This window comes from Pinus tabuliformis, chromosome 7, assembly GCF_031772625.1.
Source record: "Pinus tabuliformis cultivar Carrire ecotype Pingquan chromosome 7, CPIR1, whole genome shotgun sequence".
NCBI lineage: Eukaryota > Viridiplantae > Streptophyta > Pinopsida > Pinales > Pinaceae > Pinus > Pinus tabuliformis.
Genome location: NC_142293.1, coordinates 62416480 through 62488568, shown reverse-complemented (window position 1 = coordinate 62488568; position 72089 = coordinate 62416480). Strand labels below are relative to the sequence as shown.

Here is a 72089-nt window from a genome sequence, read left to right as displayed (position 1 = left end):
CCTGATGTTTGGAGGAACACTTCCTGGAATCAGATGAATAGCATGATCATGATCACGCATAGGTGGGAGACCCTTGGGAGTCTCAAATACCTTGGAATGATTGTCCAGGACTTTTTGGAGATCTGGAGAAATAGATGATTCCAATGTGGAAACATCTAGCGAGCATAATTGTGCAATTACACCTCTTTGTTCCTTTTTTAGAAGCTTTGTCATACCATGAGAGCTGATTATCTTTCCTGGTTTCCCTGCAATACCCCTTAATTCAACTTCCTTTCCTTCCGTAGAAAATTTGATGAAAAGTTCTTGAAAATTAAAAGCTATTGTACCCAAGGATTGTAGCCATTGGACTCCTAGTACAACATCCACACCTCCCATTGGAATGGAAAGCATTGGGCTAGTCAATACATATTCTCCCATGGATAGCTTGATATTATGGCACTTTCCAGAGCAATTTATTGTTCCTCCATTTGCAATCATCACTTGACACTCTGGTGCTGGATATAGGAAGCAATTCAATTCTTTTGCTACCCTACAATGAATAAAATTGTGGGTGCTTCCTGAATCAATCAACACTATTACCTTTTTCTTCTTGATTTGTCCTTTTATCTTGATGGTTTGAGGAGTGGTAATTCCCGCCAATGCATTACAAGATATGGTCGGATTTATTTGTTCTTCATCTAGGCTTTGTTCCTGAAGTATATCTTCTTCTTTTGACCTTTCTTGCTCCTTTTCTTCTTCCTCTTCACAATCTATGTAGAATAATTTCTTCTCAGCACACTTATGACCTTTAGTGTATTTGCTATCACAATTGTAACAAAGCCCTTTTGCTCTTTTTTCTTCCAATTGTTGTGGTGTCAACCTTATAGGTTGTGGAATACTAGGGGCAACAACACTTCCGTCTTTATAGTTGTGAGTGGTATGCTTCCTGGTTGCCATAATTTTGCTTTCCATTTTTCTTGCTAACCTGAATGCCTTCTCTAATGAATCAGGTTCCCAAAGGCGAACATAATGTTGGATATTATCCTTTAAAGACCCTATGAACACATCAATCCTATGCTCCTCTGGAATATCTTTTACCCTTATGTTCAATTTTTGGAACTCCTCAATGTGCTCCATTACTGAACCCTTTTGTTTGAGACTTATCAATTGGCTAAAAAAAGTGTTGCTTTTTGTATCTTCATAATGTGCTATCAATTCTTCCATAAAAATTGCCCAAGTGATAAATTGTTTACGAGAGCAAAGCCATTGATACCATACAAACTGATTTGGTTCCAAATATACAGTTGCCATACGTACCTTTTGTGCGTTTTGCACATTATTGAGATCGAAGAATTGCTCCATCTGTAATATCCATGTGGCGGGATCCTTGCCATCAAACTTCCTCATATCGATTTTTGGAATATGGTGATTCTTCGATCCAAAATTAGCGTCTATGGAATCATGATTAACATTTCTTTTGTTCTCATCATGAGTTTCCTTTACTACCTTTTCACCATTAGTGACCCTTTCTTGTAGCAACTTCTTCAATTCTTCCATGTCTGTCTTCATATCTATCTTCAAATCTGCCATGTCTCTCTTCAAATTTGTCTTCGAATCATCCATCTTAGCTTCCATGCCCTTTAGATTCTTTATCTTAGATTCCACGCCATTTATCTTAGATTCCACGCCACTTATCTTAGCTTCTGTTAGCTTTTGTGAGCGTGACATTTGTTGCACTTGTTCTTGTAATTTTGATATATCATGTAGCATTTCTTCGTCTTCTTCATGGGTCATGTTAGTGTCGGTCTTGAAGCCCTCCATCAGTGATCAAAGCTCTTTGCATTTGCATAGGTAGGTGTCTCATCAGTGTTAAGTTTTGCATCCCGTTTGGCATGCCATAACCCTTATGGAGGAGCTGGTTTATTTATACCCCTCTTGGTTTTGCTGGATCAGGTCATATCAGTCATTAAGCTCTTTTAAGCTTGTCTTGTTTTGTCTTGAGGTCAAAGGTCCTAGGTCTAGGGTTTTGGTCATTTATCTCTGCAAGGTCATGTCTTTGAAAGTCCTTGAGTGTCCAGCGAGCTAGAGGGAGGATTGTAAACATGTTTCTTTGAAATTTTCATCATGTACAGTTCATTTTTAACCTTGGATTTAAAAAATCTGTTTTTAAAGCCAAGGTCATGTCAAATTTTTGTAAAAAGAATGAAATTCCAAAAAGTCTTCAAAAGGGCAGCAGTAACCCTGGTCCCCTTGCCAAAGTCCCTCAGATGATCTACCTGCAAAAAGAATCAAGTCAAAGCACTCAATGAGTCAAATTCAGGATAAAGGAAACCAAAAATCAGTGTTATAAAGTGTCAAAAGAAAAAACATTAGAAAGTGGGTTTGTAAATGAAATTTTTTCAAATGAGACTTATAAAAGCCCAAATTCCCTCCTTTCACTCTCATTGTGCATTCTAACGCTTGCAAGAGAGATAGAGAGAGTGATTGAGAGAAAGGAGCGAAAGAGGAGCAATTTCGGGCAGCAGAGAGGGGCGTGACCCGTCGAACCAGGTGCGTGACCCGTTGGGTGGTGCGCGACCCGTTGAGAGCTCTTCCGCAGTTCAGAAAAGTAACGTGCGCGACCCGTTGGGAGGGGCGCGACCCGTTGGGCGGCCTGCGCGACCCGTTGAACTGTTTTGCTGCAAACTTCAAACAAAATTACCCAATCTTTCTCCAAGCCACAAATTTGTTCGAGGTAGGTGGTCTAATCTTAAAAAGCTTGTTGGTTATGAATGGTGGATGTCTTGAAAATGTTTGAATGATCAAATCATGCAAGTGAAAAGACAGTATATGGCTGCAATGTTAATGAGCAAATGGTGCTAGGGTTTATGTTGTTTCAAGTTATTTTTCCCTTTGGTTTGTTTCCCTCCTTTCCCTTTCACTCACATTTATATGTTCATCTCTTTTCCCATATTATTTTACAAATAAAATGCAAATCTTTCCCCATCCCTAATCATTAAAAAATGAAAACCCTACCCCTTTCCCAAAGCATACAAAACCCTAATTTCCCTCTACCATATACATGTGTAAACAAAGGAAAAATTCATGTGAAAACAAAAGAAAATGTTGATGAATATATCAGCAGGTTTTGTGTATGGTTTCCCTATTTCCCCTATTGATACATGTACGCATATTCCCATGTTCACTTTCATACATGTTTTTTCCCATATGTGATGATCTTTGCAAATGATTTCCCAATTACAAATATGTGTTCCTATATGCATAATGATTTGCAAAATTTCCCTTAAAAATTCCCTGTAATATTTATATATTCCCATTCCTTGTTAAAAGATCCCTCCCCTAACATTTCCCTCATGTCTTTTTCCCCTTGAAACAACATAGAGTTTAGCACTTTTTGCAGGCAGAGACAACAGTTCAGTTTGTCCACTTTGCTCCTAAACCATGTCAGAAACTGAAACTTATGAGCAAAGTGATGACCATTCATCATCTACAGAGGCTGAGGTACAGAGGAGGCCTCGTAAGGGTGGTAAGGGTGGACATCATAAATGAGAGGAGCCCACCTCTTTGGCAGAATTACAGGCCTGTCCTATGGCAGTCACTTGTTTTCGGTACATGTCTTGTTATGAGTTCTGTGAGAGGATTTCTCGGATTCAGCACCATAGAGAGTTGGCCCGCTTGTTTGTTTTACACCTCCATGATGGACATGTCACTCTGGCAGGGGTGAACTTTACATTGACACCCGAGGTGATCTCACAGGCTACAGGGATACCGAATGTGGGTGAGGTGTGGCCTAAGCGTAGGTTGCTAGATTTTGTTCACTTTGAGCCCTATGTCCGGCCACCATTCGTGAGACATTTGGCGGGTGTTTTTCCATTCAGATTTCTCCGGAGCGAGTATGCTCCCATCATGAGGCTTATTATGCATTATTTTACCTGTGAGGGTAGATTTTCACAGGTGTACTCATATCACATTCGCCTTTTGATGCATTTCACCCGAGTGAGGATGATGAACATCCCGGTCTTCTTCTTTCATAACATTCAGAGGATGGTGCCCATGTTGCAGAAGAAGACCCCGACCCAGCAGTACAAGAGCTTATGTCATTATGGTTTGATTCAGCTCATAGTCTCACATCAGTTGACTCAGCAGGGCATCTCATGGGAGGAGTTCATCTCCCGTGAGTTTTTCACAGCACCACCCCAGCCACATCCTGAGGTCATTCATGAGGAGGGTGGACCGTCTCAGCAGCCTGATATTCCGGTCACTAGACATGTTGCTTCTTCACCTCAGCTCACATATCAGAAAGGCCCGAGGGCCTTATTTGCAGCAGCTAGGCGAGTACTATCTCCACAACAGGTGGAAGGGGTCTCGCCTTCATCTTCAGCTCAGCGAGTGTTATCTCCACATCAGGTGGAAGGGGCCTCGCTTTCTTCACCAGCACAGGTACTACAGAGGGGCAAAGAGCCCATGATTCATGAGGGTCCGGTGATTGATCTTGAGGCCAGTTCTCCTAGCCAAGAGGCGAAGGAGATCATTCAGCATTTCAGGGCTGAAAATGATGTTTTGCAGAGGAGACTTGAGGGTGCCCAATGGACTATCACTTACCTGGAGCAGCGGAACAAACAATTGGAGGAGGAGAAAGCACTTGATGAGCTATGGAGGATTCGTAGCGACCGAGTCTTGAACCGTAGAAGACCCGGTGATCCATTGCCTGCTGACCAAGAGTCTATGCTCATTCAGGAGAATGCCCGCTTGGAGAGGCTGTTGGCTAAGGCCAACCAAGAGAAAAAGCTGCTGAGAAACATGAAGAATCACTATTGGGCAAGGATGCATGTATGCAAGGCCAAAATGAAAATGTTCCAAAGGAGGTTGTCCGAGGCTCTTAGGTGGAGGAAGAAGACCAATCCACTCCGTATCTTGGCTGAGGCATCCATCAAAGATCATGGCACTCACTAGCTCAGCCACAGCACAAATCCCAATTTTTTTTGAGAATTTTGGGTAATTTTGGCATTTTTTGGAAATTTACAGGTTTTGGCTCCTCAACGGGTCTCACCCCCGGTGAGACCCTTTGTCATGGCAGCTCCTTTTTGCAAAAACTCAGCATTTCTAGATTTTTCATGCAAAGTTACATATGCCCATGGATGGACTTGAGTTTTTATGGGGTTTTGGGCCTCCAGAAGGTCAAAATACATGCAAAATTTGACTTTCTGCCCCTTTTTTGAGTTGCAGAAAGCAGTCTTGGGAGAATTGAGTTTTGACTGGACAAATGACCTCCAAATTCAAAAATTCCAATTGGGTTGGAAAGTCGACTCACAGGCCTTTCCAACAAGCTATCCTGCACCCAATTCTGACACATGAAAGTGCCCCAAACAGAGCTCCAAAGGGGCGCGACCCGTTGAGCAGGGGGGCGCGACCCGTTGAGCAGACTTTGCCAGATTTCACTGTACAGCTCGGAAAAACACAGTTTGACTTGGTTTGACTTTTTGAGGTTTAAGATGATTATCTTTGATGTAATTTTGGTAACTCTAAGACACTTTTACTCTTGTTTAACACTTCTAGAAGATTCATTTATGTAAAGGGTAAAAATTGAATGTATGAACTGGTTTCCAAGTTTATAGAGGCAAGTTGTTTTGACTGCCTATTTTCTAGTGTCTAGTTTAGAAGTTGTTGAAACAGCTCCTAGGATAGTGAGCTCGACCCATGGAGGCAGGGAAAGAGGTTAGATCATCTATATTATGTACTTTCTTGCTCATTTTCATGGTTGGACTCTTGAGGGAGAAGCTATCATTGTATATTTTCACTGTATCTCTGCAATTTTTGGCTAAGGAAGACCAGGGTTTTGCAGTCATCTTTGGGATTCTTGTGGACTCATGTGTTGATGGTGTTTTTTCTCAATGTTCTTGTAAGATTTGTTATGTGATTCATTTCCTTTCTTTACTGCTGCACATTAAACAAATGAAGTGTTAAAGTATGACTTCATGCTAGCCATGCTCTGCTTTTAAATTTGTTTAATTTCCATGTTTTCTACTGTCTAAAGGGAATTCAAAGTCATTGTTTTCTCTCTTTAGCTCCTCTTCTTTCATTCCTGATCATCCATCTCAATTTAAGGCATCAATACTGTTTCCTACCTCGCCCCAAGGAACCCCCTGCTCATCCTCAATTTGCCACCAAAAACCCAAAAAACCCCAAATCCACCTTTTTAATCAGTTTACTAGCCTAATATCAGTGTTACCTTGTTGGTCATCTCATCCCATTGAAGATCTACCGAGATTGACCGGAGAGAGCCTTCTCCTGCCCCGTAGGGCTAGCTACGAGGCTGAATGGTTTGATGTAGCCTTGAGGTTTACCTTTCTCAGCCTGAGGTGAAATTTCAAGCGCTAACAGGTCATGCTAGAGCTTTCAGGTTCCTTACTAGGTGTTTGCATTTTCTTTCCTCGGGGCATCAGTTACCGATAATAATGCTTTACTATGCCCTTTGAATTCCGTTAAACCAAGCTTACACAAAATTTTAAAAAAAAACTACACACCTTTTTTCACTTTATAGAAGCCTGATATTGAATCTGATGTATCTCTGTAATTTCAGATCATCCAATTCTGAAATTGCTACCTGTAGTATCCTTCTGCGTCCTCTTTCCAATGCCACAAGTCTGAGCCAAATTGGATTCTCCAAGGAAGAGTTATGTGAAATCTCCCACAGTGACTTGTTTTTAGACTGGTTCAATAGAGCGAACTTGTACGACGTGCCACGAGTCACTATTTCAACCTTTAAATCTGAAACACACACAAAAGAAACTAAAGTCTGTCCTCTTTCTGTACCTTCTTACGAAATTTAAATACGATCCCCAGAGAGAAAGTTATGATGATTTTCCCTAGGTCACCTGTTTTGAATGTAATTCAGGAGTCTGCAAAAAGACCAACTTCCTCAGATCATATCTCCGCAAATATCGCGTGAAAAGCTATGAAATTTGGACCCAAGGTTCAGCGCGATTTCTTCTCAAATGGGTCTTTTATGAGACTTCTGAAACGTCACAGAAAAAAAGTTATAGCGAAAATGCCACAATGACCTGTTTGGAGCAGCGAAACCCTAGAATCCAAAGCTCTGATACCAAATGTTATGAAACCAGCTCAAGAAAAGATAGAAAAGATAGATCAACTCCTTAGAATTCAGCCTCTTCGAGGGGGAAACCTCCTTTACATTACATAAATGAACAATTCTTGGATGATACAAATGACAAAACCTCCTTTCTATATATAGGAGTCTAGGGAGTCACAATAGAATCCAGCCGACCTAACAATAATAATATAAAGCCACAAAAATAACAATAGAGGGATTCTATGGGGCACAGAAATAACAATATGGGGGTAATAGGGGCACAACAATATAAATAATGGGTATAACTACAATAGTAATGGGGTAATCACTAGTATTATAGGGACCCAACAGAGGAAGTTTGATGGCAATGATTCGATAACTTGGATACTACAGATGGAGCAATATTTTTGATCTACGTGATGTGTAACTATTACAAAAGTTATGTATTGCACATTTATATTTATAACCAAATCATTTTGTATGTTATAGAGGGTTTTTTTCTCGTAAACTACTTGTCACCTGGTCAATTTTCACAGAGGAAATGATATCACATTATGAGGATACAAAGAGAAACACCTTCTTTAGCCAATTATAAATCTCAAACAAAAGGGTTCAATGGAAGAGCACATTAAGGACTTCCAAAAATTGAATATAAGGGTAAATTATATTCTAGAGAAGCAGAGGATTGATGTCTTCATAGGGACTCTAAAGGATAACATTCAACACAAGGTTTGTCTTTGGGAACTTGATTCATTGGAGAAGGCATTCATGTTGGCAAGAAAAATTGACAGAAAAATTATGGCAACAAGGAATCCTACCACTCACAACTATAAATATGCAAGTGTTGTTTCTCCTAGCCTTCCACAACTTACAAGATTGACACCACAACAATTGGAAGAAAAAAGAGAAAAAGGGCTTTGTTATAGTTGTGATAGAAAATGCACTAAAGGTCATAAGTGTGCTGAGAAGAAATTATTTTAAATAGATTGGGAAGAGGAGGAAGAAAATGATCAAGAAATGTTAAAAGAAGAGGATATACACTAGGAACCAACCCCAGAGAAAGAAGAAATGAATTCGACCATATCTTGTAGTGCATTGGCAGGAATTACCACTCCTCAAACTCTCAAGATAGATGGACAAACGAAGATAGTGAAAAAATGTTTGGAAGGATATCTTCGTTGCTTTGTATTTGATAAACAAACACAATGGGTCAAGTGGTTACCTCTGGTTGAATGGTGGTATAACGCTTCAGCAAAAATGACCCCATTTATGGCACTTTATGGATATCATACACCATCCATCACATCATCTTTAAGAGAAAATTCTAAGGTTCAAGCAATGGAATATCGCATCAAGCATCAACAACAAGTCCTCCAACTCTTAAAGGATAACCTCACTTTGGCGCATAATGAAATGAAACAATAGGAAAATCAACATCACAACAAAATAAGTTATGATGTAGGTGACTGGGTATTTTTATGGCTACAACCATAAAAAAAATGTCCCTCAATCAAGCTAAGAAGGATACTAAATTATCAACAAATTACTATGGTCCTTACATGGTGTTGCAAAAGATTGCTACTATGGCATACAAATTGAAGCTTCTTGCATCTTCCCGAGTGCACCCAATTTTCCATGTTTCATGCTTAAAGAAGGTTATAGGTGACAAGCTCTAAGTTCAATCAATATTGTTGGAACTTGAAGAGGAAGGAAAAATCATAGTGGAACCTTAAGCAGTCGCAGAAACAAGAACCTGAAAGCTAAGAAATTGATCAATTTCACAATATCTCATCAAGTGGAAGAACTTGCTAAATATTTCACATGGGAGGGTGAGAATTTTATACAGAAGCATCCATAAATACTCAAGCGTTGAGGATAAAATGTTTTGAAGGAGAGGGGAATGTTAGGTCTCTATACTACTAGTGTAGCCCCTTATTGTTATTAGTGCAACCCCCTTATTGTATTTTTGTGCCCATGTAGTCCCCATATTGTTATTATTGTGCCCCATAGAAGCCCACTATTGTTATTGTTGTGCCCTTACAATATTATTGTTATGTTGGTTCTGATTATATTGTGACCCCTTAGACTCCTATATATAGAAAGGAGGTCTTGTCATTTGTATCATTGATAAATTCTTCATTTGTGTAATGTAAAGGAGGTTTCCCCCTCGAAGAGGCTTATTTTGAAGTCATTGATCTATCTATTCTTTTATTTTGTTAGCTGGTTTCATAACATTTGTTATCACCAAAATAGGACCCTAATAGGCTACTGATCAGACTATCTCGGTGTAACTATTTCAAACCAATCTTTTAGCTAAGGCTTAGCCTCCTCAGCCTGAGAGGGCTCTCTCAAAGGGTTAATGATTTAGATTAAAGATATGAATAGATGGCTAACTCTATGGTTTGTAATTGTATATGTTTATAGGTTGAAAGATGAAGACTGGATACCATTGGGCTATGGAGTCAAAGTATGTTTCAGTACCACATCAAGATCATCTTAACCTGAATTCAGGGCATAGAGAGTTTTTATGCATCAACAAAACAAAGATACAATGCAAGGAAACATACTTTATAAATACATGAAGGAAGTTAGAGCATGATTGATGAGTTATAAGTAACATGTATTCATACCACTGCAAGTAAGTGAAAGAGGAAAGCCATGAGACAATATGACATTAAAAACTCTCTTTGAATCCTGAATAGTGAAGCCAAAGCATTCTACCTATCATGGAAGTCAAGGCATTATAGAGTTCAAGTGCAAAAATGAAAATACAAAACAGTGAAACATAGTTAGTTTATCTATGAAGGAAGTCAGAGCATCATTGATGAGTTCTGAGTATCATAACTAAACACCACTGCAATGTAAGTATTGGAAGATGCCATCATAACAAGAACATACAAGATATATTCATGAATCTTGAGTTGTCTATGTAGAAATCTGCATTAGGTTAAAAATATACACAGTCTGCACATAGAGCAGCAGCTGAGCCAAAAAGTCTCCCACCCTTTGCTAATTCGACCTCTTGCTCTATATAAAGCATTTAAAATTAGTATTCCATCGTCCCTCATCAAAAGAATTCGAATTTTCCATCAGTGACACCTATTCTAACCATAAAACAAACCATTAATTAGAACTAGCTGTTAACTAGGAGTGCTAGTGACCTAATACAACTAGGAGTGTAACTACTTATCATGATTACAACAACCTTATCTAAGAATTTAAAGAATTATTTGACAACTTGCAACCTCAAGAAGTCGAATTTGATGAATCCTCCCACGTGGTCATCTGACTGCTGAAGACAAACCCTAGAAATTAGGGAACATGTTTCCCTATTTTTAGGTTTAGGATCCCTGATAATGGCACGTGGGACAGAGCCTTTATCTCCTCATTCATGACACATTTTTCGAAACTGAAGGAGGGTTTTGTAGCCCATGATGTCTAGAACGAAAACCTCTCTTGGTTTTTTAAAATACTTCTCCAGCTGTCCCGAATCTATCCTTGAAAAAAACGTGTCAAACAGGAAAAATCCATTCTCTGAATTTTGGGTTTCAAAGAAAGCTTATTATCTCCCAACTGAAAACACTTATGAATAAAGCGAGATAGGTTATTTTATCTAGAGATTTGATGAAAATAAACTTCCTTCATAATTCCAAAATACATTTTTATGTGACCAGAAACTGATCTTGAAAAAGACTACTAAAACCAAAAGACCAAGCTTGACTTTCAGTAGTTTCATAGTGCAAGTTTAACCATAAATTCCTCCCACCTCAGAATGAATTTGAAGAAACTGAAAGAGGTTTTTGTAGTTTAGCATGTTATGAAGAAAATTCTCTTTAATTTTTCAAAATTGAGTTCTCAGCTTCTCAGGAAACCTTCTGGAAGTTAACTAGTAAAAACAGTTTTTCTGCTGAAACAGGGTGCTTCAGGGGTTTCATAGCACGCTACGAAAACTCCTAGTTCAGTGATTTCGTAGCGAAAAACTGGTTTTTTACACTGTCTGCACTACGAAAACACCTAGAGTGAGTTTTTCACTATGAAAACCTTGACACAAGTTTAACACATGGAATTTTAGGTGATGTGGGACCAGTGATGGGCAAGAACGGAGTGTTGACCCTATTTGACCATACCAACAAGACTCTTTTATAGATCTTAGACATGAAAACAACCATGGAAAGAGTAGACCAAGACTAACATGAATCCTTTGGAATCAAACTGATGTAAAAACACATGGTGAGGCTTTTAGGACATGGAATGAGGCTATGAAACTTTTTGGAAAAGAGAATGACACTTGTTGAGATGAGATGACTCAAAACCTATAAGACTATGACTAGAAACAAGGCAAACTTTCCAAAGCTTACAAACAAAAATTTTAGGGTGATAACAACATTGTCATTGGTTATTTTACACATCTGAGTCGTAATTTTCTTCGGTGAAATTTTGTCAGATATGCAACACTTCACTAGTCGTCGAATGTTTAACAAGATTGATGTCGAACATCTGCCACCTGTATTGGCTAGTCATAGAGAATTTTCTGACGAATTGATGTTAGATATCTGACGTTATTTTTTTCTTTTCCAGATATTTGACAATCTATTTCACCTAATCATCAAGGATTTTCTGATGGATTGTAGTCACAAAATTGTGGTTAACCTCACCGGTTTGCATCGGATATCTGAAAAACATTGGAATTGGATATTTGACGTCATCGTAGTTGGCATAACAATAGTGTCATGAATCCTTTTCATCGATATGGATTCGGATATATGATGATTGTTTATTATCATTATCATCAGATATTTGATGATAACTAATAAAAGTTGAATATCCGACGATTCTATAAGAATTAAAAAAATATAATTTGATCCCCATTCCTTTGGCCAATGAAGGAGCCCATAATTAGAATTTGCACCAAGATTCCACCTGTCATCGTTTTTAATGGCACCTACAGCATGAAGCTTTGGGAGACATATAAAGCTTCCTATAGACATCCTCTAGGTTGATTGTAGAATAGTTCCTAAAACATCTTAAATAGAGGAGTGCTTAGAGGATTATATACAGGGGACTTTCGGTGCACTCCAATCGTCACATTATTCAAAAGATAATAAAAGGGGCTTGGTTCAATCAACTTTCATGAAGGTGAAATAAAGCCAACATATGGATTCGAATGCTCGGGGGGTAAAATCGGGCCAACCTCAGAGAGAAATGTCTAGTTCTGGTGGCCGACACACAACAACAGGCAACTTAATATTGCAGTTGTAGTAAAGGTGAAGACGATAAGAGAAAGGAGGGGATTCGAAGCATAGGGTTGTAACAGAATCCTAACCAACAACGTCTTGATAGAGGACCTAGAAGATTGAAGAGTTGGAATGGTAGAAACAATGGAGCACTAATGAAAGTTTCATGCTAGATAGATCATGGGTACCTTTCTCGCCAAACAACATGAGTAAATATGGGCTCACACAAGTACTGCAGATTAATTGAATAACAAAAGTAAATCTATCTTTTACATAGGTACTAAAGGTTACAAAATAATAGGAGTATTTCTGCCTTAAACGTAGGAACTGTTCGCTTATTTAGTAGGTTAGATAAATGCACAAATCAGAGAGAAACCAACAACTTGATTACACTATTTCAAAGGGAGAAAAACATATATGGAATGAGATTTAAAAAAGAGGAAACATACTATGCATTGCCATGATTAGAATCACTAGGGAGTTTCATTAATACTTGGAGGATCCAAATAACCAGTCCATTACATTTAACAATGCATCCTACATGTCTCTTATGAAAAAGCCATTAGAACCAAATGGAACCAAAGAATTTGGACCACTCAGGTGAAAAATTTCAGAACCCCTATTAAGTGCTTCTGTCCCTTATTTATACAGAGAAGGGGGGCTTTGAATCAACATTTACAAAATATCAGCCAGGGCCAACTATCTGATTGACTAAATGTCTCGGCTTGTGATAACTCTACTACCCAAAATGATCACAATCGGGATTTGATTCCTTTCTTTAATAATGCAAAAAATAAAGAAAAATATAAGGAAAATTGTCTGATAGTGAGGAAAATATCTCCCAGCCATTTTTGTTATGGCCTTTGGTTAGGCTGCGTCTTTGCCATGATGTGCCTCTCCTATTGTTCGGATGGTTCCTGTTGCTTTCTCCTTAACTACCCAACTTCTCCACTCTTTGTAGTTGGTATCGATCGACTGGGTTTTCTTGTCACAAAGCAAAAATAGAGTTTGTCCGGGAAGTCCTTTGCATTTATGATTGAGTGGAGCTACATACGTTCATTTACCTTGTATTCTATTTGATGACCATGCTTCTGGATATACGTCGAAAAATACCCTCGCCATCCCACTGATCGGAAGTGAAATAGACATTTTAATGTTCGTTGATCTAAGTCGTTTATCTGGGTTGATTCAATCTAGGCCGTTGATCCAAGCCTATTGATATCACAATCACAATACATAAGAGGCCTTTTTACCATATTTCATAGTTCTTTCCAATTGTCGAGATGTGAAACTTCAATAAAGCATGACACACATAAAATATCACATCCGTAACCAAGACTTGTATATCTCCATTGGAAAGAAAAAAGGGGACTTAACACTGATTTTATGGTGATTTCACAATATGCCGGACCTAAGATTTCTCAAAACCATAATACATAACCTTCGGGTTCATCGAAATCACAAGTCGGAAGGGAGTTCAGCGGAGGAGGGAGTTATGTTTTGTGCGATCCCCGATTGAGATATCGCAATCGGCGGGGGGACGATTTATCGCGATTGATGAAGAGGACCTTATCGTGATCGATGGGGAGGTGGAAATATCGCGATCGGTGGGGAGGACCTTATTACAATCGGCAGACGAAGAAGGGACTTAGATATGACAATTGGCAGGGAATTTTTGATACGCGATATCAGAGGGGAATTTGCGATATCACAATCGGTGGGGTAAGAATTTTATTACGGTAGGGGGAAACTTTGCAACATGTGATATCACAATCACAAAAGGAAAAGAGAGATGAGCAGATATGTAGTGCAAAGGAAAATAGGCTAATAGCGATGAAGTTTTGCAGGTCCCAACCTTTTAAAAGGCCTTCGGTATGTTTTATGAATGTTTTTAAGATATTTCAAAGGGGAATGGGGAAACACGGCTAGAGTTGGAAATACAAAGGGATTCAGGCTAGAGTTAAAAAAGGGTCACCACGGCTAGAGTTTAAAAAACAAAGGGTGAAATGGGGTTTGTGAAAGAAATGGTTTTAAGAGAATATGGAGATTTCTCCAAAACAATTTAAACTGGAGCCGTTCTTCCTCCTTTCAACGGTGACAAAACCCTCATCTTTAACAGGCCATATCTTCTGATTCTGGGGTCCATTTTAGGACTTCCATATACCGTTGGAAAGCTGATTCCAAGCCCTATCTAATGGGGAGGGTTTGATTTAGATTTGAGAGCTTTTGTGGCTTGGAATATGGCTGCAAAAATTTCTTCTCTTTTGCACTTTAGGTAGATTGAAAACACGTTTTTTGTAGGAGTGAAAAAACCACCATTGGATTTTCCACCCATGTGTATTACTGCGGAGTGCCAAGAAAATCAATCATGATATCCAGTTGATGTACAACATTCTTCCTAGGAAATAGTGGCTTTCCCGTAAACATTTCAACAAATATGCATCCTATGCTCCAGAAATCAATGGAAGGAGTGTACTGCAATAAAAGTATATCACCAATAAATTAAGTGATAAGCACAACTTTATTCCCATAATTCTAACAGGGAAAAACAGATCAATGGCATTCTAAATGATAAGAAAGGATCAAAGCAATAAATTATAACGGATATATAGATCCATGCATTGAAAATAAATGTTTATGCTAAAATATGTGGAATTGACATACAATAACATCTCTAAGAAAACCTTTTTAGAAAACATTAATGTTAGGACAATTAAGAAATATAATTTCTTTGTTTCCCCAACAAATTCTAAGAATCACACCAACAACATTTGATCTTCATTCAAGACTTTATTCACTCGTAAAGAATAAGATTTTGTAGCAATTCCAAGTCTAAATTTGAAAATTTAAAACATTGGTTTGAAACACCATTTTTAGCACCGAAACAAGGCCATAATAGGAAGAAAATAGTGGCTGGGATATTAATGTCTTACTCATTGAAACACCTAGATGGACAATAGAAAAATTCTAGGAATACTAAAAAAACTGCCACCAATGACATATCCCATGACACAATTTTCATGAAATACAACTTCCTCTTACACAAGAAACTGTCATGGTACTCTTCCCAACTAATATCCTTTTGGAAAACATACCCAAGCATATCTAATAAAACTTGCTAAATGTTAGATGAGGTCAAAGTAGGAAAGGTTAGAACTTATCAAGGGTAAAATCACTGTTTTAAAATGTGGACATCTATGTTTTTTATTATTATTATTATTATTTTTTATTTTTCCTATATGTCTTGCAATTTGCACACAATGCCATTTTGATATATCCAACCTTACATGGTATATACTTTAGAAAAATTTGAATATTTTGTCTCTAATGGTTCAAAATATATTTTTTCATTACAATCACCCTCGAATATGAAAAATTATAAAATTGCATGTCATAAACATCTTCAAAGCTAACCCTTTTTTTGATAATATAAGTAAACAAATTAGTAGAATGCAATAAAATCAACATGATATAAAGCAAGGAAGGATATTGGAATCATCCTTGGGCCCAAACTATCTCATTTTTTATGAATCAAATTATTTTAGCTCTCAGTTTATGGGCTTGCATTTTGTTAGTTTCTAGACTTTTATGACTGATAGTTTTTGGACCTTAAAGACTCAATTTACTTTTATATGATTTCATCCCTGTTAGTTTTTGAATCTTCAAAACTAGGATTTTCTCAGAGTTCTCAGAAAATGTTAAAGATGACAATGTCTTATCTTTTTGGCTTGCATTCTGAGTGGTATGCCTGATTCTTAGTGGCCTCGGCCTCAACTAAATTGTACTTCTTACCTATATATATTAATAAAGTACAAGCTAAAAACAAAATGACATTTTAAGTTCCTAAGGAAATGTCCCAACATGATAGTTGTAACAACTAACAACCAACAACATGTATTCTCTTTTTTGCTTTAAAGTTTAAACAATGTACAAACAAAATTATGCTAATCTTATATAGAGCTATCATTAGAAAAATTGCCCTCTGGGCATGGGGTAAAGCACTAAAAAACAAAAAACAAATGACAAGTATGAAAAATGCAGCTCAACTATAAATTAAAAGATTCACCTTAGTAAAGAAAGAACCACAAAGCTTAGGGGCTCAATACCACCTGGTTGCCACATAATCCTGCAACAAGGTCCACTCAATATCAACATTTTGCAAAAAAATAAAAAAAGGAAAGAAAAGTAAACAATTTTCTTTTAAGTATTGCCCCATAGTCAGACTTTGCTACTTTCAGAACCTAAATGCCCTCTCTAACGTTGACTAAAGAATATGCATCATTTAGCATGTTTAGTGACTAGAGAATCTCATCTTATATTAAAGTATAGTCAACAAGATGATAAACACTGATATGTTTGGCCCAAAAGCCATGCAAAGCACTCCACACACCTAAGAATTGGATCCTCTCCCATGAAAGCTAATACCATCAATGCTCTCCTCAGTGATATAATTGAGATGCTGATGAGAGCTCATATCATAAAGGAAATAAAATATTATAGACCAAACACCCCAACAGATAATATAAGCTAGACTGGGAGCAAGAATCTACACATGAAGAGAAAATGAATCCCTCTCTTCACCATTCCAGGTAGCTATTCACATGCAATCTAGGGTGAGAGAAATTACCATCTAGAAAATGGAAGATGGAGCATCATTGAAGGAGACACGAGCAAGCCCAAAGTCACATATTTTCAATTTAAAGTCAACATTTGCCAAAATATTTTTTGGTTTCAAGTCATGATTGTAGAAATTTCTTGTAGATTCAAACTGCTTATGTAATTTTCTACAACAAAAGACTTGAATTTACTCTACTCATAAGCGGAAACAATTAATTGATCAATAAATCACAACATAAACATGAGACAAGCTTCAATCACATATTCTAAGAGATTTATCTAAGGGGATAGCCTGCTGCTCAAAACCCCTTCCTATTAATATATTGCATTAGATAAGAAAATAGAGAAGAAATACATTGCTTGTTCAACCTGAACAATCTTTGCACAAGTATATTCTATCTCACTACCTCACAAGATGAATCTAGGAAATACTTAGCCAATTCTTCTACCTTCCAAGCTACTATTTTCTTGCATTGTTCCCTTGGGAATTAGGCCCCTATTAAATATGAAATTCCTCATCCAGAACTACGCAATCCCTATAGGCCCTTCTCCGAGTGCATGCATCACCTATACAGCTCGGAAAATTATTAAACTAATAGTACACTTCCCCTGAACTCCAATCTCAACTGGGTAACTCTCAGATCTGACATGCATGAGTTATTTATGAGTGAATCATCAGTTAACCAGTTTATCACTCTAGGAGGCACCCCACTCCTAGACCTCCCACTAGTTCCTCCAACAATTGGAACTAGTTTAATTGACTTTAACTCAGTTAAACTGAATTAATTAATTAAAACTCAAAATAAAATCAACCAAAGCTCCTATAATGTAGGAGACACTCTACATGATTCAAGTTATACCCAACTCAAATTAACTGAGCCAACTAAGTAAAATTAACTTAGTTACCTAATACAAGTTGTCATGTGATTTGGAATTACAATTTTATTCCTAATTTAATTCAAAGACAAAATTAAACTAGGGTTTTCTTGTTGCATTTTCAACATTTTTCGTTTCCATTTTCAACACTCCCTCTCAACAAGAAAGGGATCAAAATCTATCCCGATCCAGTAACTTTGGAATGTTCCACATGTAACACTTCTCACTATTGTTTTTGCTACTACAACATATGCAATTGAGAATAAAAAACAATCATTGAATCAATCTACCACTGTCTACTGGGAAAACTGTACTGCTGCTGACTCGAATACTGATTGACACTCTTCTCTGCACTCCTCAGTATCTGATTGACATTGATCCTCCCGCTATTAAATATTGTGCCCCCCCCCTAGCAAGGCAATGATCCATGAGGAAAAAATCACGTTAATGGTTCCTGCCCAAATTTCTGCACCCTTGGGGCTATTGCTTCACATTGCCTCACTTCTTACCTGGAGGTATGGCTGCATGTGGTCCCTCTACCCACTTGGATTAAAATTTTCTGCTACTGGAGGTCTCTGCTTTTGTGGATGTCTCCACTTGGCCTCTTCTCTGCTTGCTGAGGTTGCTTCTGAGGCAACATGTTGAGAGCTAATTCATGATCCCTCTCAACCACCAAGTCTCTAACCTTTGCCTTACTCCTAAAGGATTTGCATGCATCTTGTACCTCAAGTGCATATAGGTTCTTGACTCGCACAATGATTTGCTTCACCTGTCCTGTGGCGATGTGTCTAAGGAAAACCTTCCCTTTACTAAATATCACATCATAGCCATGGTCTTCCAATACCACGATGAAAACAAGACTATTCTTTAGTCTTGGAACATACATCACATCTATGAGTCTAAGAGGGGAGCCAAACTCCATCTGAAAAGTAACTATACCAATACCGTTCGTGCTATACCTCCCATCATATCCAAACTCTATGTTCTGCTTGAGGTCTTTATCCTCCAAGTCATTGAAGATATCTATATTACCCATCATATGGAATGAGGCACCACTGTCAAGATACCACATGCTTCCCATTATAGTGATTGCCATGCATGTAATGAGAGTGAAGTCAAGTTGAAATTATGAAGCTAGAGCTTCACCTACTGCTGCTACTGCAAACTCCTTCTTGCTTACCTTCTTCTGTGGACATTTCGTGGCATAGTTCCCAAACTCATGACAATGAAAAAATTTGATGTTGGACAAGTCTTTCTTCTTTCCCTCCTCGCCTTGGGAATTCTTTCCCTTGGATTTATTTTCTTTGCTAACTAATGCAAAATACTCTTCCACTTCTTTGGATGAGGTCCCATCTATGGTGTTCCGTCGAATCTCCTATTGCACCTAGTCAGACCACAACCGCTCCCACTCTAGAAGCTTATCCCTCCCATTTACCGAATCTTGGTATCTGTATCAGCTCTTAGGAAGGCCTAGAAGTGTTAGGCTAACCATATCATCTTCAAAAATTGTAACACCAACACTTCCAAGCTCATCCCGACATTGGGTGAACTTGGTCAAGTACTTTGGTATTGTGTCGCCCTGCTCCATCTGATTTTTCTGAGATTGTCCTTCAATGCCAGATTCCTGTGGTCACTGCTGTTTTGAAACATGTCTGTCAAGGACTTCCACATTGCATACGGAGTCTCCTTACCATGGAGGTTTGGTACAATATGATCTCAAACTCCTTCTAGGATAATCCTTATTTCCTTTGCAACACATTTTCTCCACTTTGCTAGATTGAGCATCAGTTGTTGGAGGCTAAGAATATATTTTTCTATGAATTCCTTAAGCCCATTATCTTCCAACACCGCCTAAATCCTTTCCTTCCAAGCAATATAGTTCAAAATACTCCCAAGGGCATATTTGAGTTTCATTTCGTAGAACGACATCCTGCTAGCTCTGAAGTATGATATTGCAAATTCGATTTCACCTGCAAAATACAAACTCATATTCTCCTCTTATAGAGTGATTTCTGCTATGATAACATGTATAAATTTCTTGTAGATTCAAACTTCTTATGTAATTTTCTAAAAAAAAAGACTTGAATCTACTCTACTCATTAGCAAAAACAATTAATAGATCGAGAAATCACAACATAAACATGAGACAAGATTCAATCACATATGCTCAGAGATTTATCTAAGGGGAAATTTTGTTGCTTAAAACCCCTTCCTATTGATATATTGCATTAGATCAGAAAATAGAGAAGAAATACAATGCTTGTTCAACCTGAACAATCTTTGCACAAGTATAATCCATCTCACTGCCTCACAAGCTGACTCTGGGAAATACTTAGCCAATTTTGATGCCAACCAAGATCCTATTTCCTTGAATTGTTCCCTTGGGAATTAGGCTCCTATTAAATAGGAAATTCCTCTTTCAGAGTTGTTCAATCCTATAGTCCCTTCTTTGACTACATGCACCACATGTACAACTCAGAAAATTATACAACTGATAGTACACTTCCCCTGAAGTCCAATCTCAACTAGGTAATTGTCAGATCTAACGTACATGAGTTATTTGTGAATGAATCATTAATTAACTGGTTGATCACTATAGGAAGCACCCCACTCCTAGACCTCCCACTAGTTCCTCTAACAATTGGAACTAGTTTAACTGACTTTGACTTAGTTAAACTGAATTAATTAATTACAACTCAAAATAAACTCAACTAAGGATCCTATAATGTAGGATACACTCTACATGACTCAAGTTATACCCTCAACTCGAATTAATTGAGCCAACTAAGTCAAATTAACTTAGCTAACTAATACAAGTTGTCATGTGATGTGGAATTAAAATTTTATTCCTAATTTAGTTCAAGGACAAAATTAAATTAGGATTTTCTTGTTGCATTTTCAACATTTCTTGCTTCCATTTTAAAAAATGATGAAATATTTTGCTGTAAGAAAACCATAAAAATATTCCATTAAGCAAAACAATGATACTTCTAATAGGCAAAAGCCCAAAGAAAAAAAATTACTAGGACTGGAAGCAAAACTTCCAGGAGATATTTTTAGACTTGTATGAATGTAGTTTAGAGCTCTAAGAAGCTGATATAGAAAGAACTAATAGTGTTCAGGTGTGAGATCATCATTTGCTTTAATAACTTGGTGAATATCGGACTCCATCAACTCAAATACAACATATATATCTTTGAATTCCCGTCGAGATGGAGGAAGCATAATATGCTTAATCTCAACAATGTATGGATGGCGAAGCAGTATAAGGAGCTTGATTTCTCTCAGAATATGTGTGGCATTAGATACATGTTCAAATACATCATTAATATTCTTAATTTCCACTTTCTCACCAATATGAGTATCAATCACAAAACTTACTACACCATAGCTTCCCTTGCCAACAACCTCCTGTATATGGTATCGGTTTGCCTCACCATATTCGGTGAAGAACTCTGTCTCCAATAAGCTCTAGAATATCACAAGAATGCCATCTCCATATGAAAATTTGCACAGTGTTTCAAAACAAGAAGTTTTCTCAACAAAAAACCTGACTGAATTCCAACATGATAAGGTCATTATTAGCAAATGACATTTGATCTAGTCTTACAAGCGAAGTTATATCTATACTTAAGGGGCCATTCAAGCTCTTTCCTACCAAGAGTTTACATGTTTAATCTCCAAGGCCCAACATTGTGTATCATACAAGAGCATATATCCTAAATGTTTGAAAAACTAGATGGTTTACAAAATTTTAGGTCAAAAAAGTTATAAAGGAAATGAAAATAGGCATGCCTAATTGAATGTGAAATTTGAATCTTAAGTCATGTTACAGAAGTAAACAAGCATATGGTGATAAAACACCCCTCCAATTGAGATAAGTCACAAGTGTATTAATGTCCAACAAATGACCAAATGTAGGTCAATGTGACTGTTCAATACATATGTGGCAAAACAAAGTGGGAGTGCCAAAAAAATGTCACTCTTATAAAAGCAAGAAACAAAGTTGATCTCTAAAATATGGATGCAACTAACATAACGCAACGCTTCATATCTGAATACATCAAATCCTTAAATCTCCAGGACCAAGTTCCTATTATCAAATTGGGGAGAGAGGGGGTCCTCCTCTGAAGTTGAATGTGAAGGCCTCCTGACATCTAAGGAAATAAATTCGGTATATAAATCTAGTTAGAGAAGTTTGATATGGCCTAGAGAATGTCTCTAGTTCTAGAAGAGGTGATCTATTATCGATATTCTAGCTTGAGAAGAATTCTTGTTTGTTAGATGTGCATACCTTGTAGCACGAAAAATGTCACCTAAAGTTAGAGGGCTTTACATGTTGGGCTATGTTATTTTATCTAGGTTGCTTATAGAGGACTGGGTCCACTTTGTATTGTTGGTCTCCCTTAACTTTCATATAAATAGAGGAAGGAGAGAGTATTTTTGTCAAATCAATCATCACACACTTATATTAGGGATGTGAGGAGTGTATAACACTTCTTTCTCTCTCTCCCTCTCTCTTGTACTTTTCTTCATGTATAGTTGTTCTCGTCTTCGATGCTAGGTTATTGGAGGAAGTTAAAAGTAAAATTTAGGGTTCAGGTTGTAGTGAAAGGAGATAAAGAAGATAGTTTTTGTGATAAACCTTATAGAGACGAGAGAAGTATCTTATGTAGTATCTCTTATGAGAGATAATACTAGGGTTTTGTGTCATTCAAAAACCCTAGTGCTACTTCATGTGATTATTATGGAGGGGAGAGAAGGAGAATCCTTGTACACTTATGTGATGCAAATGTGCCAGAGAGGATCTTTGTATTAAAAAAATATATATTACAGAACTATGGAACACATAAAATATTGTGGAAACACAAATACAAAAATGCATAAAACAAGAGAGACACATATATACGTGGTTCACCCAATTTGGGCTACGTCCAAGGAGAAAAAACCGGTCCTTCCTTTTATATTATCTAGAAAAATGACGAGATACAACCTACAACAAATTCACTGTAATTTCCTCTTCACTCTCACACAACCTCCTCTTTCTCTCTCTTGCTCAGAATAATAATCCAAAACCATAATGCAATTCCATCATATAAACTGAGGGTTTCCTTATAGGGAAAAAAACCCTACATTAACATAAATTCTACCATCAGATCATATGCATAATAAACAACCCAAATTGACTACAAAATTACAATATTTTACAAGGAAATTTTTCATCTATTAAGTCCCCCCCACACTCCCCCACATGGAGGGTTGTACAATCTTCCTGGGGTATACATCCAGCTAAAACAAAGACGTTTGAATTAGGAAGATAATTAGTCTCCACATCCAACACTTTGGTGGAGCAACCATCTTTGTTTAGGAATGATTCCTAACTAGGAGGAGTTATTGGCTCACGGTTTTCAATGTTTTCCTTAGTTTGGGATCGAAGACCATGTTTTTTCCATCTTGTTGTAAGATGTTGGTATGCACTTTAACTATATATATTTTTGGCAAGAAAATTTACTTTAAAACTAACCCAATATTCGACCGAGGGTTCCAAAAAAAGCTCGTGTAGTTTAGCACTTCATCGGCATATTCACTCCTTCCAAAAGGAAGAAGAGTCTCACTCGAGGTGAGCCAAAACCATAAAAAGATAAAGGGGATTTAGATCTGCCTATTATACGAATTGCACAACTATCACAACATTCATTATTATCCTTTATGCAATATACATTCAATAGGAAATTTAACATAAGCATAAAATTTTAAAAGGGGCCCATAAATTACATAGAAATGTGTAAAAATCCTGTCATTCTTATATTAATCACCAATAGAGAACAATTTCATTACAAAAACAACATTACAACTTACAACAGTTACATAACTGTGCGTAGTATCCAAATATATAGGAAATACATAACCAAAATATTACAAATCCAAATCTCAGAGCAAACAATTATGGATGCTCAACTCTAACTCTCAGGATTGATCTAGAATTTGCAACACTGTCTAAACAATTATTTCTCGCTGCCTTATGTTTTCTTTTATAACCATGCTCGCTTGCTCTGATACCTCACTTGATTGATCCATGGTTTTCAATATCTTGGGCCATCATTTTGTTTTTCTACTTGACTATATCAAAATATCAAAATCAACTCTTATTTCTTCAACACACTCCCTTATTTTTCGCTGTGAGAGTTCCGAGTCATTTTACTGTCATTCTAGTTTTCTAGTGCTTCATTTCCAATAACTTCATCCAAAATGTCCTTCACAACTGTTAGCCTTCCAAAAATGAAGTACCCAACATGACCCAACCACATCCTATTGATTCACCCTCGAGTCAATGTGCTGTTGATGTTGCTTCTGAGTCTGTTGCAAGATGGATTCCACTAGCTTCAGCTGTGGTACCCTCAAACGAAGGACCCAACTCTAGAACAGTCTGAAGAGTGGAATCCTTGAAACTGGTGAATGCATAAATATGAGTGCCATGAGTCCAAAATGTAGAAAATTTGGATGAGAAATCAGTAACTATCTACTCACGAAGGTCACTGGGTTGAGACTCAACCAATTCATGAATCTACTAATCGACAACAGTGGATAGGGTGCTCAAGGTCATGAAATGATTTTGAGCTTCTCGTTGAAGGTTGTGGAGGAACTGCTTAGCGACTTGGGATGCATCCTCCAGCTAGATGATTTGGGCATCTAGAACATTGACTTGGTCAAGGAGTTGCTGCATAGCTTATAAATTAGTAGCCACTAAGACTTTCTAGTAGAGATTCTGAACATTCTCGCGTAAAGGATCAATGGATGCACGATTCTTTGCGACGATAGGACTAGCATTGGAATATGAAGAAACACATGTTGGGATTCTTGCATGACCTGGGGTAGGGTGGCGTGAAGAGAAGTGGCATTCTATAATTTCTCATTAAGATAAGCATGATAGGTGATGGAAGGATCAAAGTAAGACTACTACAATTTGGTGACGGTGTCATGGAGCTCGACATGCTTGGACAATAGTTTTTGACATGCTGCTTCAACCATACTACAATATTTGATAGGGGAACAGGCGATGAAGTATTCAGTTTTTTTGGGAGCATATGGAGCAAGGATCAACCATAAATATTCCATTTGAGAATGAACCACGCTAACCTGGGACTCTAATCCTTCCTTTTCAAAACTTAATTTCATTTGTACTGATAATGAGACAGTCAATTGGTGTTGTTGTTCTTCACAGGCGACCTGAAGATCAATATACATAGTCTCGGTCTGAACCAAATGATGCTCCAAATAAGAAACGAAGGCATGAATGAATTGAGCGAGCTGATGGGAAGACCAAGTGCTGAGAGTGTTGACCGTAATTACTTCGGTCGGTGGGACTCTAGACTGTAGTGGTTGGCCACTAGCAACCAACCTCTCTAATTGATATTGTGGTGAACTTTCACGCTGAATAGTAGCTTTGTGATTCCCCTTAATGTGGTGCAAAATAGGTGTTGGGGTGAAACTAATGAGGTCATGCTACTAGGCGACACAGGAAATTACTTGAAGATAAATTATTCTACTGAAATTGTTGGAGGAGAAGACAGCGATGGATAGGATGGAGCAGTTAATGGTGGGGAAAGAGCAGTAGCAGGAAAATCAGTGGAAAAAACAATCGTTGAATCAATTTCCATCTCGGTAGGGTCATCAAGGGCAACAAGTGAATCAGGGTGGTCAGATAAAGTAGTAGCGAATGAATGAGGCATCCCTTTAGATGTTGTGTGCAGGGATGGAGGTAATTATTCTTGAACAGGCACCACATAACCCATTACTATCGATTCAACATCAAGGTAAATGAAGGTAGAGGTAGAGGGAGTGCAATGAGCTTGATGAGGTGAAAAAGGGTTAAAAATGGTTACAGGCGGAATAGTAGATGCAATAATAGGTGGTGCAGTGGACATAGGGGTAAGATGATGTACATGAAGTGTTTTCTACACATATGAACTGACCTCAGACCAACTGGCATAAGATGAGCTCACACACTCCTTAGCTTTCTTTAAAAGGGGTTGGAGGTCCTCAGGTGCATCTTCATAATGCTTGCTATAAGTTGAAGGGGCTTCTTCAGTAGGCTTCAAAGCATCAATATTAGAAAAATATTTGGCTATCTTGTTGGCATGCAATAACCCCTGGCCAACTGTCGATTTCTGTGTGGAAGTCATTTTTCGCTGATATAAAATGACAACGGGTACATAGAGAAAGTATATGAGAAAACATGCATCGACTGAAGATAACATGAACTAAAAGAGATACCAAACCAAATTAAAGGAAAATATTGTCCCAACAAAGTAATCGGCACCTGCGAAATAACATTTGTCACAACGACCATCTTATTGTACCAATGGCTAAAAGCGAGGTCATCAAAATCTCTGTTGACAATATCTTTGGTACTTCGTCAGGATGCATACATATAAGCATGGGGCTCTTTGTCAGAAATTACATCAAGGTCACGACCGTCTGGAGGACACCATTTGGACATGGCAAGTGGGATAAGCAGGTAGCTAAAAAATAAATAAGTGGACTAAGCATAGTGTTATAGACATTTTTGTGCCTTACAGCATGAAGCATGAAATGTCAATAATCTGAGGGATCCAAAGTCCCTAAACATGTTGTTCCTACCCCTAGAGGAACAAGGTCAGCAAACCACAGCACTAAATATCAGTTCTCCACCTGAAAACACTAAAAAACAAGCTAATTCTGGATCATGTCAACTGCTCCACTGAGCATCTGCGCTGAATGTCAACTGCTCCACTCTGTACCTGCACTGAATGTCAACTCTAATGAAGGCTACCTGCGCTGGGCGAGATTGGCCAAGTGGCACAGTCATTCTGCAAGGTGTCAAATGCCCAGGAAGCTTCCAAAATGACACTTGGATCAGGGAATTCGCCTTGTGATGAGTAAGAGGATCTAGATCTCCAAGTGGAAGCAAGAAACTCCAAGTGGACTCAAGAACTGAAGAATAACTGAAGTGGGAGAGGACACTAGTCAGCTCCATGCCAAGCTCAAGCTGACTCATCCTTTCTCCAAAACTCCTATATATAGAGCTCTCTCATGAGGTCTAAGGAGGCTGGAATCTTGTGAATGTAAGGAAGTGCTGTTGGTTTGAATATAGAACTATTGGGTGATTGCTTTGAAGGAGGTGAAGAGGAGATTTCTTTCTGCTGGGAGGTGTTGCTGGATTGGGCCTCTTATGGTTGTAACACTCTCAGAACTTTACTTCTTCCATTAATAAAGTATTTGAGGTTCTTCTATATGCATGTGTCTTTGTGGCGTATTGATACTTGTATGTTTGATTTATTCTAATCCTTGAATCAGTTATGGATGTATGCTTCTTGTAGTTTCCCTTTCTTGTGCTTTTGCAGGATCTCTGTGTAGCTGGGCCAGTGAAAGAGCAAGGAGCTGGGAGCAAGCAGCAAAGAGGGAAGATTGGATCAACCATTAGCGGAAGATAACGGTTAGTGGATCTCTTTCTCCTCTCTCTTACATCTCATAAAGAAGTAATCTTGAATAGCTTTGCATTCGGTTGTTGCTGAGGTACTATCACCCTTAGAGTGGGATAGGGTCATTCTGTATTGGATACTTTTCCCAACAAAAAATTGGCGACTCCGCTGGGGATCATATCTTGTTGGTTGTTTGTGTTTTTGCTATTCATTTCATAAACACAGGGAGTACCGAATCGAACTGCATTTGGATCTTTCAAATGCAAAGTAGAGGGCAGCTACTCTAGCTCAGTTTCTGGGCAAGTTTATGATTTGAAGAGCTGATCCACAAGGACTCTAATAAGCTCTTAGTGATAGCTTTTCATCCTCCTTTTCATCCCTTAGTGTGTACTTGACTGATAGCTTCTGATTTGGCCAAAAACTGTGAATTTTTGAGCAATCTGTGACCCGGAAACCAAGAGAAACGAAAGTTTCGTTCTTCAGTGCAGGCTGTGTGAAGGCTGTCTGCATTTCAGCGCAGTTCCCGAAGGGGCTACCTGCGCTGAAGGTCAAACTGCCTGTGTACCACCTGCGCTGGACCAGTCTTGCCTTGTGCTACTGGGGTTTCCTGCTGTTTCATGCCCTGTTTTCACTCCTGTTTTTGCTGCCTGTTACCAGTCAATGTACCTATCTGAAACCAACTTTCCTTGCCACTATTCCGCCTCGGTTGTATAAAGAAACTGTGTTTGTTCTTTGCGTATTTCTTATATCATTTGCAGTTTCCCATAACGAAAGTGAACTAGTCTTGCTGTGGCCTCTTAGATCTAGACCTGTGATAAAGTGTCGTTTTGATCTTAAGAGTTAGTTTGTTTGCTGTTCATAGCTGATTGAGCTTTTGCTTTCATCATATGGTTTGAATTTATACATTTCTAGTGTCGAAACAAGTAAATCTTAAGGTGTCTTTCGATTTTGGACAAGCTTGTTTGCTTTCACTTGAAATTGAATTCAAAATTATACAACAGCTTTCTTTTTGTGTCGCACAAACATTAAGAAAGAGAAAAGAAATACTTGCATTGTGCATGTGCATTATGACAGCTTGTATGATGATTTAGGAAAAAGTGCATTAGTGTGTGCTCTATGATCTGTGTGAAAAGATGTTATCTTTCTTTTCCTTCAGTAGTTAAGATTTTCAAAGTTGAAAGATTGAAAAGCTTGCTTATCATCTTAGACTGCATTTAGGAGTGTTATCATACATCTCGTGGTGATCCATAAAGGCAAACTGCTAAACAAGATCAACATTAAAATGAATTGAATTTACATAACAACGCATTGAAACATAACGCAAACACATAGAGGTCTAAGCTAGAGACGTGTTCCGGCGTCGTTAAACGTGATATCTTAGCGTTGAGTGGTTGGGTGATTCCTCCACGGTGAAGCGATAAGTATCAATACGGACTTGTGCTCCCACGTACCGTCGCGTATATATTGGGAGACCCCTATAGGAACAAAGCCTTTATCCATAGGAAACCGTGTCGGCCGCCCTACTGATCGCAATGCAGTGAACACAACATTCACGAAGATCGACCACTCGTACCGTAAAACGTATTCTGTGGTTTTGCGAAAAGTTTGGCACACCCTCTGCCTAGAACTCCAGAGCAGTTTCTTTTGGCCTTTTTCAAACTCTATAACTGAAAAAGTCCATCCGAGCATTTGTCACTTCGGGCTCGTTAAAACATCGAAGGAGACTAGAGTCATCTTTAGCTTTTTCTCGACTCTTAAAAAGTGAAAAAGCAAGTTGTGTCTAAAGCGTCGTTATAAAATTCATTTTAAACAGAACATAATCACCTCCTATTCCTACGTTGATCTTTAGGTTGAGAACATGGAACGCCCCAACCAAGGAACTCCACATGATGGAAATCCTAGTCCTTTCTCCTCTTGGGGAGAAGTTGGTGCGCCCCACATGGCCACATTGTCGCTTCCAGGACTGACAATTGGCCTGCCTATTTGGCTATTCTCAACCAATGTAGTTCAGAACACCATGGTTCCTGAATAGTCGAGTCAACAGTTAGATCAGTCTAGAGCTGCCCACCAGCCTTCAACTTCCTATAACTCTTCCTCCAATCCTTCATCTTCGCAAGGTAGAGCCGGCAAAAGCCAAGCTCCCATGGAGAAGAAGGAGAAGAAGAAGAAGGAGAAGAAGAAGAAGGAACCTAAGGCGCCTGGGGGCAAGCAAAAGACATCTGACAAAAATCCACACACAGCACAGACCGGGCCTAAATCGCCATGTGTCATATGTAAAGGAGACCACTTCCATAGAGATTGTCCCTGTATTCCCCGGATACTAAGGGACTGGTCCCCTCGGTTGCACAATTCGGGAGCATCAACCTCTGATAGCCATGTTGAATGATTACCGTCAACCAGCGAAAGTGAAGGTTCAAGACAAAGAGGGGCAGCAAGATCCCCCTGCAGACTGTGTGAAGGCAATCACGCCATCCACCGTTGTGCCTTCTTAGATGAAGCGAAGAGAGTTTTGGAAGATCGCCCGGTTTCACCGTTGAGACTTCCTCCTGGATACAAAAAACTCGTGCCGAGTCCTTCGTTGGTTGAAAATACAGCTGGCCCGCTCAAGTGGTCAGCTGAAGCGTCAGTCATTGAAAATGAACCTACTGAATCCAGACCAGACGAAAGTCTAAAGGTCGATACGGCAGTTGACCCGGTTCCGCCTTCAGAGGTTTCATCTTCAAATGACACCGTCACTGAAGATTCATCTTCAAATGACACCCTCACTGAAGAGAGTAAGGATGACACCATCCAGATTCTTTTCATCAACACCGACTCTGATGAGCATCAGGGCAATGCGCCCATTCCTTTATCGCAGGAAGGAACATCGTCAGGGTCATATCCGGCCATGTATTCGGTCCCACCACCAAGCAACCTGGTTGTGTCCTTTGATTGGAACCAACTAGGCAGACCCCGGTTACCAGCCAGTATACCATTCAGAATCATAGTCCAAATTTACAGAATGGTAATGGCTGGAACTATCATTGATGAAGGGGCATCTGTGAGTATCCTTTCCTCTATTGCTTGGAAAGCACTGGGTTCCCCGGAGCTTTTGCCTGAGATAAGAAATCTCTCGGGTTTTGATAAAGGAACCAGTCGACCATTAGGGATCCTCCCCAATGTGCCTGTTACATTGAAAGGGAAGACCGTTCAAATGAACGTGATGGTCGTTCAAGGACCCTTGGATTATAACCTACTCCTTGGACGAGACTATATATATTGCATAGGAGCTATAGTCTCCTCACTCTTTAGAGTAATGTGTTTTCCACACGAAGGAAGAATGGTCAAGCTTGTAGACCAACTTTCATTTCCGGGATCACGCATCGCAAATAGTCAGATACCAACCCTGAATGGTCTATTCACCCAAGAAATGTCTCCACCCCCAGTCCTCCTTCCCGATGAGTGCGAGTGATTCGGAAAGATGGGACTGGAACCCAGGGGGCATGCATCCTGGTCTGCTTCGGGCAGAGGAAACCTTGGGTATAGGGTAGAATTTCCGCGAAAGAATATGACTAGTCCGTACCCCGTCCGTGGATGGAAGAGGGGTTGTTCTGGAACATGATTCTTTTGTTAAGGTTACTTGTTTGACAAAGGTCATTCACCATTGTCTACTTCGGTAGACAGTGCCGAGGAGATGTTTTCGTTTGATGGTGTTAACAAAACAATCTTTGGGTAACCAGAAAGAGGCAAGCCTCCCTCAATAACATTAATGTTTTATCTTTGAGTAGTGTTCTTCTCTTGTCGCAAGTAGCTGTTTCTCTTGCGATCTTGCAAAAGAGCTGTCAAAAGTTAGGCTGACGGGAAGACAAGTACCGCATAAGACCTGTTAAAAATAACGAGAAGACAAGTATCGTTAACATTAGACTAGCAAGACGACAAGTAGCTGTGAACACCCAAAGAAAAGCAGAGGTGGAGGAGAGGAGGGGCAGCCTTGAAATTGTATTTTATACCTGGGGGCATGCAAACCTTTTGGAGTGCAAGCAAGGGACGACTATTTATTTTTTAAATTTTTAGGTCCTCCCTTTAAACCTGTAGGTCTAACCCTTTAAACTCGTAGGATTAGCCGTTTCCGAACTTGCATAAAGAAAGGATGATTAGGAGCATAGCTTCGTGAGATAAAGCTCCATAAAAAATAGCTATCTCACAGGAGACATTCTTATCTTATGACTGGTATTATCGAGCAGTTTTACCGTGAAATTTATGCTCGTTAAAAAATAGAAAAGCGAGATCCGAGCAGTTTTAGCACATAGTTCATGCTCGTTAAAAAATAAACATAAGATCGAGCAGTTTTACCGTGGAATTTATGCTCGTTAAAAAATAGAAAAGCGTGAGAAAAAGTTTCCTCCAGAGTTCAAGCTCATTAAAAAATGAACCTATTCCGGTAAATAACCATTGTGATCGTAAATTTATTAGCCATAAAAAGCCTTGGTCGTGTTTGCACCCGCCACCTCCATTTCATTTGGCCCATCGTTCACCTCCATATGATTGTTTACCCATTTTGAGGAACAGCTGCGAAGAGTGATTTCACCTAGCCATCCTTGTGACACTGCCGTGATTGGAAAATTCCAACCTGTACCTGGAATCTGCTGCTATCCCTGTTTATCACTCGTTCCTCAAAAGACGAGTCTTCTTTGAGCTCTTTTCATCTGACTCGTAAAATATGAAAAGTTTGCCGAGTTTTGGCCTTCCAGCTTGCTAAAAGGACCGGAAGAGCTATCCCTCCTCTAGATTTTAATCTTTTTGGACCTGAGGGATTATTGCACAAAAAGGTCGAGCGCTTGTTTTATTCGGCTCGTTAAAATTATCGAAAACTCATCCCTTCTGTATTGTTTTATACTTTTTCGGACTTAAGGGATTAGATGACGAAAAAGGAATTTTGGAGTTAACTTTCTGTACCTTTTAAGACTCTCTAAAAATGAAAAGGACCGAGTTTTCCTTGTCGTTAGACTCGTTAAAATGATTAAATAGCGACAAACTTGTCTTTAGACGAGAACGAGTTTCCCTATCGCTAGGCTCGTTAAAACATAGCGATGGGCTTGCCCGAAGGGCAGGTTATAGAACAAGCATATGTTATCCTCCTCAAGCTTGACAAAAATAAAGAGGTACTGGTCAGAAATGACTGGGGAAAAATTGGGAGAACCTCAAAGCTTTAATGGTAGCAAGTCGCTCTTGAACATGACACTTTGTCCTCCGTATCACATCGGGTTGGGTTGTTTCATTCACCGGTCTCATCACCATGGTCCTCGCCAAACCATCCACATTTGGGGTAATGCTACCGATCCATCACATCAGTGTCGTTATATGTTCAAGAGATGTTGTTCAGAAAGAGTCAACCGTGTCCCATCCACTGCCATACATTATCCTTCATCCATCCATGATCGCCACCCTGAATCATATTTCACAGATTGTTTTCACCTCCACTAAAATCATTTAGCTCCGTTCCGTGTCACTGATGTGGGATTCATTAAGGCCCTCCTTTGACAGATCGCTTCTTGTCGACTTCAGCTCGTTATCCAAGAAGTTGATCTAGGAACACCCCCCTTAGTACTTTGAAGCTTGCATGCCTCAATGGCAAGTTTCTCACTTCTGGCGACAGGTATACATTAATGACCTTCGACCAGAAGATTTTGCGTGGTGTTCGACGCCAAGTCCTTCATTCACACCACGTGAATTGTACTGCAGTACCTTGAGGATCATTGTCATTATTGGTGATTCCTCTCGCGCTTGTTAACGGTTTACATTATTGACCGGTAATCAAGCGATGTCTTTCCATGTTCGACTTCAGCGCAATTCTCACATGGATCGACTTGTACTTAGAGTAAAGATCGAACGAGTATTGAAGACCCCGGATCTAGTTTCATCCATCTGGGCTGCGATATATATTCAGGAAATATAAAGACATTTGATATGTACATCATTACAGCAGATGATCATCCTACTCAAAGGATGATAATTTCAGCAGAGAATTATCAGTCTACCATCAGACGATCGTCTGTTCTATGTACCAAAATGAATTTATAAAGCTGAGCATGGGAATGTCCGCCTCAGCTAGATCATGAAAGCAGAATGAAAAATAATGTATTGTATTGTATTTTATTACAAGACACCTCTCAGCGGTTGAATGAACTTCGGATCCTCCTGATAAAGCATTTCACCCGATAAACGACCTCATACTTTAGGGGGCAACTGTTATAGACATTTTTGTGCCTTACAGCATGAAGCATGAAATGTCAATAATCTGAGGGATCCAAAGTCCCTAAACATGTTGTTCCTACCCCTAGAGGAACAAGGTCAGCAAACCACAGCACTAAATATCAGTTCTCCACCTGAAAACACTCAAAAACAAGCTAATTCTGGATCATGTCAACTGCTCCACTGAGCATCTGCGCTGAATGTCAACTGCTCCACTCTGTACCTGCGCTGATTGTCAACTCTAATGAAGGCTACCTGCGCTGGGTGAGATTGGCCAAGTGGCACAGTCATTCTGCAAGGTGTCAAATGCCCAGGAAGCTTCCAAAATGACACTTGGATCAGGGAATTCGCCTTGTGATGAGTAAGAGGATCTAGATCTCCAAGTGGAAGCAAGAAACTCCAAGTGGACTCAAGAACTGAAGAATAACTGAAGTGGGAGAGGACACTAGTCAGCTCCATGCCAAGCTCAAGCTGACTCATCCTTTCTCCAAAACTCCTATATATAGAGCTCTCTCATGAGGTCTAAGGAGGCTGGAATCTTGTGAATGTAAGGAAGTGCTGTTGGTTTGAATATAGAACTATTGGGTGATTGCTTTGAAGGAGGTGAAGAGGAGATTTCTTTCTGCTGGGAGGTGTTGCTGGATTGGGCCTCTTATGGTTGTAACACTCTCAGAACTTTACTTCTTCCATTAATAAAGTATTTGAGGTTCTTCTATATGCATGTGTCTTTGTGGCGTATTGATACTTGTATGTTTGATTTATTCTAATCCTTGAATCAGTTATGGATGTATGCTTCTTGTAGTTTCCCTTTCTTGTGCTTTTGCAGGATCTCTGTGTAGCTGGGCCAGTGAAAGAGCAAGGAGCTGGGAGCAAGCAGCAAAGAGGGAAGATTGGATCAACCATTAGCGGAAGATAACGGTTAGTGGATCTCTTTCTCCTATCTCTTACATCTCATAAAGAAGTAATCTTGAATAGCTTTGCATTCGGTTGTTGCTGAGGTACTATCACCCTTAGAGTGGGATAGGGTCATTCCGTATTGGATACTTTTCCCAACAACAAATTGGCGACTCCGCTGGGGATCGTATCTTGTTGGTTGTTTGTGTTTTTTCTATTCATTTCATAAACACAGGGAGTACCGAATCGAACTGCATTTGGATCTTTCAAATGCAAAGTAGAGGGCAACTACTCTAGCTCAGTTTCTGGGCAAGTTGATGATTTGAAGAGCTGATCCACAAGGACTCTAATAAGCTCTTAGTGATAGCTTTTCATCCCTTAGTGTGTACTTGACTGATAGCTTCTGATTTGGCCAAAAACTGTGAATTTTTGAGCAATCTGTGACCCGGAAACCAAGAGAAACGAAAGTTTCATTCTTCAGTGCAGGCTGTGTGAAGGCTGTCTGCATTTCAGCGCAGTTCCCGAAGGGGCTACCTGCGCTGAAGGTCAAACTGCCTGTGTACCACCTGCGCTGGACCAGTCTTGCCTTGTGCTACTGGGGTTTCCTGCTGTTTCTTGCCCTGTTTTCACTCCTGTTTTTGCTGCCTGTTACCAGTCAATGTACCTATCTGAAACCAACTTTCCTTGCCACTATTCCACCTCGGTTGTATAAAGAAACTGTGTTTGTTCTTTGCGTATTTCTTATATCATTTGCAGTTTCCCATAACGAAAGTGAACTAGTCTTGCTGTGGCCTCTTAGATCTAGACCTGTAATAAAGTGTCGTTTTGATCTTAAGAGTTAGTTTGTTTGCTGTTCATAGCTGATTGAGCTTTTGCTTTCGTCATATGGTTTGAATTTATACATTTCTAGTGTCGAAACAAGTAAATCTTAAGGTGTCTTTCGATTTTGGACAAGCTTGTTTGCTTTCACTTGAAATTGAATTCAAAATTATACAACAGCTTTCTTTTTGTGTCGCACAAACATTAAGAAAGAGAAAAGAAATACCTGCATTGTGCATGTGCATTATGACAGCTTGTATGATGATTTAGGAAAAAGTGCATTAGTGTGTGCTCTATGATCTGTGTGAAAAGATGTTATCTTTCTTTTCCTTCAGTAGTTAAGATTTTCAAAGTTGAAAGATTGAAAAGCTTGCTTATCATCTTAGATTGCATTTAGGAGTGTTATCATACATCTCGTGGTGATCCATAAAGGCAAACTGCTAAACAAGATCAACATTAAAATGAATTGAATTTACATAACAACGCATTGAAACATAACGCAAACACATAGAGGTCTAAGCTAGAGACGTGTTCCGGCGTCGTTAAACGTGATATCTTAGCGTTGAGTGGTTGGGTGATTCCTCCACGGTGAAGCGATAAGTATCAATACGGACTTGTGCTCCCACGTACCGTCGCGTATATATTGGGAGACCCCTATAGGAACAAAGCCTTTATCCATAGGAAACCGTGTCGGCCGCCCTACTGATCGCAATGCAGTGAACACAACATTCACGAAGATCGACCACTCGTACCGTAAAACGTATTCTGTGGTTTTGCGAAAAGTTTGGCACACCCTCTGCCTAGAACTCCAGAGCAGTTTCTTTTGGCCTTTTTCAAACTCTATAACTGAAAAATTCCATCCGAGCATTTGTCACTTTGGGCTCGTTAAAACATCGAAGGAGACTAGAGTCATCTTTAGCTTTTTCTCGACTCTTAAAAAGTGAAAAAGCAAGTTGTGTCTAAAGCGTCGTTATAAAATTCATTTTAAACGGAACATAATCACCTCCTATTCCTACGTTGATCTTTAGGTTGAGAACATGGAACGCCCCAACCAAGGAACTCCACATGATGGAAATCCTAGTCCTTTCTCCTCTTGGGGAGAAGTTGGTGCGCCCCACATGGCCACATTGTCGCTTCGAGGACTGACAATTGGCCTGCCTATTTGGCTATTCTCAACCAATGTAGTTCAGAACACCATGGTTCTTGAATAGTCGAGTCAACAGTTAGATCAGTCTAGAGCTGCCCACCAGCTTTCAACTTCCTATAACTCTTCCTCCAATCCTTCATCTTCGCAAGGTAGAGCCGGCAAAAGCCAAGCTCCCATGGAGAAGAAGGAGAAGAAGAAGAAGGAGAAGAAGAAGAAGGAACCTAAGGCGCCTAGGGGCAAGCAAAAGACATCTGACAAAAATCCACACACAGCACAGACCGGGCCTAAATCGCCATGTGTCATATGTACAGGAGATCACTTCCATAGAGATTGTCCCTGTATTCCCCGGATACTAAGGGACTGGTCCCCTCGGTTGCACAATTCGGGAGCATCAACCTCTAATAGCCATGTTGAATGCTTACCGTCAACCAGCGAAAGTGAAGGTTCAAGACAAAGAGGGGGAGCAAGATCCCCCTGCAGACTGTGTGAAGGCAATCACGCCATCCACCGTTGTCCCTTCTTAGACGAAGCGAAGAGAGTTTTGGAAGATCGCCCGGTTTCACCGTTGAGACTTCCTCCTGGATACAAAAAACTCATGCCAAGTCCTTCGTTGGTTGAAAATACAGCTAGCCCGCTCAAGTGGTCAGCTGAAGCGTCAGTCATTGAAAATGAACCTACTGAATCCAGACCAGACGAAAGTCTAAAGGTCGATACGGCAGTTGACCCGGTTCCACCTTCAGAGGTTTCATCTTCAAATGACACCGTCACTGAAGATTCATCTTCAAATGACACCCTCACTGAAGAGAGTAAGGATGACACCATCCAGATTCTTTTCATCAACACCGACTCTGATGAGCATCAGGGCAATGCGCCCATTCCTTTATCGCAGGAAGGAACATCGTCAGGGTCATATCCGGCCGTGTATTCGGTCCCACCACCAAGCAACCTAGTTGTGTCCTTTGATTGGAACCAACTAGGCAGACCCTGGTTACCAGCCAGTATACCATTCAGAATCATAGTCCAAATTTACAGAATGGTAATGGCTGGAACTATCATTGATGAAGGGGCATCTGTGAGTATCCTTTCCTCTATTGCTTGGAAAGCACTGGGTTCCCCGGAGCTTTTGCCTGAGATAAGAAATCTCTCGGGTTTTGATAAAGGAACCAGTCGACCATTAGGGATCCTCCCCAATGTGCCTGTTACATTGAAAGGGAAGACCGTTCAAATGAACGTGATGGTCGTTCAAGGACCCTTGGATTATAACCTACTCCTTGGACGAGACTATATATATTGCATAGGAGCTATAGTCTCCTCACTCTTTAGAGTAATGTGTTTTCCACACGAAGGAAGAATGGTCAAGCTCGTAGACCAACTTTCATTTCCGGGATCACGCATCGCAAATAGTCAGATACCAACCCTGAATGGTCTATTCACCCAAGAAATGTCTCCACCCCCAGTCCTCCTTCCCGATGAGTGCGAGTGATTCGGAAAGATGGGACTGGCACCCAGGGGGCATGCATCCTGGTCTGCTTCGGGCAGAGGAAACCTTGGGTATAGGGTAGAATTTCCGCGAAAGAATATGACTAGTCCGTACCCCGTCCGTGGATGGAAGAGGGGTTGTTCTGGAACATGATTCTTTTGTTAAGGTTACTTGTTTGACAAAGGTCATTCACCATTGTCTACTTCGGTAGACAGTGCCGAGGAGATGTTTTCGTTTGATGGTGTTAACAAAACAATCTTTGGGTAACCAGAAAGAGGCAAGCCTCCCTCAATAACATTAATGTTTTATCTTTGAGTAGTGTTCTTCTCTTGTCGCAAGTAGCTGTTTCTCTTGCGATCTTGCAAAAGAGCTGTCAAAAGTTAGGCTGACGGGAAGACAAGTACCGCATAAGACCTGTTAAAAATAACAAGAAGACAAGTATCGTTAACATTAGACTAGCAAGACGACAAGTAGCTGTGAACACCCAAAGAAAAGCAGAGGTGGAGGAGAGGAGGGGCAGCCTTGAAATTGTATTTTATACTTGGGGGCATGCAAACCTTTTGGAGTGCAAGCAAGGGACGACTATTTAGTTTTTAAATTTTTAGGTCCTCCCTTTAAACCTGTAGGTCTAACCCTTTAAACTCGTAGGATTAGCCGTTTCCGAACTTGCATAAAGAAAGGATGATTAGGAGCATAGCTTCGTGAGATAAAGCTCCATAAAAAATAGCTATCTCACAGGAGACATTCTTATCTTATGACTGGTATTATCGAGCGGTTTTACCGTGGAATTTATGCTCATTAAAAAATAGAAAAGCGAGATCCGAGCAGTTTTAGCACATAGTTCATGCTCGTTAAAAAATAAACATAAGATCGAGCAGTTTTATCGTGGAATTTATGCTCGTTAAAAAATAGAAAAGCGTGAGCAAAAGTTTCCTCCAGAGTTCAAGCTCATTAAAAAATGAACCTATTCCGGTAAATAACCATTGTGATCGTAAATTTATTAGCCATAAAAAGCCTTGGTCGTGTTTGCACCCGCCACCTCCATTTCATTTGGCCCATCGTTCACCTCCATATGATTGTTTACCCATTTTGAGGAATAGTTGCGAAGAGTGATTTCACCTAGCCATCCTTGTGACACTGCCGTGATTGGAAAATTCCAACCTGTACCTGGAATCTGCTGCTATCCTTGTTTATCACTCGTTCCTCAAAAGACGAGTCTTCTTTGAGCTCTTTTCATCTGACTCGTAAAATATGAAAAGTTTGCCGAGTTTTGGCCTTCCAGCTCGCTAAAAGGACCGGAAGAGCTATCCCTCCTCTAGATTTTAATCTTTTTGGACCTGAGGGATTATTGCACAAAAAGGTTGAGCGCTTGTTTTATTCGGCTCATTAAAATTATCGAAAACTCATCCCTTCTGTATTGTTTTATACTTTTTCGGACTTAAGGGATTAGATGACGAAAAAGGAATTTTGGAGTTAACTTTTTGTACCTTTTAAGACTCTCTAAAAATGAAAAGGACCGAGTTTTCCTTGTCGTTAGACTCGTTAAAATGATTAAATAGCGACAAACTTGTCTTTAGACGAGAACGAGTTTCCCTATCGCTAGGCTCGTTAAAACATAGCGATGGGCTTGCCCGAAGGGCAGGTTATAGAACAAGCATATGTTATCCTCCTCAAGCTTGACAAAAATAAAGAGGTACTGGTCAGAAATGACTGGGGAAAAATTGGGAGAACCTCAAAGCTTTAATGGTAGCAAGTCGCTCTTGAACATGACACTTTGTCCTCCGTATCACATCGGGTTGGGTTGTTTCATTCACCGGTCTCATCACCATGGTCCTCGCCAAACCATCCACATTTGGGGTAATGCTACCGATCCATCACATCAGTGTCGTTATATGTTCAAGAGATGTTGTTCAGAAAGAGTCAACCGTGTCCCATCCACTGCCATACATTATCCTTCATCCATCCATGATCGCCACCCTGAATCATATTTCACAGATTGTTTTCACCTCCACTAAAATCATTTAGCTCCGTTCCGTGTCACTGATGTGGGATTCATTAAGGCCCTCCTTTGACGGATCACTTCTTGTCGACTTCAGCTCGTTATCCAAGAAGTTGATCTAGGAACACCCCCCTCAGTACTTTGAAGCTTGCATGCCTCAATGGCAAGTTTCTCACTTCTGGCGACAGGTATACATTAATGACCTTCGACCAGAAGATTTTGCGTGGTGTTCGACGCCAAGTCCTTTATTCACACCACGTGAATTGTACTGCAGTACCTTGAGGATCATTGTCATTATTGGTGATTCCTCTCGCGCTTGTTAACGGTTTACATTATTGACCGGTAATCAAGCGATGTCTTTCCATGTTCGACTTCAGCGCAATTCTCACATGGATCGACTTGTACTTAGAGTGAAGATCGAACGAGTATTGAAGACCCCGGATCTAGTTTCATCCATCCGGGCTGCGATATATATTCAGGAAATATAAAGACATTTGATATGTACATCATTACAGCAGATGATCATCCTACTCAAAGGATGATAATTTTAGCAGAGAATTATCAGTCTACCATCAGACGATCGTCTGTTCTATGTACCAAAATGAATTTATAAAGCTGAGCATGGGAGTGCCCGCCTCAGCTAGATCATGAAAGCAGAATGAAAAATAATGTATTGTATTGTATTTTATTACAGGACACCTCTCAGCGGTTGAATGAACTTCGGATCCTCCTGATAAAGCATTTCACCCGATAAACGACCTCATACTTTGGGGGGCAACTGTTATAGACATTTTTGTGCCTTACAGCATGAAGCATGAAATGTCAATAATCTGAGGGATCCAAAGTCCCCAAACATGTTGTTCCTACCCCTAGAGGAACAAGGTCAGCAAACCACAGCACTAAATATCAGTTCTCCACCTGAAAACACTCAAAAACAAGCTAATTCTGGATCATGTCAACTGCTCCACTGAGCATCTGCGCTGAATGTCAACTGCTCCACTCTGTACCTGTGCTGAATGTCAACTCTAATGAAGGCTACCTGCGCTGGGCGAGATTGGCCAAGTGGCACAGTCATTCTGCAAGGTGTCAAATGCCCAGGAAGCTTCCAAAATGACACTTGGATCAGGGAATTCGCCTTGTGATGAGTAAGAGGATCTAGATCTCCAAGTGGAAGCAAGAAACTCCAAGTGGACTCAAGAACTGAAGAATAACTGAAGTGGGAGAGGACACTAGTCAGCTCCATGCCAAGCTCAAGCTGACTCATCCTTTCTCCAAAACTCCTATATATAGAGCTCTCTCATGAGGTCTAAGGAGGCTGGAATCTTGTGAATGTAAGGAAGTGCTGTTGGTTTGAATATAGAACTATTGGGTGATTGCTTTGAAGGAGGTGAAGAGGAGATTTCTTTCTGCTGGGAGGTGTTGCTGGATTGGGCCTCTTATGGTTGTAACACTCTCAGAACTTTACTTCTTCCATTAATAAAGTATTTGAGGTTCTTCTATATGCATGTGTCTTTGTGGCGTATTGATACTTGTATGTTTGATTTATTCTAATCCTTGAATCAGTTATGGATGTATGCTTCTTGTAGTTTCCCTTTCTTGTGCTTTTGCAGGATCTCTGTGTAGCTGGGCCAGTGAAAGAGCAAGGAGCTGGGAGCAAGCAGCAAAGAGGGAAGATTGGATCAACCATTAGCGGAAGATAACGGTTAGTGGATCTCTTTCTCCTCTCTCTTACATCTCATAAAGAAGTAATCTTGAATAGCTTTGCATTCGGATGTTGCTGAGGTACTATCACCCTTAGAGTGGGATAGGGTCATTCCGTATTGGATACTTTTCCCAACAACACATAGATATAATTAGCAACCTCAAATAATTCCTAGAGAAGATGACTGGACCAATTTAGTTGATCACCACAAATGAAAGCTTTGGAAACAGAAATGGCGTATAGCGTACATTCCACTCTGTTGTAGTGGCACATGATCTTGGTGGCAATAATTATAGCAATTATGTGGATCGACATGTTGATCATATCTAAAACTACTCCTCAACCTTTCCGGGCAATGCCATACTTCTTATACAGATTGTTCTCATCCATTTTCTTTCCACGCTTGGATATTTTTTAAAAAGCTGACTTAACATCCACACCATAGGAAGACAGTCTAGTAATATTATGAATATTAATTGCATGGATGGGGTATTCACGATCCAAACAAATGGAATCCCCATGAATCTGGTTGGTCAAAATTTTGTAAAATGCATGACCTCATTAGTGGTGCCAAACATATGTAAGTACTGCAAAAGGAGAAGTTGGACTACTTCAATTGATGGAAAACATTTATGACCTTCATGGTTGAAGGAGAATTAGGATGGGTATTGGGATCTATGAAAATATCAGTCCAAATCACAGTGAACAAAGTAGAATTAGATAAGTCGCTATTCACAAGATGAGCTTTATCATACTTCCCCAACAAATCATCTTGAGAGTGGATGCAAGAATCAATGGGTTAAAGATTGAGAGTGGGTTTACCTGAGTGAACCATATTCATAGGGTGACAAGTGCACACAAACCAGATGGGAGGACGAGCAACAAAGAAGGTTCAGGGGAGGGTGATAGTGGAGCTAGAGTGGAAACTGGGAATCAAACAACCGAAAAAGGTGAGGACAAAGACAAAAAGTGGGAAGATATAGACCAATTGACAGAGACTTAGCCGTTAGGCATGGGAAATGCGACTTAACTTTCAAATTAATAACAAGCGATGCTGATGCCAGCCTAAGCTGCAAACACCATAATGATGCAGCCTACGACGCATATACCCACATTATGCAAATAAAATTGCATGTCACACTGTGTCCCAAGAAATTTAATATTCCTGCCGAGGAAAACCTTCACAAGTCAAGGTTTAATGCTCTTAATTAAATGTTTAAGCGAAAATGTTTGATTTAACTTATGCAAAGTCTACACTTTAATAACCCTTTGAGCGGAACCTTATATTCAGTTCTTTCTTAACCCTTATAACTCAACCCTTCATAAGATTAGGTTAATTCTATTACCCGTGCATGTTAACCATACCCTTCTTTAGTCTTTGGTTAACTAACTTCAACCATAATACATTTATCCCACTTATTTCTATTATAAGTCTTGTATAATAGAAATATTTCATATAATACTTAAACCTTACCTTTCTGTTGATTCACATGAATTTACACATTTCTCGACGCTCAATCTTTAGCATGTTCAACCTCCGCCGTCGATCTCATTCCTTAATCTGACGTCATCACGTCACCCGATCATCAACTTACCCGGGCGATCTCCACCATTTGTCGCTCCTATCTCAATCCAATGGTGATCGCGTAATCTCTCGCAGATTACATGCATGACCGATAATAGACCGAGAGCACACGAAAAAAGTGGTTTTCTCTTTCCTCTGTGTGCTACGTGTCAACCCATAAGGCTAATCACGTGAACTCGTAGAAATACTATTTTCCACTTTGAGGGCATGCAAGAAACTACTTACCCCTTCCGAGACTCCTTCGTCCTCTTTCTAGCACATGGGTTTAATCTTCGTCGTCCATCTTCTTTACTTTATTCTACGTGACTTAATCCTGGCCATCTATCTCCATCGCTCTCGTTCATTGATCTGATTGATCCAACGACTGTGCTTCGCTACTACATTATTTTTTTTCTTATTGTGTAATAGTCCATTTGTTTGGGTTTTCGCCTGTGTCTTTGTTATTTCCTTCCAGCCTTCAATTATTCTGATCCAACCTTTAGCTTTGTTCTTTATTGCTTTGCTCTTTTACGCTTTCGCTGCGTAACTCCTTAGGTTTTAAGAACCTTACAGTATACCTTCACTGTAACGTTAAGGTTTCTCCAATACTGTCTGTGTATAAACTCGTAACACACTTCTCTGCACTTCATCTCTAGCTCTGCACACCTGCAAACCTATGTTATGAAAAATTACTTCTAATTCACACATGAATCATTCAATTACTCCATTCACACCAAACAAACTCAGAAATTGAGTTATCTATATTAATAAACAAATAATTACAAAAGGATTCCTTCCTAGCATGATCTTCACTATCAGTGGCCTTTTCCGTTCCCGCCCATAGGTTTACAATCAACCATATCTAAGGATCCTCTCTAATTCCACAAATCATGAACTAATTCCTAATTTAAGTTTTACAATTAATTTCCAAATCTATCAATCCCTATGTAATATTAACTAGTCTAATTCTCTCATGTTCTCCAACATTCGAGAACATTTAGAAATATGCCTCACAATATCTAATTAAATCCTATTCTTAATATCTCCCATTAAAATCACTCAAAACCTTAATAATTAGATTAATTTAATACTCAGGAAACCAACTTCCTTGAAAACATAAGACCCCCTATGTCTACTAAAATACAATGAAATTTCTGAGCTGAATGCTCCTGCATCAGACTCCCAAGGTTGAAAACATTCATGATCTCCAGATCATGTGTCCTCATATGTTGGTAGAAAACCTCCAGGGTCCCAAAATTTAGTTTGTAGTTGTCTCTTTGCTCCATTCCTTTGTTGCTGCTATATGTTTGTTGTATTCTGTTTCATCTTCCTCTCCTTGTCAATCAGTTTCAAATTATGACTGATCACTCTTCTTGTTGCTGCTAATTTCTTCCATTTGGACTGCTTCATCATTAATTGCCATAATTATTCAATCTCTATCTCTATCATATCCTTGAGTTGGTACATACTCTACCATTTGCTGCCACCTCTTTCTCTTTGCTTCAGTTTATTGCTACTGTCCACTAACTCTTGCATCTTCACATTTTTCATCTCTTCAAGCTCTTTCTCTTTCATGGTTAACTCTTTCTGCATCAAATCTTGATTCTCTAGCATTCTTTCCAGCAACATAATATCTCTGTTCCATGGATTAAATATTTCCACAAAATCTTCCTCTTCCATCTTTACTTGGCTTCTCATCTGTCCCAAATTTCCTCCAACATCTCCAACAAAACCCGCACTCACAAAACAATTATTAAAATAAAAAACATAAGGCCTCAGTGCCTCTTCTTCCTTTGGCAACATCTCAGTATGCTGCTCTGATTTTTCCTCCTCTATCAGCACATCAGTATGTTGATTCAACCTCTTTAAAGAATCCTCCAAAGGACTCTCGAAACTGTTAGCAAATCTCTCTTCCACATCATCTGCTTCAATGATGTCTTTCTGCTCTTGTCCACTATAGTGAACTCCTTCTTCTGCAATCACACTGTCATACTCTTAGTTTTCTAGAAAATACTCCAGTAATTCAATTTATCTATGACACTTCATAAGTATGTCATCATCACTTATAATTCTTTCATTTATACACAATTTATTAGTTTGAGAGTTACAAGGTTCAACAATCTCAACTGTTGCTTCACATATCGGTTATTCAGACTCATTCTCATCTCCTTCTTCCACAAGAAATTGTTTCTGTGTTGTAACAGTTTCAAACATCAATGCTTTGCTAAATTCTTTCTGCTGCAATAATTCACTACTGTTCTCATTCAAGAGACATTCTCCATTATTCTTTACTTCAGAGTATTTATCTTCTGAAAGATACTTTTCCATACTTTTGACAACTTCAAAAGACTACTCATCTTTTGCAAAACCTGTAATCACATTAAAATTATTAGATTCAAATATATAAGGTTTCATATCCTCCTCCTGATCTGAATTTGTCCAACAGTTCAGAAAATCATCAATAATTCTTTCTTCAGCAAAGTAAACTTCTTACTATCTTGAATCCTCACAATAGTTCATGAGATCTTTAACTGATCTCCATTCTTCATCTTCACCCAGAACTTCCCCTTGTTCTGCTTCACAAATAGAAACTTCCATTTCCAACTCAGCTTCTCTGAGTTTTTCCACCAGCCACTTCACTTGCCTTTGTTGTAGCCTTCTCTGTAACTTATGCCACTTCACTGCCTTTTTCCTCAAGACCCAACCTTGTCTTTGGTTTTCCTCTAGTATCATCCTTAATACATCGAGTTGTTATTTTAATTCTGCAATCTCCTTGTCAAGCTCCTCTTGACTCATTCTCTTGCCATTTTCCTTGGCATCCTCTTTCTTCACCTTTCTTCTGCTGTGGTCTTCCTCAGAACCTTTACTATGACTATCAGTAGTCATTTTCTCCTCTATCTTCATGAGCTCCTCACTCACTTACTATGAGCTGTACTAAAGCCTCTACAATAGCAATTCCTCCCTCCTATCACTTACCTCACCAAGCTTTCCTCTTTACTTGGTCTTTTGGCAAGCACTTGGTTTTCTATCTCTAGAACCTCTTTAAGAACTTCTCTCTGCTCCTTCTAGGCTTCAACTCATCTGCACCTTTTAAGAACACAACTGTCCTCTTTATCCAACCTCCATTAGAATTCTTCAAGGTTCTGCCACGTTCTACTTTCATTCAAAAACTCCTACCAGCTTCCTTCATCCCTTAGAAATTCTACCCACATCCTCTGTGGAATTGCCTTTATGATCTTCCTGTGAGCTGCAACAATACCTGTGCAGTAATAAGTCCCTCTTGCTACATGATACCTCACTAAGCTTCTCTCCTCTAAGCTCAGTCTTTTGGCATCTCTCTGGTTCTTTCCTTTGGAACCAATTGAGCACTCCTTGCTCTAGGTTGCTGCAATCTTCTCACCTTCTATCTTCAAGACCTCTGCATGATATTGTTTTACCATTCACTTGCACTTTGCATGGATTGTTCTCTGTTTCCTTTGCATCTGCAATTCTGCTACACTTTATCTTTGTGTGCCTGCAGTTTGTTAGATTTAAAATCTGATCTCCTCTTGCCTACTTTCATCACCATTCACTTGTATACACACCTTCAAAACATAACTCTATTCTAAGTTTGTCAAAGAAATTTTACACACAGAATCTCCATGTTCTGCTCTGATACCAAATGATGCTAGCCTAAGCTACAAACACCATAATGATGCAGCCTAAGCCATATATACCCACATTATGCAAATAAAATTGCATGTCACAATGTGTCCCAGGAATTTTAATATTCCTACCGAGGAAAACCTTCACAAGTGAAGGTTTAATGCTCTTAATTAAATGCTTAAGCGGAAACATTTGATTTAACTTATGCAAAGTCTAAACTTGAATAACCCTTTGAGCGTTACCTTATATTTGGTTCTTTCTTAACCCTTATAACTCATCCCTTCATAAGCTTAGGTTAATTCTATCACCTGCACATGTTAACCATACCCTTCTTTAGTCTTTGGTTAACTCAACTTAAAACATAATGCATTTATCTCGCTTATTTCTATTATAACTCATGTAGAATAGAAATACTTCATATAATACTTAAACCTTACCTTTCCATTGATTCACATGACTTTACACATTTCCCGATGCTCAACCTTTAGTGCGTTCAACCTCTGCCATTGATCTCATTCCTTAATCTGACGGTCATCGTGTCACCCAATCATCAACTTACCCAGGCGATCTCCACCGTTTATCTATCCTATCTCAATCCAACGGTGATCGTGTAATCTTGTGCAGATTACATGCATGACTGATATTAGACCGAGAGCACGTGAGAAAAGTGGTTTTCTCTTTCCTCCGTGTGCTACGTGTAAACCCATAAGGCTAATCGCGTGAACTCGTAGAAATACCATTTTCCGCTTTGAGGGTGCGCGAGAAACTACTTACCCCTTGCAAGACCGCTTCATCCTTTTTCTAGCACGTGGGTTTAATCTCCATGTCCATCTTCTTTACTTTATTCTACACGACTTAATCACGGCCATCTATCTCCATCACTCTCATTCGTTGATCTGATTGATCCAACGACTGTGCTTCGCTACTACATACTTTTGTTTCTTATTGTGTAATAGTCCATTTTTTTGGGTTTTCGCCTGTGTCTTTGTTCTCCCCTTCTAGTCTTCAATTATTCTGATCCGACCTTCAACTTTGTTCTTTATTCCTTCCTTCTTTTACGCTTCTACTGCATAACTCCTTAGGTTTTAAGAACCTTACAGTATACCTTCACTGTAACGTTAAGGTTTATCCAATACTGTCTGTGTATAAAATCGTAACACACTTCTCTACACTTCGTCTCTAGCTCTGCACACCTGCAAACCTATGTTATGCATAATTACTTCTAATTCACACACAATTCATTCAATTACTCCATTCACACCACACAAACTCAGAAATCGAGTTATCCGTATTAATAAATAATTAATTACAAAAGGATTCCTTCTTGGCCTGATCTTCACTATCATTTGCCTTTTCCTTTCCTGCCCGTAGGCTTACAATCAACCTTATCTAACTAACTCACTCTCTAACTCCTAGCTAGCTAACCCTCTTCTATGCCTTTTAGGCTTACATTTATACAAAAGGTTCTGTAACCCATTTCGGTTCAGATCCTTAATATTTTGAACTAAATCCTGAATATCCTCTAGTCCACTTTTGACTCAACCAATCCCTAAGGATCCTCTCTAATTCCACAAATCATGAACTAATTCCTAATTTAAGATTTACAATTAATTTCCAAATATATTAATCCCTATGTAATCTCAACTAGTCTAATTCTCTCATGTTCTCCAACATTCGAGAGCATTTAGAAATATACCTCACAATATCTAATTAAATCCTATTCTTATTATCTCTCATTAAAATCACTCAAAACCTTAATAATTACATTAATTTAATACTTAGGAAATCGACTTCCTTGAAAACAAAAGACCCCCTATGTCTACTAAAATACAATGAAATTTCTGAGCTAAATGCTCCTGCATCAGATCCAGACACATATCGAAGGATGTGATGACATAACAAAAAATCTAACGGCAAAATAAAATATTATCGAGAATTTAAATGCGGATTCAGTAGCTAACCCTTGCATGATTGTAACCATTGATAGATAGGAAAAGTAATAATGACTCTAACAAGACAAGATACAACAAAATCTCCTCGACCACAATTAGTTACGTCAGGTTGCGATTGAAAAGTGGAAGACTCTTGCGGAAAATTCAAAAACTACAAACTACTAGACAACTAAAATACTACTAATGACACGACTATCCTAACACCTACCTACAACTCTCTTAAGGAGAGATCAATTTAAAGGGAAGTTGAATAAGAAAAACAAGGGTTCAGGGGAGCGTCGTTCACCCATCTAGAAAATAGAGTACCATTGAGTTAAGTGAGCCTAATAGCACCATAATATTTAATATCTGCAACATAGAAAGGACCAAGCCAATGCATTTGGAGCTTACCAGGATGTTTATGGTATTTACCATCATAGAGTAAAATTTGGTTACCTAGAGAGAAGGACTTATTCTTAATGTGATGATCATGCCAATATTTTTGATGCTCCTTTTCAATTGTCTGATGGAAACATGCAAGGAATTAGGATTCATCAAGTTGCAACAACTCATTGACTCGATCAAGAAGAGATTCATCCTCCAAAATTTTAGTTGCGTAAGAAATAAATAGATTTGGAACAATAAACTCTATAGGAACAATGACTTCTCATCCATAAACTAGCTTGAATAGGGTATACCTATTCAATCTCTTAATAGTAGTCATATAGGCCCATAAGGTAGCGGGAAATCATTCATCCTAATCATCATGATTTTCAAAATAGACCTCAATGAGCCCCTTCTCCAAAATTTTGTTAAATGCTTTAACAGTTCCATTTGCTTGCGGATGATATGGGGTACTTTTGTGATGCCGAATCGTAAATTTTTCAATAGATTCTAAATTGTTTCATTAATAAAATGAGAACCCCGAGCACTCATCAGGCTGAAAGGACAACGAAACCTAGTAATGATATTCTCAAAAACAAATCTAGCAACCGTATCCTCGGTACAATCTTTATCAGGAGAACTTCTGCCCAACGAGTGAGACAGTCTATTGTTGTAATAATATAAAGGGCATGAGAATGATGAGGAGGATGATTAATAGGTCCAATAAAATCAAAATCCCACTTTTCAAATGAAACAAGGGCTTGTAGCAGATTCATGGGCATTTCATCACATCGTGATGGTCGACCAACCCATTGACACACATCACAAGTTTTGGCATACTCCTTCGCATCCTTGAAAAGGTTTGGCCACCAAAGACCAGGATGTAAGACCTTCCAAGCAGTAGCCTTACCTCCAAAGCATCCTCCAGTGATTCCGTCATGGCATTCCCAAAATATTCCTTCTCATTCATGATCAAGGATGCAACGGTGTATAATCCAATCAAGCCCCATGTTACACAATGTTTTGTCACGCCTCTTGCACTTCCCTGTGACATACCCCAAAGTGCATGAAACATGACCATCATGCACATATACAACTCAAATTCCTCCTAAGACTTTTATTGCACAATGCCTTGAGCTTTCCCTGAAGAAATTCCTCTTAAAACCCTAAAATGAGAGTCATCTCTCTTATGAGTCTTAAAATAATTATGGTCGCATGTTGCACTATGTTTGACCAGCGATGGCATCGCTCTGTTCCCTTGCATACCCGTGATGTTCCCAAAAAGGTAATTTTCCCAAAGATGATGAGAAGCTTCGTGGTCTAGAAGCTTCCAGAGCGATGAGCTGGAGGTTGTTTCAGATAGATGAGGTTGAATCCTCTCAACTTGGCCTCCTTGTCTTATCCCTATGAGCTACCTCCTTGAGATGAGGGCCTAATCCTATCTTTGGAGAGGTCCTAACTCCCTTTCCCAACCTATAAACTCATCCTCTCCCATTCCCAAATGGTTGGTCTATGTCTATTTGCACCCTTATTCTAAGCTTGTGCGTAGAGGCTATTCATTAGATTTGGAGAAGGAGTGCTTGGAGAGTTCTTGGCTTGGACTTGGTGTCGTGGCGGAAAAAGTCGTTTGTGCGGACACAACTGACCTCCCTAGGAGTCTAAACTCTCTAGCGACAAACAAGACAAAATGGAGTGATCTTTCTCTAAATACACCTTTTAAAACATGAAAACTACAAGTGTTTAGGCTTACCTTATTCCAAAATGCTGTTGTTGTAGTCCGTCCTTGCCGATCCGGATGAGCTCCTCCTTCACATCAATTCCTGCAACCACAAACAATCAAACAATTACCAAGCACTTGCATTTCATATAATAAAACATATATTCAACATGCAGACCAAGGAACACATGAAATAACTCATTAACACAAGCTATTGAGAAAAATAAACCAGTTTGTATTAATAACGAAACAAAGAAACTCTTACAACCTGGCCTTGGTGTTGTGCAAGTTCCTCCCAGGGTCCATCAAGGGTTTTCCTCTACTTTGACAAAGCTCACCCACTTCCAAGTAGAATCAAGCAAAGACAATCTCTCCTCACAAGGTTCTAAATGGGAGTCCTAATTCCTGCAGCATTTACCCAAAGAAAATGTATAGCTCCAACCTCTCCTCCTTCTGGCCCAAGGTCTTTATTTATAGTGCTGTAAAGAGGTTATTCAGGTCCACCATCAATGGGATAATCCCCCTCTTTGGGTGGGATAGCTCCCTTATTGATGGGATAAGTTCCTCCTTAATAGGGATACATGAACCAACTGGAGGCGCATCCATTTCATCAAACCGACCTCTAGAAAGTTCTAGAAGTAACCACAAGTAACTTTTTTAAGATGAAACTTGCGCGTTTTGCCTTTTACAGAAGGACGCACCTGTCCCTTGACATACAGAGCGTCCAAAGACGCAGTTTTTGTGAACATTGTGAGCGTCCCCGCAGGTAAGGCTTGAGAGAACCTGCAACCCCAGAGATAAACACATTTTTACAAGACTTTCTCTCTTCTTTGAGTTTGAGATGGATAGCAGAGGCATAAGACTTGCCTAAGAGGGTAGCATGACTGTTGATTTGAGCCATACTAACTGTAAGCGGTCATGGTGACATTTTTTAGTGTAACAGATTGCCCCCTAAAGTGCGAAGCCTGGAATAGATTAGGGTTTGTAATTCTAGGAAGGGTGAAGCGCATTATCATTTCAAGGATTGTCTTGTGGATGACCTGGTTGGAACCTGCAATTTTCAACACAAAATACATGTATAAGATTATATCATCACTGAGGTAGGCATTCCCATACTCAGATTCAAAACTTTAACTAATAGACTAACTACTCTGATACAGGAATGATCTTGCAATACATCATTTTTATAGACTTTTGTAGACACAGTATGGACGCAGCCATCTGTTTATGATTAGTCTACATAGATAATGAATACAAAACTCCTCGCAGCCTGGATGGTAGAAACTAGATCCAGGGTCTTCACTTCTACTTCCCGAATTGGTACGATTCTAGCCATGTGATTAAATGATTTGATGTCGAACATGGTAGAAACCACTTGATTACCAGTCAATGATGTAAACTGTTAACAAGCGTGAGAGAGACCACCAGTAATGTCAATGGTTCTCAAAGTACCAGGCACAACCCGTGAAATGTGAATAGATGTTTTGATGTCGAACACTTCACGGAATCCTTTGATCGAAAGTCAATGATGTAAACTGACGTCAAAGGCGAGAAACCTGCCATTGATGCATGCAGACTTCAAGGTACTGTCGATTCCTAAGTCATCTTTCTAGATAATGTGTCGATGTCGATAGAAAGCGACCCGTTGCAGGCAAGCCCACAACACGAAATCATTGTTCAAGTTGAAGAAATGTTGCTGTGAGGACTGACTCAGGGATGGTCAAATGGATGACAAGTATTTTGCAGATGAAAGTTTTGCTCGCAGACCTCTTGAACACATAACGACACAACAGATGGCTTGGTGACGAATAACTCAAAGTGATTCCCGAAACCCGGCTAAAGATTTTCAAAGTGGTTTGGTTAACTGTGAGGTAAAAGATTTCCCAACCCAGGTGAATGAAAAAGTGTCGTGTTCAAGAGTGGTAATAAAGTTTCTTTTGAGACAAAAGGTGACAAATAGGTTCATTTTTCTCTCTTTTCCCCCACCATTTCTGGCAAGTACCTCTTTATTTTTAACAAGCTTGAGGAGGATAACATATGCTTGATTGTAAGCTCATCCTTCGGACGAGTCCAACCTAGTTTAAATTCGAACCCTAGGAAGGAGTGGTTCGTTCCTGTTTGTAATTGAACAGGTCCTCTACTGTAAAAGTTTAACGAGCCCAGTATAGGAGAAACTCGGCGTTTTTCAATTTTAGAGAGTCTGAAAAAACTAAAGGAGACTCCACGTTGAACTTTTTCGTACATTTGTGTCCCTCAAGCCCGAAAAAGTATAAAATAATACCTGGGGGAACCGCTTGATCTTGCGACCAAGGAGTACTTTCATAATAGTGTCGTTGACCTGAAAAGTAAAAAGCGATCAAGGACACGTCGTTTTATTTCCTTATCGAGTTTGAAACGACAAAAACCCGGCAATCTTTTCCTGATTTTACGGTCAGAAAAGAGCTAAAAGGGGACCGTCTTTTAATTCCGTTTTAACGAGTGTAAAAGAAACGCTCGGCGATCTTTTCATGTTTTAGGAGTCAGAAAAGGGCTTAAAAGATGACTCTGATATTTTTGTTTGTGAAAAATGAGAATTTCCCTTGAAATCCCTTTGTCCTGCACAAAAGCAACACATTACTCATACCTGTTTAAAATAGGCAAAAATACATCGAAAAACATCTTTTCATGGTAAAAAATGAACTAATTCATCCAAAAAACCTATAAAAAGACTTTTTACCATGTCATTTTTACCGTTTCACTGTTGAGGTTGAAAAAGGAGCTTTTGACAAGAAACTTCCCGTGGCTGCTGCGGAAAATCTGACCGTCGGAACTGAACACCGTCTTATCCAGGTATTTTACACATCCTACTCTGCATTTCTATCCGTTTAGAATTAATTTTTAGGTCTTAGTTTCATTTTTTGGGGGGGTTTTGGTTTTGGAATGCGCCTCTCGGCGGACGCGGGTGCCCTTCGGGTGACCCGCGTCCCCCGACTTTTTCCTACACAGGAAAACGGTCGGAAGACGCAGCCCGTCTTCGGAGCAGCCGCGTCCGGACGCCCTGTGCTGCAAAGTCGGGGTGCGTCTTCCGTGAAACGCGCATTTCAAAACCCCAACCCCCTCAAAAAACCATAAAAAATTCCCAAATCAATTTCTAATGACTGTTTTTGATGTGCAGGGCATTAACCATGTTAGATTGGAGAGAAAGAGAGCATGTAGACGATGATGAAGCTGCAATAAATCATCAACCTTCCCTGGATGCCCTAAGAGCATGCGGATTATACAAATATTGGACCATACCGGGCATGAGGGGCCAGGTAAGATTCTTGGAATGGATGGTTGAGCGATGGAACTTTCAAGATCAATGCTTTTACATAGGAGGGCACCAGCTCGAGATAGAGCCCTTGGATGTATACTTTCTTACTGGCTTGCCGAACAGAGGCGAGCAACTCAGTCTTGTGGGGACTAGGCCAGGTGGCCAATCCCTTGATAGTCTCCGCGACGAGTGGTGCACACCTGGGGCTCACCATTCGAAAGGCATAGAGATAAAACACATCACTCTGCGTGAACTCAAAGTCATAGCGTTCACGGTTACCAGAATTTGCGGCGCGGCCGCTTTACACATTGCTTCCGGATCCCAAATGCGGATGGCAATTGACTGTTACCAAGGCACCATTTTCAACTGGTGTGAAGCTGTGTCGGCTCATATGAAGAGCCAACTGACCAAGGCGAAGAACGGACGACTAAAGACTTTTGGATATGGGCCTCTAGTCGTGAGCTTTGCCTTGGAGAGAGTTCCAATGCTAATCTCTCAGCAACTCACTGTTGATACGTTGGGTCCTCGGGAGCCAAAGCTGATACGATGGGTTGCGGTGATGGCCTGGCATCCTGACGAGGGTGCGACAGTGGTTCGATTCTCAGATAGTTACTTTCACTGGTTAGAGGACCAGGTTTTTTCGATACAGGACTTTCCGTATGCCGGAGTAGACTTTCGACATGATCCGGACATGATTCTTCCACAGGGAGAACAATGGGATGACAGAGGTACTTTATTTTCCACAAGTTTTCAAATTATGTATTTTTTATTTTTCATATATATCGTCTCAAAACTAACAGTAAAATTTTCAAAATGCAGATGTTGGTCCACAGCGTCCAGCCAACCTCCGGCCTTTTGATAGACTACATCCAGCTGCACCGGTACCGGTCCCACAGGACGCGGCTGCAGAAGTACTAGCTGAGTTGGAGCATGATCTAGAGCGTCTCACGGCAGATATACCTGAGACTACTATGGACGACATTCCTATTCGGCTTCAGCGCTTCGTAGTCGCGGTCCCTGGACCGTTTAGGAGTTTTTTGCGTAAGGTAGCCCGCGCAGTGGTGTCATACAGAGAGCACCACCAGTGATTGACCAGTCACTTTTGTAGTCACATGTGACATTTTGACTTTTTGTACTATCATTTTGCCGATCATAAGGTGTTTTCAACCTATGATCGAAGACGATGTATATCTTTTTTTTGACACACTTTTATCTATATATATCACTATTACCGGCTTATCCTGTTTAACACATGTGATGAAATGTTTTTAAATTTACTTGCATGATTATTGTAAATGTCTGTCCAACACTCGAGAAGCAATTGCATCTGCTAATGTATTCAAAGACCTTGGAATATGTTGATATTCAATGTAATCAAATTCACGTTCCAAGAGACGCACTCTCAAAAACAACCTTAATAACACAGGATTTCTAATGGCATAAACTCTGTTAAGCTGTAATACAACAAGTTCAGAATCTAACCTCACTATCAAACGTCGAATTCCAAATGAAATAGATTCGGATAATAATTCAATCACTGCACTGTATTCTGCAATGTTGTTCGTTGTTTGACCGAGGCTTACCCCATGCATAGAAACTAACTCGTCAGAGGGCGAATAGATAACCCAAGCTGCGGAAGAAACATTCCGTGTACTACGACAAGCACCATCAGCAAATCCAATGTATGTTTGGAGAGGCGTCGACATCTGCAATATCAAGAGTAAAACCAAGATAAGCCAGAATAACGACGAAAAACCACACTCTCTAAGCTAAGCACACTAACTAAACTAACACACTTGCTAGCTAGAAAGAAAATCTAACCTATCTAAAAATTTCTCCATACCCATCGTTTAAGCATAATACCTCTTTAGGTAAAGTCCATTTCTGGGTTTACCCAAAGAGTCCCCATCAAAGTCAACTAGCTCATAAGCCCCTTTTGCTAGCTTTCGCTTTACAATGTAGGGCCCATGCCACATGGGAACGAATTTTCCGGCACCTAGCTTATCGTTAGCTTGATCATATAATAATACTAGGTCTCCTTCCGAAAAACTTCGAGGGGTTACATTTTTATCATACTGAGCTTTCATTCGTTTTGCGTGAGTCTCGATAGCTAATGTAGCGTCACGTCGAGTCTCATCTAATTTAGCCAAGTATAATAACCGTTTCTCCTCTTCGGAAGTAGCTGGAAGTAATTCGACAGCCATTTGAAGTGATGGGATTTCGCATTCAATGGGTAACACAGCTTCCAAGCCATAAACTAGCTGGAAAGGAGTGAACCCTGTTGAATTTTTCACTGAAGTTCGATATGCCCATAGCGCCGAAAATAACATGTTGTGCCAATTCGTTCGATGGATACCAATGATCCGTCGAATCATGATGACTAGAACTTTGTTGATTGACTCAACCAAACCGTTGGCTTGCGGATAATAAGGAGTAGAGCTATCGTGGCGCAAACCAAGCTGGCTTGTTAGCTCAGTCATCATGACGTTTCGAAAATGGCTCCCATGGTCAGTAATGATTGCTTGTGGGACACCAAACCTAGTTATGATATGATTGAATACGAAAACTGCAGCTGTCTTGCCGCTTGCGTCGAATGTAGGCATCGCCTCGGCCCATTTAGTAAAATAATCAACCGCGAGGATGATATACGCATGCCCCCCGGCCGAGTGAGGGTTACAAGTAATAAAGTCAATACCCCATTTGGCGAATGGACCAGCGGCAATTATAGGGTGGAGAGGAGCAGGTGGAGCGCGCATCTTGCGATCAAACACTTGACAGTTGTGGCATTTCCTGACGGCAATGATACAATCCTTAAACATAGACGGCCAGAAATAGCCAGCGCGCAACACCTTCTGAGCTGTGGCATACCCAGACATATGACCGCCACATGCTCCAGAGTGACAATCATTCAAAACTCTCTCAGCCTCTTCGTGAGTTAAACAACGTCGAAAAACTAAGTCTGCCCCCCGGCGATAAAGTGTATCTCCAATAATTTTAAATTGCTGGGATTGAAACCGAATTTTTCGACGTTCTTCCTTGGAAGCTTCAGGCCGAAAGGTTTGGGTTTGGAGATAGATGATTATATCCCCGTACCATGGATCTAACGTACTGATAAGAAACAAAGATTCGTCCGCAATGGACTCCTCTGCCACAGTCTCTGTTTCAGCACTCGGGAAATCACACATCAATTCCGCAAAAACTAAGGATTTCTTAGACTTGGACTTCTCGAACTCCAAGTCGAACTCTTGCAGGATGACAATCCATTTAGAGTACTTGCCCCCTAGCAGTTGTTTTGTCAAAATATAAATCATAGGGTTGCAATCCGAAATAACTGTAGTTTTGCGGAGAAGAATGTAGTGACGGAAACGCTGGACAGCTTGAACGGCTGCCAGGGCCAATTTCTCCACATGCAAATATTTTAACTCAGTGGGATTTAAGGTCCTACTAAGATAATATATCACATGTTCCGCTCCGAACTCATCTTCTTGAACTAACACCATTCCGATGGTGGAATGCGAAGCTGCGAGGTATAAGAAGTAGTCCTGGTTGTAGTTGGGAGGATGCAACAACGGTGCATGGGTCAACGCGTGTTTAAGTGCATCAAAAGATTGTTGGGCAATCTCGTCCCAAAAGAATTGTGCGTTCTGTTTCAACAACCTTGTAAAACCTTTAGTGACCTCGGCGTAGTTCGGGATGAATCGGCGTAAAAAGTTCGCTTTCCCTTGCAAACTTTGGAGTTGGCGCAAACTCGAAGGAGGAGGCAATTTGATGATAGCTTCGACCTTCGAGGGATCGACGCGAATACCGGTTTTTGAAACAACAAATCCCAGCAATCGACCTGTTTCTATACAGAAAACACACTTGTGGGGATTCAACCGAATTCGATAATGCCTACACCTCATAAAGATTGCTCGTAGGTGGACAAGGTGATCAGCTCGATGTAAAGAATGAGCAGGCAAATCATCGAGATAGGGTTGCACAATGTGCTTGATGTCATGAAATGCATAAGACATCGCCCGTTGAAAAGTGGCCCCGGCATTCTTAAGCCCAAAAGGTAACTTGCAATAAGCAAATGTCCCCCATGGACAAATGAATGCCATTTTTGGTTGATCGACAGGTAGAATATTGATTTGATTATAGCCTGAAAAGCCATCCATAAAGGAAAACAGTTCACTTCTGGCACAATCATCAATAATTTGATCGATATAAGGCGTAGGATAGTTGTCTTTTGGACAAGCTCGATTTATATCCCTATAGTCGATACAGATTCTTATTGTTCCTTGTTTCTTGTTAACCGGAACAATATTCGATACCCAATCCGTTAACGGGATCGGATAAATGAAACCTGCTTTCAACAACTTTTCGACTTCTGCTTTAATCGCAGCCGCTTTTCGAGGGTGGATCTGACGCAACCGTTGCCGGACGGGTTTAGCATCTGGGTAGGTCTTTATTTCATGAACAACAATGGCAGGATCAATTCCCGGCATTTCCTCGTAAGACCAGGCAAACACGTCGCGGAATTCTTGGAATAGGGCCTTGTAAATTTGGATTTCATCTTCTGTACAAGCGGCACCTATATGAATGTTTTCCTCGATTCCGGGCTTCACTGAAATATCAATGGGAATAGTACGAGAAATATTCCCTAAATTCAACTCTGAATCAGAATGTTTCGTTGGATCCTGAGCGTCTTTGACATATTCAGTGGTAAAGATAGATGAAAAATCATTTTCAAATGCATCATCCTTAGGTAAAAACGAAGATCTGTGATGGAGATCCTCCCATGGTAGATCATCTACACTTAGGATTTCGCGAAGTTGTTCGTCAGATGACACGACTTCGGGAAACGCTATCCGTTCCAAGGTTGAGGTGAAAAGTGATTCTTCATTGACCACATTCATTTGGTCGATTTCGGTTGAATGCGAGTCGGTAAAAGACACGACAGCTTCATAAGCAATTTCATACGGACTCAAAGGCATAACATCACCGAATGAGTCTATCTCAGAGTCAGATGGGACAATCCAAGGATCGTCATAAATAATGTTTTCTGATGTAATCATATGAATTGTCGCGAATGAAGGGTCTGCGTTAAGTGGAGGGAGAGGAAAAGTTCCCAGTAAACCGGAATCCTTAACTAAACCTACACCAACGTCCCTATAAGGGATTGTCGTCTTACCGACATGCTGGATACTCTCTGAAGAGGCTGGGTCGGATGAAAAGTATGTCAGCTGATCAATAGTCACGATCTTACCGTTATATGGAAACTTGATTATTCTGAAGACCGATGAAACGACCGCTGTCATAGCATATGACCAACTTCGACCCAAAAGAAGGTTGTAGTCTAGAGGGGCATCAACCACTTCCACATCTAGACTAACGGTTTTACCTTCTACCCCTATAGGCAATTCTTGTAAAATACCAAACGGACGGAACCCACGGCCATCAAAGGCCTTAAGGATGGTGGGGGATTGGTTCAGCGGAGGAGAACCAAGGGATCTCCAACATTGAATCGACATAATACACGTTGAGGCTCCCTCATCAATCACAGTCCGATGAATAGGCCTGTTTTTGACTATCACTGGAATTTGGAAAGCCATTTGATGGGGGAGACGTGGCGTACTATTTTCGAGATCAAAGATCATTAGGTTCGGGTCCTGAATATCGACAGCTCCGATAGCCGACAAAAGCAATTTCCGTTGTGCTGGGCATGATTGCAGCACTTCGAGTGCCGACATTGCCGAAGGTGAAACAGCTAAGTCTTCAACAATGTTGTAATTCTGGGCTGCTCTCGCATGTGGATTGAAAGCAGACCTTCGAAGTACACCCTTGGCGGGCGGCTTAATCACTAAGTCTGGGTTAGGTTTTTCGATCTGTAGTGGATCGGAACCAGGAGTTGAAGTTGATGGATTAGAGTGAGAAGATTCTGCTTCCTTACCATCAACAGGAGCCTTACTACCATAATCTTGCGATCGAGTCGCAATCCTCACATGAGACATCATCAAAATGGGTTCTTCACTAGCATTCGAAGAAGAACCTATCATCTTATTCTCCTGCTCCGGAAATGGATTCTTTAACACAGCAGGAGTGGGAGAACCTTTGACTATTTTCACAACCTCGGCCCGATGAGGGCAATCTCTCGTAAAATGATCCTCTTCACAAATAAGACAAGGATATCGAGGTTTGCGTTTTTCGTCATTGGTTTCCGACTTTTCAGTTTTCTCCTTTGGAGCCTTGTCTGCTTTAGCCTTCTTCTTTCCTTTCTTCTTTCCACCGTTTTTCGATTTGGCCGTAGATGACTCTACAGCGTGAATGTCGGCGGTAAGTTCAGGAGGAGAAGACTCTCCTGTCGGAGAATCAGGAAAAGTGATTATTGGAGTATTGGAGGCCTTGGAAGACTTCTTCTTACTCTTCGTAGTCACTATACCAATCATACCATCAGCGGCATGAGATCCCGAAGGAGCAGCAGCGATTTGATTCGACTTTGGAAGATCCGGAATCTTCTCGTGTAACGTACCCGACTGAGTGTAAACTAAGTCAAGGTATTGCGCTTGAGCAATGACTTGCTCCTCAGTGACTACTCCGGCCTTAGCTACATCTTCAGTAATCTTCGGTAATAATGATTTGACAAACCATTCAGCTAAGATTTGGTCCGGAATAAAAACTTTCACTAACCTCCTACGACGTCTCCACTCATGGATGTGATCAGAAATGTACGTGGACGTCGATTGTTTTAGCGAAGTTAATAACTCCGTGTCGTTATCGTATCTGACCGGCAACTGAAAGTGAGTTAAGAACGAGGTAGCTAACTGGCTAAAGTTGTAAAAAGAGGCCCGTGGCAACTCAATGTACCACTTGGCCGCGAGACCAATGAGTGTACGTTGAAAAAGACGTAAGCGGATGGAATCATCAGAGATAGAATTCGAAGCACACCAGAGGTGGTAAGTCATCACATGATTGGACGGATCCTCTCCAGACTTACCTTCGAACTTGGGTATATCACTGGGCAACTTATTTGGCATTGGCGGCCAGAACTGAAGATATTGAATTGGATCATTAGTTAGGCGCGTCAAGTCGGGTAAATCCAAAGTTGCAATAAACGGTAACTGCCGGTTAGGATCTCTAAAACTCTGGGTCACAATACCAGCCCCAAGAGGAGGATATCCAGGATAACTAGGAACAGGAGTCGCATTTGGGATATTATATCCTCCTGGAAAACCAGGATTAACCGGACCGTACTGGGGTTGTTGAGGTTGTTGATAAGTGTACCCAGGATACGGTTGATACTGGTAAACCGGTTGTTGGACAGCTTGCCCATGTTGGTACTGTCCCTGGTACAGAGGTTGAACAAATTGAGGTTGAGTAGTGACAACCGTACTTATACCAGGCTGACCTACAGGCATCTGGACCGTGGTTTGAATCGTAGATCCAGACAACGGTAAAGATGTCTGAGGTGTGGTAACAGGGACAGTAGAAACTGGAGCCGTCGATACTCCAGAAGTAAGTATGGAAGATGTAGCGGTAGTTGCAGCAGCCGTTTGAGATGGAGTACTAGGTGCAATTGACGGCTGAGTAACTACCGAAGTTACAGAAGTTTGAACATTGGGCTGGACAGGTTGCGGTTGCTGGGTTGGACCAGAAACTACGGGTTGTCCAGCTTGAGGAAGCATCTGTACACTTGGCTGCAACACCTGTTGACCCTGTGATGGATCCCACACTAACATTCCAGGGTACTGACCCGTAACAGGTTGAGGATACTGAGATCCATAACCGGATTGAGGGTAGGATTGATAATTGTAAGGTGCAGTTCCCATACTTGGAACATATGACTGACCTTGAGGCGGTTGATAACCTTGACCTGAGTATTGACCTTGAGGTTGATAACCTTGAGGTAAATACTGATACTGGGGTTGACCTTGACCTTGAGGTTGGTACCCTTGAGGTTGATAACCTTGGGGTTGATACCCTTGAGGTTGCCATCCTTGGGGTTGCCATCCTTGAGGTTGATATTGATACTGAGGTTGACCTTGGGGTACATATTGAGGCTGAGGTTGACCTTGAGGCACGTATTGCACCATAGGTACATACTGACTTTGAGGTTGCCCCCCAGACACGATTTGTGTACCTTGAGGTTGCCCCCCAGGCGTTAACTGCGGTTGCCCCCCAGGCGGTAATTGGCCACCTTGAGGTTGGGAAACGGGAACTGAACCTGACATCATGTAAATGTCTCCTACACCCAATGGTACATTACCACTGTTTCTAGCAAATAACCCATGATCAATGGGTTGAGGAGATGCCCCCGCAAAGGTACCAGAAAGTGACTGATACCCAGTGGGAACAGAAGGACCGCCGTGTAAAAAAGATTCAGGACTTTGAGTAAACACGGACGACTGACCAGACATATTTACAGGAGTATAAATACCTCCAGGTGGAAAAGGAGTACGAGGTGTAGAAAAACCTACTGAGTTGTCCAAAAAGTTGGTTAATGCAAGGTACCAAGGAGTACTTCTAGGAGGACTGTAAAAGATGGATTCACGCTCCCTTAGATCAATAGTAAGTTGACCTTCAAGGTAAGAGACACCTATATCCTCTTCTGGAGCAAGTTCTTCTATAGCAATCAAACCAGAGGGAAGATTTTCGGTGATAATTCTTTCTATTCTCGGTGAATCAGGGACACTAGAAGTTGGAGTAACAGGTTCGGAAATTTCAGGTTCTTCGCCTGTTTCACTGGCAGATGAAAAACTACCAGCAAGCTCGGAAACTGTAACAGTTTCGGGATTGTAACCTGTTTCTAAACTTTGGTAATCTGGATGGACTACCAAGGAAGATTCTCCTTCTTCAGGTGAACCTACTCTACTGTCACTAGGAGGAGTTACAAGGACCTTTAAACCTTCTAAATTACCCGGGTCGTCTCGAGGAGGTGATCCCCTAAGTCTACGGGATCTTCTCAACAATTCGGCCACAGAAACAACTTCAGGAGACTGGCCTCGAAGTCTACGGGACTGTCTCGGTAATTCCGCCACAATTAAAGATTTTTAACTACAACACACGAAAACAAAGTAAAAATTTCAAATCAAACCACCTAAAGTCTTCTAAGAAGCAAACAAATTTGAAGCACACGCCTAAATAATCTAGAGCGTCAAACCAAACACAAACAGTAGTCTTCTGGACCAAAAGCGCTAGTTGGTGATTAGGCCCAACCTCGCAGGATTCAGTACAGAAATGGCGGGTGGAACAGTTACCCCGGCAACCTGCTTAATGAATAGACCGGCACAAGTTCCTCCACTTTAACCGTCTCGAAGTGAAGTGAACCCCCCGGAAAATCCAAGTGAGTATAACCGACGTCTGCTCCAGGTACAGTGGGACCTTCCCTCCACCGTCACCTCGGTAGAACCCTAAAGATTATGGTCACTAAAGTTACCAATCACAACAATTACACCTGGGGGAACAGTCTAAACTCCGACAGCACGCAAGGGCAGAGTAACAAGCTCAATCCCCTTACCGGCTCCTTGACAATAATCCAAGGTTTACCGATAAGTGACCCCTGGCTCCTCGACAATGGTTAATCCGAGGTTTACCGTTTGTAATACGTACTGTCTGGCGTCGTTCCCAACGAGGGAGGAATGATCCCCTCACTGGTTCAGACACGAGCTCGTGCTTCTCCTTTAAGAGGAGCTTTCCCAGAGTGCAACTGAAATGATTGGATTTATTCTACTCAAGATAAACTATCTGTTTGGTTTTGTAGTCTTGGAGAGTTAAGTACTCACCTACTCCAAGACCCTAGCCTAAGCTATGTTGGTGTTTCAGAGCCCTAGAAAAATAAAGATTACTAGATTGATTTTAATTTAAGCGTTACTTTTAAGGTTGTTTCTTAAGTCAAAAGGTGATGGAAGTGAAACCAGTGGTGTGTTGACTCGACTCAAAACCACTACAAAATGCACCTAGGATGATTTACCCACTACTTTACTTTTTCGATGAATTGCTTAACTAAAAAGTTGAGAGAATGCAATCTTTATAAAAGCAACTTCTTAATTGAAGACAATCAAAGAAACAATTCGTTTGTCTTTTCAAAGCATAAAAACATGACCGCTCTTTACATGCACGAAAAAACTCTTTTTCTCTTTCAAAAAACAAAAAGCTACTTGAAACAAGACTTTTAAAGAAGATGTTTTTGTATTTTTCTTTTAATAAAGCAAATAAATCTAAGGTAACAAAAATCAATCTTAACAACTATTAAAATCTACCAAACTTCACTCACAAGCAAACTAAAGGTAAATTTACTCTAAGCAATCTTAACGAGGCCAAAACCAACAATGATTATTCTAAGGTGTTTTACTTGATCACAATCAAATCAAGGACTAGCTTATTGCAGAACCAAAAACTAGTCAAAACAAAACTCTAATCTTTTTGTTCTTTTGTAAAATGGAAATCAACACTTTATAAACAAGTAATTCGAAATTTGACCCAAAACAACTTAAATGGCAAGCTGCTCACACAAGGAGACTTTACGACAGGCCCGACTTCTAAGAAGGCTGACAAACCAGAGAGATCTAAGGCTGGACAACTTTCTACCGTCAAAGTCACTACAGGACCTATCTAAAAATCAAACCCTAGGCCTAGACTTCGTCGAAATCCACTAAAACACTCAAAGCTCACAAAACAAGTTCAGGTGAAAATTTTTGACAGGGTACTAAAGGATCTGGGCAGAAAACACTAAGAAAAATCAAAATTTAAAAGCAATTAAAGCAAAAAATGGAATTTTCCTAATTTTTACAGGAAGACGCAGGCAACCCGTTATCACAGGCGCGGGCCCGCTCTGTGCAAACGGCAACAGCGCGTCCAAAGACGCACTGTGCAGTACTCAGAGGGTGCGTCCTTCGGGAAAAGTTAAGAAAAACCAAATCTAACTAAAACTAAAGCTAAGCCACCCAAATACTATTTCTCACAGTCAAAAACCAGAAAATAAAAATGATTTTCTCAGAGCAAAGTTCACACAAAGGAAAAGACTCTCTCATTAATGGATTCCCCAGCGGAGTCACCAATTTGTCGTGGCGGAAAAAGTCGTTTGTGCGGACACAACTGACCTCCCTAGGAGTCTAAACTCTCTAGCGACAAACAAGACAAAATGGAGTGATCTTTCTCTAAATACACCTTTTAAAACATGAAAACTACAAGTGTTTAGGCTTACCTTATTCCAAAACGTTGTTGTTGTAGTCCGTCCTTGCCGATCCGGATGAGCTCCTCCTTCACATCAATTCCTGCAACCACAAACAATCAAACAATTACCAAGCACTTGCATTTCATATAATAAAACATATATTCAACATGCAGACCAAGGAACACATGAAATAACTCATTAACACAAGCTATTGAGAAAAATAAACCAGTTTGTATTAATAACGAAACAAAGAAACTCTTACAACCTGGCCTTGGTGTTGTGCAAGTTCCTCCCAGGGTCCATCAAGGGTTTTCCTCTACTTTGACAAAGCTCACCCACTTCCAAGTAGAATCAAGCAAAGACAATCTCTCCTCACAAGGTTCTAAATGGGAGTCCTAATTCCTGCAGCATTTACCCAAAGAAAATGTATAGCTCCAACCTCTCCTCCTTCTGGCCCAAGGTCTTTATTTATAGTGCTGTAAAGAGGTTATTCAGGTCCACCATCAATGGGATAATCCCCCTCTTTGGGTGGGATAGCTCCCTTATTGATGGGATAAGTTCCTCCTTAATAGGGATACATGAACCAACTAGAGGCGCATCCATTTCATCAAACCGACCTCTAGAAAGTTCTAGAAGTAACCACAAGTAACTTTTTTAAGATGAAACTTGCGCATTTTGCCTTTTACAGAAGGACGCACCTGTCCCTTGACATACAGAGCGTCCAAAGACGCAGTTTTTGTGAACATTGTGAGCGTCCCCGCAGGTAAGGCTTGAGAGAACCTGCGACCCCAGAGATAAACACATTTTTACAAGACTTTCTCTCTTCTTTGAGTTTGAGATGGATAGCAGAGGCATAAGACTTGCCTAAGAGGGTAGCATGACTGTTGATTTGAGCCATACTAACTGTAAGCGGTCATGGTGACATTTTTTAGTGTAACACTTGGATTACCACTCAAGGAGAGAATTTCAACATCAAGGCTTTGGTTGTAAGCTTCCCTTTATTCCTTAATAATATACAACTTTTGGTTCATCTTCCCAAAATATATATGTTCATGTATTATTTAGCTTGACATTCCTTGATTAGTTAAGTAGCTCTTTATTGGATTTGCTATTGGTTTTGGCATACTTTGTTGTCTCTTTATCACTTGTGTAGGTACATAAACACTACGACAAGCAAGAACAAGTCCATGACACAAGTGGTTCGAGGCCCTCAACAAAGTAAATCGAAATAGCATCAGAATGAGGTAGGCCATCTCTTTCGTTCTTCTTTTCAATTATAGACTAGGAATATGTCTAGTTGATTGTCACTTGAGTTGCTAGACCCACTCATTGGGCTAGAGGGATCATCTCTATCTGTAGAGAGGATTAACCTTGTCACAAAATGGAGAATCCGCTGAGGATCTATGATCCTTTCCTTCCATTTCTTCACCTTGTCTTTTGACGAGTTTGATCAACCATTCATTCCCAGACTTCATTGTTTTTCTGTAGTCAGTCTCACTTTTTGGTAAATGCTTGAAGATTGTTGATTTGAGCTGTTCTTGAATATTTTGTTTTTTTTATTTGTTTTTCTTGACCATCACGTTTTTAGCCCTGATAGTCGCGATGATATCGCAAAATTGTTGATTACAATAGTGATGATCGTTGCTTTTCTCTTAATAGGTGTGATGATTTCAGAAGTTAAAGAAATTTAGGATTCGTCTTCTTGTTTTCAGTTTTTTTTCCTACTCCTAGTGGTTTATCAGTGTGATCTTAGTTGACTCTTTTATCATCTAATTTTAATCACCTCTTAACTTGGTTTAGGTGTGTTTGAAGTTTGATTAGCCTTTTAGGGTTCTAGGTCTTCTAAGTCATCCTTCATCAGCTCGTTAATCTTCCCATCAGAGGTCAATTACGTGTGTTAAAGAGTCTTTTGTGTGTTTGGGAATTTTTTATGCGAATCACTTTTGGTTCTTGTGTGTTGAGTTGTTTCATTAGTGTCATATTGAGTAGATACTGTGAAAGTCACTTAAGTTTCATTTGACAAACAATAGATTACAAATTTATTGTCTCATTTGAATCGAAAGGGAGTGTTTGCTTTGAATTATTGTTTTGAAAAGTGAAAGTGAAAGTGTTTTTCTTTTCATAGTTTTTGAAGCATTTCTTGTTGCATTAAAATCATTAATGTGAAAGAGATTTTCATGTTTTCTGGCTTGCTTGCATTCTCTTTTACTTTTTGCACTAGATTACATTGATAGCACTAAAGTGAAAATAAAAATCATCATTAGATATTAAGGTAGTTTTGCCTTAAGGTTTGTTTTGGCATTGCATTTGCTTATGATGTGAAAGATTAGATTTCATGTTTCAAATTTAACATTTGAAGATTTTCATTGATGCATTATTTATTTTTTGATGCATGAGTTGAGTGTTTCTCTTCCCTGCATAGATAACTTTCATCGAATTGAAGGATTTCATTTCATCATCTAGTTGAATTTTAGGAACATGTAACATTGTTAAGTCCTTGAAATTGAAACATAATTCCAAGATCAAATTTAAAATCTATCAATTAATCTAAGGATCATTTGAAACATTAATGTTCATACTTAGTGGTCTAGGATAGAGATGTGTTTCAGCGTCTATAAAAGTTAGTAGCTGTGTTCACTTTGGCATTAGACAACACTAGCACAGACTTGTGCTCCCCATATCGTCGTGGATATAAAGGGAGACCCTCATAGGTTGCAAACCTTTATCCGTAGGAAGCTGAGTGTGCCACCCTATAAACGTGATACACCAAACATAGAATTTTGGAATATTTCCTACACGTACGTCAAGTCCCTGGTAAATTTATTTGCTGAGGTGCATATTTCAGTTCACGGTTACTTGGTACTCTTACCTAGAATCACCTAAGTAGTCATTTTGATCTTTTCTGACTCTTTAAATTTGAAAAGATCATCGAGCAACTTGTCCTTTCAAGCTCGCTAAACTATCGAAAGCAAATAGAGTCACCTTTTCGTCCTTTTTTCGACTCTTAAAAGATGAAAAGGAAAAAATTTTGTTTCTAAAAATAATTGCCCACGATAAAAATTTCGAACCCAAGTAGTTTCTTCTTGAACCAATATTGAATAATTCCCTGTTAATTTCAAGATTGTTTAAAAATCCCTCAATGAATCTCCTTTCCTTTTTTTCTTTTGAGAGGAAGTCATCGTGGCTGAACCATTGAGTTCATCTCATAGTTCCCCTTCATTGTCTGATACTGAAGGGTCCTCCCAAGGAGTTCATCTGGAGCTTCCTCAGTCACTTGAGGATCAAGGTTTTGAACTTGGGATTATTCCAAGCATCCAACCCTTGTCTTCTCATCCACCTCCATCGAATTCCTGGTCACCTCAAGAATCTGATCTTAATACCTCTGATAATCCTATTCAGACCCCTAAGAGTCTGCAAAAGCTTGTTGTTTATTCATTGAACCCGTTATTCAATTCTGTTGTGATATCTCCTCAACGTCCTTACATTCCTTACGATCAGCCTGGTATTCCTTTGGAGTTATCCCCTTGTACATCTCAGGTTCCTTGTCACCAGTTATTTCCATCTGTGGAGTCAGAAGGTGAAATTCTAACCTCTTCTCTAGGTCATTTGGAATTTTCCACTACCCATACTCATATTGATGATGAGCAAGGATATGAATTTCCTCCTGAAGGCTTTCCTTATACAGGAAGAGTCCTGTCTCTCACTTTCCCTAAAACTAGTGAACCCATGTTGCCACCTGGTTATACAACCTTAGCTCAATTAGTTTCAGGTACTCCTAGTGCTTTGTCATTGTATCAGAATCCCATTTGGTCTTCAAATTCTATGCCTACATCTGGTTCGTTCATTCTAAACGCAACCTCTGTAACTTCTGTACAAACTGCTGTCACGTCAGTTCTGGTTCAACCTACGATTTCGTCACAACCTATCTCGTCTTTTCAACCAAATCTTCTGGTACAACTGACTATTTCATGCTAGGTTTTGATTAGTTCTTCTACCCCCCATCAAGTGGACAGTATGTGCCACCACCTGGGGGGTAGGATCACAATACTCCTCTTGTGTTAGGTGAAACCAATGTGAGTGGATTACAAACTCACATGGTTAGAGTTAATCAAACTAATTATGGTGGTATTCCTAACCTTGTTGGTCCATCCAGGTAAGGAAAAATCTAATATCAACAGTCTTATATGCCTTAGATTCCACTCCAACAGGCTTATGTCCCATACGGTTCGCAAGCCTTGGTTAATCTATCTTACATTCCTCAAGAAGGAGCTTATGGTCAATCCTCTATTCCTGGTGGATATGCTCAGATCCAATTCGGGAATTATCAATACCCATAGGGTATATCCCAAGGAACTGTCTAGTAGCCTTGCAACAACAAGGACAACCTTTGCAGCTGCAAGGGTAGCCCTTGCAACAACGAGGACAACCTTTGCAGCTGCAAGGGTAGCCCTTGCAGCAGTAAGGGAAACCGTTACATCAGCAAGGGAAGACATTGCAGTATCAAGGGAAACTATACTTGCAAGGCCAACCTTTGCAGTAGCAAGGTCAACCTTTACAACATTAAAACCAACCTTTGCAATAACAATGTCAACCTTGGCAACAACAAGATTTATATGCGTATCAACGAAGTTAGTCCTTACAAGCCCAAGGTCAACCCCTACAGCAACAAGGTCAATCTCCTTTCGTCTAGGGTCAATAGGTTCAACAACCTTACAACCCATATTCCACATACAATGCTTATCAGTGGCCTATGGTAGGACAACATCAAGCCTACCCTGGACCAAATCCACCTTATGGTCAAGGTAACCCTCAGTGGGGACAAAATCAGGTCATGTATGGACAAAATCCTCCACTGTGGGGGAAAAATCCTTACCAACAAGGATGAAATCCACAATTTGGGTCTCCTCAAAGACCTTATATGTCATTCAACATGCAATTTCCTTTCTTGGCTACGTTGGAGCTGCCCGATGTCTCAAGGCTTACAAATGATTCCATTCTTCATTCGCCCTATTGGCCTCCAGTTCCAACCAAAATTCCAAGTGATTATCCAAAATTCAAGGAAAAATCTAAGGAGGACATACAAGCCCATGTGATGACATATCACCTGTGGTGCACCTCCAATTCATATGTCGATGATTCTATCTGTCTTCAACTCTTTCAGATAACTCTTACAGGTTCTGCTGCAAAATGGTATATCGAGTTGCCTCGAGGTACCTACACTAACTTCAACTCTCTGGATATGGCCTTCCTCACCCACTTCCAATTACCAGTTCGGTATGCAACTAGCACTCATTTTCTCACATCCCTTAAGCAAGACACCACGACCCACATTTTCGATCATATCCATGAATGGAGACGTCGACGTTGCCTCATCAAATTTGAGATTTTTGATGAGTTTTTGACATAATGGTTCACAAATTCATTCGTTAACAAGATTGCTAAGGACATAGCTATGGGTGGATGTGTTACTGAAGAGCAAGCTATCGCATGTGCCTAGTATTTAGACTTAGTCTATTCGTAATCTGACACGTTGTAGGAGATGTTTCCTGATGCTCCGAGGCCATCTTTGGATATGGAAGCATCAAAGTCTCCCGATGCACCACTTGTTAATGGTGTGATTGGTTCAATGTCTCAGACTTCCATGAAAGCTTCTTCAAAGAAGAAATCTATTTCAAGCACTGGTTCTAATTATCCCTCGAAAAATTCATTCGATCCTGGTAAAACTGCTAAGGTACTTGCTATTCAGTCTACCGCAACAGATAAGGCCTCTAAAGGTAAGAAGAAGGGAAAATTTAAAGCCAAATCCAATGCCCCAAAATAAGATCCACCTAAGTCATCTGTTGATGATGTTTCTAAGAGAAAGCCGAAATATCCTTGCCTCATCTGTGAGGAAAATCATTACACCAAGAATTTTCCACGACGTTCTGAAGTTAACCACTTGTTGAAAGGGACCCTGGCTATCTTAGCCTTTCCCATCTCAGCAGATGTAGTTGGTATACCAACCGCAGTCCTATACCTCCTTTGGTTTCTAGGTTTTCATGATGCAAGGTTCATCACCTATCTCGATCGCTACTTGAACTAAGGAATATCAAACCATGCATAAGCAGACGGTGGAGAAAGAAGTCACGAATATTCCTTCTACTTCTACTCCATCTAGTTTTGGTCCACTCCATATTGAGCACCCTACCAATGAATCCGTAATCTGACCACCTCCCAAGGGTGTTCTTCAGAAATCATCTTATAATCCGAATGTTAGAGCTGCACATCACTACAATATTAATGAGTATTTAACTCAAGCACCTTCAGTGATGTCTGCCTTGGAGGTTCTCCAAACCTATCCAACGCAGCCAAAGTCACTGTTGTTTGCTATAGGTGCTATTGATCCTTGTGATTCGATTCTGATTACCTTTGATCTTGAAAACCATGTTCCTCATCTTCCACATCAGATTTCTTTTCTGATACAAGTTCTTATCAAAGGAAAGATGATCCATCAGACTGTTATTAATGAAGGTGCCTCTACCTGCATCATGTCAATTTCGTATTGGAAATCCATTGGCTCTCCTTCTCTTAAATAGTCCTCAAACACTTTGGAAGCCTTTGATGGCAGAGGTTCACGTCCATACGGTATTCTCACGAACTTGTTGATTACATTAGAAGGAAAGATAGTTGAATTAGAAGTGGAAGTTGTAGATGCGAATCTCAACTACAACCTTCTTCTTGGGTGTAGATAGACCCACGCTATGTTTTGTGCAGTGTCTTCTTTATTCTGGGTGCTTAGTTTTCCTCATGAAGGAAAAATTGTCACCGTCAATCAACTTTCCTTCTTTTCTTCTGGTTCATCGAATGGTAACGTCCCTTACGTGGGAAATACTGAG

At 40.1% G+C, this 72089-nt stretch overlaps 1 pseudogene; it reads right to left on the bottom strand.

Annotated features, from left to right (window-relative positions):
• Positions 1 to 14643: 14643 nt before the first annotated feature.
• Positions 14644 to 68776, bottom strand: LOC149245214 (mitogen-activated protein kinase 9-like; annotated as a pseudogene).
• Between the last annotated feature and the right edge of the window lie 3313 nt (positions 68777 to 72089).